Source organism: Vigna unguiculata, chromosome 2 (assembly GCF_037176805.1).
Source record: "Vigna unguiculata cultivar grain cowpea cultivar isolate G323 ecotype 2 chromosome 2, ASM3717680v1, whole genome shotgun sequence".
Classification (NCBI taxonomy): Eukaryota; Viridiplantae; Streptophyta; class Magnoliopsida; order Fabales; family Fabaceae; genus Vigna; species Vigna unguiculata.
Window position 1 is genome coordinate 22766017 of NC_140793.1, and position 72089 is coordinate 22838105.

Here is a 72089-nt window from a genome sequence, read left to right on the forward strand (position 1 = left end):
TTAATTTAGTAATTGATGTAATATTTTGAGATAATAATATTAAAAGAGGACTAGTTACATTGTTGAATAAATTAATTTATTATTATTTTGTCGTTGAAAGTCTATAAATTAGCAATTGATGATCTGTAGTTTTATTTAAAGTAGAAAAAATAAATGCAATGTATATATTATTAAAAATTATATTTTAAAAATAAATGAATAAATAATTGAGTGAAAATTTGTTGTTAGCAAATAAATATTCAATCGGTTGGATTTTGTTAAATTATACTTTTTAAATATATTTTTTATTTTGATTTATGGGAATAAAAATTAAGAAATGAAAAGGGTATAAGTATGACCAATAGAATTCAAAATTTAAAGAATATGTTATACTTAGTTCTAAAGAAGTTTTATAGTTTATTTCATTTTAAGTAATTTATTGAAAAAATATGTTTTTTAATTAATTTGTTTGTGTTTGGTTTCTCTTTTTTGTAATATATTTTTTAATTAGACAATTTCTAATAATGAAATTGAAAATGTATAAGTGAATAGGAAATATATTTATTAAATGAAAGCAATTTACACCTAACAAAGTTGCCATAATTGAAAATGAAATGAAACTGAAAAATTACACAAATGGATGTCTAAATCTTGTACGCCGTCTTGGATAGACATGTATCCAAGGTTTCACATATTCTCATAGTTCATCATGAGTTGGTGGATGTATATTTCTTGTTTAGATGCACAATTCAATGTATTTTCAAGTGTGGGGACGATACATAAACGAGTCTATACGTTAAACTTTTTTTCGTGGTTAATCATTTGTGTAATATCATAATATGATTTATTCTAACCATATCATGAATAAGTTTGTTATTAACTACCCTGACTAGATGAAAGTAGTCAAATTCAGTTACTATTTTGCACTCCCCATAATGTATTCTTTAGGTTATTTTTTGTAGAAGCTCATTGAAGGGTTAATTATGGAGGATTGACATGGTGACAACAATGTCTGATCTGAAGTATAGACCATAACCATATGGACTATTTGTGATGCCTACCCATTTGGAAATACCTCCATAATATAGTATTGCAGGTGAACACGGGATACAGTTTGGGTTTATGGAAGAGGAATAAGGAGTTGGGTGTAGAAGAGTAAGTGTTTCTTTAGTTGACCTTATCAAGGTAACAAACAACTCAATTATTATGTTAATGGGGAAATGAGACTTACAATTAATCATTTGTATAATGTCACCATTTGTTGATATTTGTAGAGCATTATGCATAATGGCGCCTTGTTCATTCAATGTGGGTCTTTAGAAATACAACTTGTTGATGAATGTGGTGGGCAGAATTTCCAGAGTTGAGGACAGTTTATGCTTCAAGAGGTTGAATGTGCAATTGTATTGTGAAAGAGTTTGGGACTTTCACATTGGAACTGCACACCATCTTGAGATTGAATGATTTGGCCATTTGAAAACAAGGCTGCTAGATAGGAATTTGAATAGTTTTCTTGGTCAATGATTTGTAGAAAGTGCTTGTAGTGGGTGGGTTTATTAAGCAATAAATGATTATGATAGGTTGGGTTTAAAGTGTTGGTATTTATAGGGGAATTATTTTAGGGTGTGTTATTGATTGAAATAAGGATGAGGCCACCCATGTCCATATGAAGTTTAGCCTTATGTTTGACACACTTACCCAATAAAGGTGTTAGGTCTTGTCTTTATGGCAGAATGTTATAAAAATATCATAAACAATGTTTTCTCAAGTATTTAATCCACTTACAATGGAATGAGTTGGGAGGCCATAAAAAGTGAGTTAGGTGTTCTCAAAGTTAGTCAAAAACAACATCAACATCCTTAATGAAGGGTGAGAATTAACACACAATTATGACTTTTATAGTCTTAATGTTGGTCTTCTAAGTGTTATAAAAATTTCATAAGAAATGTTTTCTCAAGTATTTAATCCACTTAAGACAATGAAAAATATCAAGTTACTTAAATATGATAACTTCGATTTTGTGATGTATTTTTTCCACTTAACACAATGGAAAGAAATTAGAAAACATAAAACCTAAGTTAGGCCTTCTAAATTAATACAAGACTATTCAGTTTAAGACACGACTAAGTGATGGAAATCACTCAACATTTAAGTGAACATTTAAGACACACTTATTTGCATGGTAGACAAGGACCTAAGTTTTACATATTAGAAGATTGAAAATAATACTTCGATCTTATTAAGGAACACCTTACAACATACAAAGTTGTCATGATAAACATAAATAAATAAACACCAATGTCTCATGCTTCGTTCTCCACTAGGTTGTAAGGTCACTCAAAGCTTAATGAGAACATCATGTGGTATCAGAAGGTGCCACGCAACAATGTTGCGAACATCTTTATCTGTAACTAGTTGATCAACTTATTAGTTTTGTATTATTAGTGGCTTGTGATACTAAATATCTTTAAACCTTATACCATTTGTGCAACAATGATAGCTTCTAATTTGTTCATTTAACAACTATAGTTTCATATTCGCAGGCACAAAGAAAGCAAAATTTATGTGACCTTCATAGTTAACAACCACACAAAAACTATTATGTTGGTTATTTTTGTGTTGGGTGACCATCTTTACCTTGGTGACTTAACTTTGAGTTTTAGTTGGAGATAACCAAGTATGAGTATGAAATGTAGATATTTTGAAATTTATATAGGTTAGGGTTTTCCCATGACACAATCATAATCAATCTCATCCATTTAATTAAAGTAAGTCCACCAGTAAATAGTTGATCCGACCAAAATGTGTGCTGGTTGTCCAATTCAACCATTAATCAATGAATGGTCTGTGTCAATTTGCATAAAGGATGCACAAAACAACATTTCTGAGCCATGTCACGTGCATAAATAATGTTGAGACATGTGAGTAGTGTTAGTTTACTTTGGATGGAGCTATTGTCATACATAGTGTTAGATTCTTTTTCTTTGTTAGATTCTTTATATGTAGTTTGTGTTTTATTACAATATTGTCTTACTGTGCAAACATTTAATCTGAATAAATAATTGATATGTATTAAAACAAACTTCTTTTTATTCATCAATCTCAAAGTTTATATTACAAAGGAATAATACATTGCCTAAATAATAATAGATGAAAATTAAAGCTAATTATTTCTTATTCAATCCCCATAAGGGTGTCCAGTTCCACAATGCAATCACTGCTTGTTCCTAGTTGGGTTCCTCCTTCCTTGGGGAGATCTAGGTGGTTCTTTCTCTAAAGGTTGTGGTTCATGATGTTGTTCACCTTAATGACCTTGATATGCATCAGAGGATGAAGTTGTTTCATACTGACTTTGGACATAATAAAACAAGACATGACGTGGTTCGCAAATACCTTAGGACGAAGGTGGAGTTTAGGAATTAGGTCCGCAAAACCTCGCATGAAGTAAGTGGTGGCAAGGCATAAGCTCCAAACCTGCTTGGCATGCCTAGATCAGAAAATGAAGAAATGGAATCCCTTCTTGCATCCATACTTCCCTCTGATTCTGGAGTGTTGTATTCATGCCTAGTGTCATCTTGTTATGGAGAAGGGACATGTGTCAAAGTCGAGGCACGATGCATCCTAGGGTCATGCAACATTTGTGGAACAAACAAAAACAAAATTGAGTTAGTTGTATACCACGACATGTACTCCCTAGTGTGGACAAAGGGCCATATAACTAGTAATCCATTCAACTTTATGTCACGCCTATTGTTCCATACGTTTATCCATTACGCATGTTTACTAACCCAATTTTAATCTTGTCAACACCCTCATGTCTAGTTTATGGATATCATCAAGATTGTTGGGTGATTCAGGAATGTCTTGTGACAAGCGAAATTGTAAGTTGGCCCTATTTGATTAGTGTCATTCAACAATTGCAAAATAAAGTAAACTAGTGCATGAGGCCCATAATGCTTGGTGCTTGTACGCTTCGACGTGAATTATTGACTCCAATCCCTCATACTTCATATATTTTGGAGTATGAAATAAAAGACACAAAAGAATGGAGTTAGGAGAAGATGTGAGCTCACAAAATGGTGATATTATTGAAAGATAAATAAGGGAGATTATTTTGAAATAAGGATGCAACCCTTTCCCATTCAATGGTTTGACGTGACAACTTCATTACTTCTAATTTTGACTATCTTTTTTTCACAATGAAAAGAACAACTTGTTTTGGAATATCACCTTGTGCTTACAGTAAAAATTCATAAATAGGTAGATACTATATATATATATATATATAATTTATATATATATATATATATATATATATATATAATTTATAATAAAATAACTAGTGATATCCTGTTATTTTGATAAGTTTTTACAAGTATAACCACATAAAGTCTAAAATTAAGAATTTTGTGTTTAGATTTAAATAAGTTATCTAGTGGAAAAAACATCATTTTGGTCATCGTTATTATATTGTTGAAAAATTTTGATGTAGTAGATATTCTGAGATATTTTTGTTATTTGTGAGATTTTATACATTCAACCTACATAAGGTTTTATTATAACAATAGATTCTTCTTCATTTAACCTAAAAAATCTTCTTCATTTAAGGGTTTCTTTGCTAACTCCTCCACCTATGGCATTAGGAGAAGTTTACTTCTTCTATTAACCTTTCAGAACTAAGGACTTCTCCATTTGGATAAACCCATCTTTGTTGAAGCTTCAACCTATACACTTTTATGTTAACAAGTTATTGTAATTAGGGTTGGACAAAAATAACTTAATTATACTAAACTATAATTAACTAAACTATATCAAACTAAAAATAATTGAACTATTAATAATAAAACTGAGTTGTACTACTAATTAGTTAGTTTTGAAAAATTGTACTTGAAATGGTTAACTATTTACACTTATAGTTAACTATTGTACTATGGGATTGAAGGACAAAGAATGGGGTGGTGTGGGATTTGTAGAGGTAGAATAAGATGAAGTGGATGACATTGATGACAGAGCGCAACCATTTGCAGGTGGAACTTAGCCACAACACTAATTTCACTGGTTTGGTAGACCAGAATTTTAAATAAATTTTTCGTTTTCTTAGTTTAATATGATTAAATTTTAATTTTAATATTTCAAAAGAATAATACATTTTTTAAGAAATTGGTATTTGAAAATAATAATATTCTTTTACATGATTTTGGTTAATACATGGTTTAACATATATTTAATTTACTAATAAAGTAGTTGATATTGTGAATAATTAATTAAGTTGCCAAAAAGAATGACATATAAAGTAATCATATAAAAATATAAATATGAGTATACTCTAACTAAAAATAAATGAATGCAGTAACAATACTAATAAATAAGTAATATAAAATTTATTTACAAAATAAGTATAATAAAATAAATTTTTATTTATATAAAATTAAAAATATACTTATAAATACTTAAATATGTTACATTTAGAAACAAAATTGAAAATATATTATATTTTTAAGAAAACAAAATGTAAAATATAAACTTATGTCAAAATTTTATATTTAGTTTCCAATTTAACTTTAGTTACATAAAATAAAAATATATAAAATTATAAAAGTTAATATATTTTACTAATTTTTAGTTAATAATTAATTTTAGTTACATAAACATATGTATTATAAGATATAAACCTTTGTATTAACACATATTAATATGTTGATTTCGGTGTAAAGAAGTATGATATATATGATGTTGGTTTCGTTGATAAATGGATGACCTTGTTTGTCTTCAATATGATTTTGAAATACAAAACTTGCTCATGTTATTTAGGATTTTGTAATTTTCTTAAGCAGTTCAGTTCAAAATCAATGTAATTCGGTAAATAAAAATAGTACAATTTGATTAAAAAATAGTGTAGATGGTCCAAAATCAATGCAATTCACACTACAAAAATTCTTGGAATTACTGAACAAAATAATTTTGTCGGTAAATTTAATTTATCGACAAATTTCACCGACAATTTTTTTAATTTTAATTACCAACTGATTTACTTTTGTCGATAAAATTCATCAAAAAATTCGTCGATAAGACATATTTATTTACCGACGAATATTTTTTCAAAAAATCTGTTAATAACTACATATGTCAAAATTCGTCGATAAATTCATCAATAATTGATTTAGTCAAATATTTTATTAATTTTTTAATTTCATGTTTATTAATTAATTAATTCATTTAAATTTTAATAATAAAAATAATTTTAATTATAAAAAATATTTATTCTCAATTTTTTCTTTATAATATAATAATTTTATTATTATTAAGTATTAATATTAAATTATTCTTCTATTAGTTATAAAAATAATTTATAAATAATTTTATTTAAATTCTTGATAAAAATAATTCAATTTGTTTTAATTTATTTTTATGTTAATTAATTAAATAATTTTGTTTAAATTTTAATTATTAAAATATAACTATTCTAAATTTTATTTTTTTATTATATAAATTTTATCACTATAAATTATTGTCGTTTTATTTATTTCTTAATTTTTTTTGTTAAATAAATAATTCGTTCAAGTTCATTATTTATAAAAATAACTTTAATTATAGAAAAATATTTATTTTAATTTCTTCTTATAATATGATATTTTTATAACTATTAATTATTGATATCTTATTAGTTTTATAAATTTTGTGTTATATAATGTTACTTATTTTAAATTTCATATATTTTATAGTAAAATAATTTTATCACTATTCATTTTGATAATTTATTATTTTTCTAATTTTTTGTATTATGTAATTTATTCAATGAAATCTATTATTTATAAAAATAATTTTAATTATAGAAAAATATTATTTCAAAAAATTTTCCTTTACTATATAAGATTTGTGTCATTATTATTTATTGATATCTTCTTAATCTTCTAATTTTGGTGTTAAATAGTTATTTAATTCATTTAAATCCATTAATAATAAAAATAATCTTAATTATAAAAAATATTTATTTCAAATTGTCTTTCTTTTATAATATAAATATTTTATTACTATTAATGTTTAATATATTTTTATTCTTCTAATTTTTATGTTAATTATTGAAATAATTCATTTAAATTGTATTGATAAAAATAATTTTAATTATAGAAATATATTTATCCCAAATTTTATTTGTTTCATAATATAACTATTTTATCACTATTAATTATTGATATTGTTTTTTAATTTTTTATTAGTTAACTAATTCATTCTTTCAAACCTATTATTTATAAAAGAAATTTGGATTATAGGAAAATGTTTATTCTATTTTTTTTCTTTATAATATAAGATTATCCTAACAATTAATTATTGATATCTATTAATCTTATAATTTTTATGTTATATAATAATATTTAATCAAAATTTTCTTCCTTCTATAATATAAGAATTTTATCATTATTCATTTTGATAGTTTATTATTCTGTTAATTTTTTGTGTTAATTAATTCATTCATTCAAATCTATTATTTATAAAAATTATTTTAATTATAGAAAGTATTTATTTTAAATTTTTTCTTTTATTATATAAGATTTTTATCACTATTGATATCTCATTAGTCTTCTAATTTTGGCGTTGAGTAATTATTTAATTTGTTGGAATAAGGGTTTCAGGTGCTATAGGATAGGCCTAAAGATGATCGATTATTGTCCGCCCGTGGAACAAAGGCGAGAAGTTGTTGCCATGGAAGACCTGGATCCTTGGATGAATGCCAAAGAAATAATGGAACCTCAAGTGAGACGATAACATGCCTGCTTTGGAAAAGACCTGATAGGAGACCAAATGCGATTTGTAACAAAAGTCCTCGAAAGAAATAAAGACTTTTTCACATGGACGTCAGTTCACATGCTCGGAGTACATCGACTAGTAATGTCACACAAACTATCGGTTTGTAAGAAACTAAGGTCGGTGGCCCAAAAGAAACGACCCTTGAGAGAGAAGTGCAAAAATACAATTGAAGCCTAGGTAAGAAAGCTACTTGGAGTTAGATTCATGAAATCAAATACACCATCCAACTATCGATTGTCGTATGGTGAAGAAGTCGAACGGTAAGCAGAGGATGTTCACCGACTTCACAGACCTTTATAAAGTATGCCCAAAGGGTTCCTACTCGTTGCCTAACATCTATCGATTGGTTAATGGAGCTTCCAAACACCAAATTCTTAGGTTTTTGGATGTTTATAAGGAGAAAATTGTTTTTATCACAAACAAGGAAAAATTCTAGTATGAAGTCAGGTTTTTCAGCCTAAAGAATGTTGGTGCAACGTATCAGAGGTTGATGGACAAAATCTTCCAAATGAAAATTGGCAAAAATATGAAAGTATATGACAATGATATGGTGGTGAAGACAAACTTTGTTAGTAAAACACAACGTATGATAAGTGTCTAGAATATGTAAATTTCCATATAAACTTGACAATTATCGTGCTTTAACTAATCATATTTTATAAGTAAACAACCATTTTTAGCTTATAATTACAGAATAAGGTACTAAAATGAAGAAAAATAAGAAATTAATGAATTTTTTATGATTTTGCAGCAATTTCTCGAAGAATTAAAAATGATAAGCTAAGCCCCAAAATTCACAACTAAGCTCTAGTAAGGCAATCATGTAAGGATCCAGAATATGACTTTTGGAGTTAAGCCACAACAAAATGGTGTTCAACACTTAAGGCGGTGCATGGTTGAGCAACAAGAGAATGTGCTCAATACTTAATGTGGTGCACAACTGAGCCATAATATAATGTGCTTAGCACTTAAGGCTTTGCATGACCGAGCGCCAAAAATTGGACTAAGTACCGCCCTAAAATTTCTATAAATAAAGACATTATATCCTTAGTAGAAGCATTGAGTGGAGGCCTAAAAATGTAGTAGTTGGATAGAATAAGGTCTGTGAGGCACAAGGGAGATGTTCTTAGTGTAAATCTTATGTGTAGATGTTGCTGGAATTGCATTGTAATATTCAATGAGTAGCTGAACTCCCTCGTGTCCAGGTTTGATGTAATCAATTCTGATTATATATACTTCTACCTCTTGGGCATTTATCTTTACTTTCATTCAATTGTTTGTTAGTTTTTGGGTTTTTCTGGTTTGTGATAAAGAGTGCATGTAAAAATAAATAGTAGTAATTAGATTGAGTGGAGTAGGGGCTATGAATTGATTTCATCTCATCTTCTTCTACTATACAATTACCATCTTGTTAACTTATTATGCAACCCAAAAACTCTTTATCAATATACTTGCTAAATCTCTGTGGATACAACACTTTTTGATGCTACTATGCACCAATGCACTTGTTGAGAAATAGTTGTTGTGAAACAGTCATCAACGTATGCGCCTTAACTCGACAAAATCTGTTTTAGAATTTAGAGGAGGAAAGTTTTTGGGCTTCAAAGGAGGAAAGTTTTTGGGCTTTATGCTAAAAAATAGAGCTATTGAAGTTAATGTCGACAAATGCAAAGCGTCATCGACATGAGGAGCACCAATAACCTAAAAGAGGTGCAGAGGCTAGTAGGAAACTTAACCTCCCTATCACACTTTCTACCAAGGTTGATCGATAAGATAATGTCCATTATAAAATCTATTAGGAAAGCGATAACAAATAAACAGATAGGCAGTATGGATGCCCATTTCAAGAAGTCAAGTAGCGCTAACCTCGACTTGTTTTGTGCGAGCCAATGCTCGACAAAGAAATTCACCTATATTATCGATCTCTAAGGAGGCAATTAGTGCATCGTTAGTGAAGGATGCACTAGAACAAAGACTTGTATATTTCATCAACTAGTGAGGAAGTACGTGGCAGATCCTACTCATGTGCTGGAGTAGGACGATGTCCAGGTGCGCGAGGATCTGACTATGGGAGTTGGACCGGTGAGAATTCTGGATTCTCAAGTCAAAAAACTCAGAGGGAAGGAGATTCGGACGGTGAAGGTTCTCTGCGATGAGGCAACCCAGGAGATGACTTGGGAGATGGAGGACCTCATGAGGAAGTTGTATCCTTACTTGTTTGCTGGTAAGTTCTCTTTTTCGAGGACGAAAAATTTCAAGGTGGGGAAAATGTAAGATCCGCATAATTTAATTAATTAAATAATTAATAAATGCGGGTAGGTAGTGTATTTATGACATTAAATTCTGATGGGTATGACGTGGAAAAGTATTAGCTCAAGTGGTTAAGAGTACTTTATTATGTGAAAGTACTTGGGTTCAAGTCCTATGTGTGCCAAATTGGGTGGTGTTTAATTATTATTGTTTTAATAATATGTTGGAGCATGTTTCGTATGATATAATACGTGAATTGTGTGAGTTAGCAAGAAACATGAATTGGCCTGATGGTTTAGTATTGATTTGGCTTTGGCATGGTTGTGGGAGCACTAAGGGATTTTTGTGTTGGGCAAGAAGAAGAGCTGTAGCATTATACTTTTGCAAGAGGAAATTCCAGGTTAGGGGAGCTTCCACGTTTGATTTCTTTTGGTTTATGAACTGATTGTATATGTATGCTTAAAAGCCATGGAATTTCGTGCTATGCATATATGATATGACTTGAAGGTTGATTGATTGTTTTTGAGATGTTGTATGAGTGAAATTCAGTATGCAATTGTATGAATTAATGAGGGTTTGGGTACTGAAATTGCGACTTATGCATTAAACTTAGTTTTTGGGGATTATTTTGTGTATGAATTATGTGTACATGTTTGGTGCATTATTCTGGATTGCTTGGCATGAATTGGATGTGGTTTGGTATGTGGAACTGGTATTTGCGTGCGTGAAACAATGCCAGAGTCTGCAATTCTCGCCCAAGCGAGCCGGACTCGCCTAGGCGAGATTAGTGGGGACTTGAATAATGTTACTACTCGAGCATTTCCCTCAGGCGAAGAATTCTAGTTCTTGGCGACAGACCATCTCGCTTAGGCGAGTGGGTCTCGCTCAGGCAAGAATCCGTGAGTGTCAGTTTTGAACTAGGGGTCTCTCTCTCGCTCAGGCTCGTAGTTAAATTGTTGGGCGATTGGAGATCTCGTTCAGGCGAGAGTCTTTCGCCTAAACGAGAAATCGAGGAGGACCTCGTTGTTAAGTTTAACTCGTCGCCTAGACGAGGGATTTTGGTCTCTGGGCGAAAGGTGGTCTCGCCCAAGCGAGCAAGGCTTACTCAAGCGAGAGTGCGAGGTTGTTTTGTGTGTGTTACTCGCTCAGGCGAGTTAACCTAGCCTAAGCGAGATGAACCAGAGTGCTTAGGCAAGAGCTGGAAGTTTAAGCAAAGTAAGGATGGATGATGGGTTTAAAGGTAACCAATTTTGTGGCATTGGATTGATTAATGTTGAATGGTGATGCATGGTCTATAAGTCTTCTAAAGATATCTCAATGGTGGGCTTACTGGTGTTCCTTGGGTTGTGGCCCGGAATGTATCCTTGAGTTGTGGCTCGGGATAGGGGTTAAGCACGTGGCATTCTGTGGGTTGTGGCCCGGAATGACTTCCCTTGAGTTGTGGCTCGAGATAGCGGATGAACACGAGGAACTCTTGAGTTGTGACTCGGGTTGGCGAGTGTTGTTGGTGTGAGTGTGCTGGTTGTGGCCAGTACGCATGAGTCCAGATAGATTGCCCTCCTCAGTGAATTGCTGACGAGTTTGGTAGTCCTGAGACATTACGGACTATGTTCATATTTGGGAACTCTACCTAACATTACGGTGTGTGATCCGTAGCATGGTTCTCGCACGTGCTCTATCGGTTGTGGCCGATAGGTGTGGCAGCAAGGCGCCTTGAGATAATCACTAGAAGATGTAGAACACTACTAGCATGGTTGTGGCCATGCGAAAGAGTCGGAACGAGTCTCCTTGATGTGGAATGTTATTACATGGTTGTGGCCATGTGGAAGGAAGGGAACGAGTCTTCCTTGACGTGCATTGAGACTACATGGTTGTGACCATGTGACAGAGAAGGAAAAGGTTCTTTGGTGGTGAAATGATTTTATATATGGTAGTAGCCAAGCGGAATAAAAGAAAGGATTTGCTTCTGATGTATTCTTTATATATATATATATATATATATATATATATATATATATGGTTGATTTATATATAATCATGTGTTATCTTATTAGCTCAACCTATCTGCTTGTGTTTTGCGATGATCGTGTACATGGTACACGTGAGTAGATGATATTGCAGGTGGAGCTGGTGAGGCTTAGCCGCGGAGTGGGGGAAAGCCTGGGAGTTTTATATTATTTTAATTCGAAATATCTTGTAAACTCTTATGAGAGGCTTTATTATTATGTTCAGTTTTTATGAATTATGAACTTTGGTTTTAATTGGAAGTAATAAAATGATATAAATTTCCCGCGTTTTTGGTAAATGAGGTTTTATTAATTGCGGCTTAATTACTTTTCTTTATTTTATTATTTAAATCTGTAATATTCGGTCAGGATGTTACAATTGCTAACTGCGACAAGAAGGTTGAGACCTTACTTTCAGAACCACCAAGTGATTGTAAAGGTTGACTATGCTATAGACACGATATTGAGAAAGCCTGACTTAGTAGGAAGAATGATAAGTTGGTCTATTGAATTGTTAGAATTTGGCCTTTGCTTTGAATCGAGAGGAACCATAAGAGCACAACATCGTGCAAACTTCGTCGTTGAATTGCAAGGATATCAGGCATCGATCGAGCAAAATTTAATGCTATATGTTGATGCTTCATTCGACAAGAATGGAGGTGACACTGGGATTGTCCTCGAATGACCCAACGATATGAAGATAGAGCAATCCTTGATATTTGGGTTCAAAGTATCCAACAACTAAGTTGACTACAAGATGTCAATAGTCAGCCTCTCGTTGGCAAAAGACATAGGAGCAAAAAGAGTGCACTACAAAATCGACTCACAATTGAGTGTAGGGCACATAAAAGGCACATTTCAAGTAAAAGACAAATTACTCATTTAGTATTCCTACAAAATAACGTAATTGACTTGTGAATTTGAAGAGGCAACCATCACGCATATCCCAAGGCTCATGCCATGGCTAATATTTTATCCAAGTTGTCTAGCACCAACAAGGAACAACGGTTAGGTATGGTGATACAACAGACGATAACAGATGGTGGAAGAGCTATGAATGAACGTGGCAAAAATTGGTTAGCTCAACTGAATAGAAGAGGTGAAAACACAGTTAAGGCAATAGGAGGAGGACCAATGCCTAAAACTAGAAGCCAGTAGAAAATTGCCACACTTCTTGCTCATAGGAGAAACCTATACACCCTTACTCTTAAAGTGGGTTTCTAAAGGAGAAGTTGACTATATAAAGAATGAAATCCACATTGGATTTTATGGCATGCATTAAGGGTGGCAAACTATGACAACCCATATTCTGAGAGTCAGATACTACTAGCCGATAATAAGAACCGAATACACCAATTACATCAACAACTGCACCAGATGTTAGGAACATGGTAATGACATACGTGTCCCAACAAATGAGTTGCACGATATAACATTCCTCTAGCTGTTCGCGTAGTGAAGAGTAGATATAGTCGGACAATTACCCTTTGCATAAGCACGGAAGAAGTTCATCCTGGTAGTTGTTGAGTATTTCACCAAATGGGTGGAAGTCGAGGCCTTAGCCACCATTTTGGCAAAGCAAGTATGAGCGTTCATATAAAGGAACATTTTATGTCCATATACCCCACACAATCATCATCGACAATAGCTGATAGGAAACCAACGAACTTCTACCAAGGCCTTACAATAAAGCATAAATGAGTTTAGTGGAACACCCACAATCGAATGGTCAAGTCAAGATAGTAAATAACGTCATTTTTATTGAGCTCAAATATTTGACGGAAGAATTGCCAAAGGTGCTACGGGCCTATCGATATATGTCGCACGTGTCAACTGGGGAGACACTGTTCAACTTCATGTGCATAATGGGTGCAATGTTGCTAGTTGAAGTGGGCGAACCAACCATTAGAAGAAAGATGAAAGATATGGATATAAACAGTGACTGCCTGCAAGTAACACTTGATAGCATTGAGATAATGCAAAAATAAAAGAAGAAGCATGCCAGAGAATGATGACTCGACAATATTACTCCAAGGTCAAACTGAAAGGCTTAGCAAAAGAATATCTTGTTTGGAGAAAAATAGGTGAAGCAAGGAAGAACCCCGCCCATGACAAATTCTTAACGAATTGAGAAATATAGTGCAAATTCATCGAGAACTTAGGAAATGGTGCTTACTGACTTTAACACTTATATGGGAGAACTATACCTAGAACTTGGGATGTATCTCTTTTTATATTTTATTTTAGTTAATGTATCATCAATGTACCCTTTCTTATCGCCATTATTTTTTCACTAAGGAGGATTTTGACTAGGGAGGTTTTAAGGAGGCACTTACATAATAAAATTCAACTTGACCAAGAATCGTTGTTGAAGTAAACCTTGGCCAAGGGCGTATTCACCCAAATGAATCTCTCCTAAGAAGCATAAACATGTTAGTCAAGGTCACATTCACCTATGAACCTCTTCCGGATAATATATAAGCAAGTTTCGATCAAGGATGAAATTCACACACATGAATCCCTCTTGAGCACATGATAAATTAAACATAAAATTAGTGAAGTTACTCAACTAACACCAAGCTCCAAAAATAACAGTAATTAAAAAAATAATAAACAAAACCTAATATAAAAAAATAAAGAAACGATTAAAGGCAACGTCCAAAAACATCATTAACCAATAGAGATAACAATGTCATATTGGACCCGAACACAAAATTCATATTGGAGCAAAAAAAAAATGGCATATCAAGTTACAAAGCAAGTCCTACTCATTTACAACCCTTTCTACCCCCCCTGGTTGGGCTGGTCGTGCAACATGATCATCAAGAAATTTTGTAATAGGGATCAACTTCGGACGTCTTTATCCACATCGAATAGAAGAGTGTCGCTTGATTAAAAGCCTTTTGGAACTCAAATTCATGTTGTTACAATATGAAGCGTTGAACATCTTTTTAGTCCTTCACTGGCTTCTCCCTTTCCTCTTTATAATGTTGGCGACCAAGTTTAAATCATTAACATTTCTCTAGAGTAAGTAGACATCTTCGATAAACCTCTTTCCTCAACCTTCAACAAGTCAATTCTGGCATATATCACACATTATTGATGTTAAATAAAAGAAAGTAAAAATATTTTATAAAAGTAAAATAATATAGTGACATATATTTTTGTGAAAAAAATAATCTTTAATAAATTTGCAAATAGTTTTATGATCGAAGTTTCTACTCATTAATACCTATTGTTTATTATTTTGTAAAAAATAGTGAAAAATATGATGTAATTTTTTCCATTACATATAAATAATCCATGTTTTGAAAATTTACGAGTTGAGTAAGAAACAATTGAAAATCATGGAGGCAAAATCCATTATTTATTAACAAAGTTGATAATTTTTTTCTACATATTTTTTGTGGTCTTTTAATATGAATATAATGATAGAAAATGTAAAAGAAAACAAAACAAAACGCTAGAAGGAGGGCCTTGAACCTCCAACCTTGTGATTAACAGCCACACGCTCTAACCAACTGAGCTATTCCAGCTTACACATGCCATTTTGAAAGGAGTGTTACAGAAGCACCAAAACAAATGGCATATCAAGTTAGAAAGCAAGTCCTACTCATTTACAACCCTTTTTACCCCCCTCCCCTCTAGTTGGGTCGGTTGTGCAACATCATCATCAAGAAATTTTGTAATAGGGATCAACTTCACGTCATAAAAGTCTTTACCCACATCGAACTTACCCTTGTTAATAGCGATCTTATAAAAGAGTGTCGCTTGATTCAAATCCTTTTGAAATTAAGTTCATGTTGTTACAGTACGAAGTGTTGAACATCCTCTAAGTCTTTCACTAGCTTGTCCCTTTCCTCTTTGTAATGTTGGCGACCGAGATTTAGATCATCAACATTTCTCTAGAGTCAGTAGACATCTTAATAAATCTCTTTTCCTCAACCTTCAACACGTCAATTTTGGCATATATAACACAATATTGATGTTAAATAAAAAAAAAGTAAAAATATATTATAAAAAAATAATTTATTGACATATATTTTTGTGAATAAAAAAATAATCTTTAATATATTTGCAAATAGTTTTATGAATGAAGTTTCTACTCGTTAATACCTATTGTTCATTTTTTTTTGTAAAAAATAGTGAAAAATATGATGTAATTTTGTCTGTTACATAAAAATAATCCATGTTATGGAAATTTACGAGCAGAGTAAGAAACAATGGGGAATCATGGAGACAAAATGCATTATTTTTTCATATAAATCATCTAAAAACTTACAAAGTTGATAATTTCTTTCTACATAATGAATAGAATATTTAAATTCAATGGAATTCAACATAAATGTAAAATCCTGTATTTTATAAGTTATTACTTTCATATCATATCAACATATTTGTGGTCTTTTGATATATATACTAGAAGCAGGGCTTGAACCTCCGACCTTGTGGTTAAAAGCCACACACTCTAACCAATTGAGTTATTCGACCTTACACATGACATTTTGAAAGGGGTGTTACAGAAGCACCCAAAAAAAATGGCATTTCAAGTTACAAAGAAAATCATATTCACTTGCGGTCCTTTCTAAACATCCCCCCCCCCCCCACCCTTCCACCCTCCCACCCAGTTAGGCCGATCGTGCATCATCATCATGAAATTGCATACTAGGGATCAACCTCCCGCCATAAAATCCTTTATCCACATCGAACTTACCCTTGTCAATGGTGATCTTATAGAAGAGAATCACTTGATTCAAAGCCTTTTGGAACCCAAGTTCATGATGTCTTAGTACAAAGTGTTGAAAATCCTCTAAGTCCTTCACTAGATTTTCCTTTTCCTCTTTATAGTGTTGGAGACTAAGATTTAGATCATCAACATTTCTCTACAGTCAATAAACATCTTTGGTCAACCTCTTTTCCTCGACCTTCAACGTGTCAATTTTGGTAGATATCACACACTAGTGATGTTCAATGAAAAAAAAATATTTTATAAAAAAAAATTAGTGACATATATTTTTGTGAAAAAACAAATCGTTAATATATTTGCAAATGGTTTTGTTAATAAATTTTTTACACAGTAATACCATTTGTTAATCATGGAGGAAAAATACATTATTTATAAAACACTAGAAGGAGGACTTGAACCTCCGACCTTGTGGTTAACAGCCACACGCTCTAACCAACTGAGCTATTCCAGCTTACATATGACATTTCGAAAGGGGTTTTACAAAAGCATCCAAACAAATGACATTTAATGTTACAAAGCAAATCATATTCACTTACGGTTCTTTCTAACACCTCCACCCTCCCACGCGATTGGGATGGTCGTGTATCACCATCATCAAGAAAATGCGTATTAGGGATCAACCTCCCATCATAAAAGTCTTTATCCACATCGAACTTACCCTTGTCAATCGTGATCTTAAAAAAGAGAATCACTTGATTCAAAGCCTTTTGGAACACAAGTTCATGATGTCTTAGTATGAATCGTTGAAAATCATCTAAGTCCTTCCCTAACTTTTCTCTTTCCTCTTTATAGTGTTGGCGACTGAGATTTAGATCATCAACATTTCTCTACAATCAATAGACATCTTTGGTCAACCTCTTGTCCTCGACCTTCAATGAGTCAATTCTGGCAGATATCACACACTATTGATGTTTAATGAAAAAAAAGTAAAAATATTTTATAAAAAGAAAAATAATTTAGTGACATATATTTTTGTGAAGAAAAAAAGAATATTTTCTAAGAGATATCACACACTATTCATGTTCAATGAAAACAAAGTAAAAATATTTTATAAAAAAAAATTATTTAGTGACATATTTTTGTCAAAAAAAAAAGAATCTATAATATGTTTGCAAATGCTTTTGTTAATAAAGTTTTTACTCATTAATACCAATTGTTAATCATGGAGGAAAAATCCATTATTTATGGAACGCTAGAAGGAGGGCTTGAACCTCCGACCTTGTGGTTAACAGCCACACGCTCTAACCAACTGAGCTATTCCAGCTTACACAAGGCATTTTGAACGGGGAGTTACAAAAGCACCCAAACAAATGGCATATCAAGTTACAAAGCAAATCTTACTCACTTGTAGTCCTTTCTAACACCCCCACCTTCCCACCCGGTTGAGATGCTCGTGCATCATCATCAAGAAATTGCGTAATAGGGATCACCCTCCCATCATAAAAGTCTTTATCCACATCAAACTTACCCTTGTCAATGGTGATCTTAAAAAAGAGAATCACTTGATTCAAAGCCTTTTGGAACCCAAGTTCAGGATGTCTCAGTATGAAGCGTTGAACATCCTTTATGTCCTTCACTAGCTTTTCCCTTTCCTCTTTATAGTGTTGGCGATCGAGATTTAGATCATCAACATTTCTCTAGAGTCAATAGACATCTACAATCAACCTCATTTCCTTGACCTTCAACGAGTCAATTCTGGCAGATATCACACACTAATGTTCAATGAAAAAAAAGTAAAAATATTTTATAAAAATAAAAATAATTTAGTGACATATTTTTGTGAAAAAAAAAAGAATCTTTAACATATTTGCAAATGGTTTTGTGAATAAAGTTTTTAGTTATTAATACCACCTTGTCCATTATTTATTAAACGCTAGAAGGAGGGCTTGAACCTCCGACCTTGTGGTTAACAGCCACATGCTCTAACCAACTGAGCTATTCCAGCTTACACATGCCATTTTGAACGGGATGTTAAAGAAACACCCAAACAAATGGCATATCAAGTTCCAAAGCAAATCTTACTCATTTGTAGTCCTTTCTAACACCCCCACCCTTTCACCTGGTTAGGATGGTCATTCATTATCATCATCATGAAATTGCGTACTAAGGATCAACCTCCTATCATAAAATTCTTTATTTGCATCGAACTTACCTTTGTCAATGGTGATATTAAAAAAGAGAATCACTTGATTCAAAGCCTTTTGGAACCCAAGTTCATGATGTCTCAGTATGAAGCGTTGAACATCCTCTATGTTCTTCACTAGCTTTTTCCTTTCCTCTTTATAGTGTTGGCGACAAAGATTTAGATCATCAACATTTCTCTAGAGTTAATAGACATCTTTGATCAACCTATTTTCCTCGACCTTCAACGAGTCAATTCTAGCATATATCACACACTATTCATGTTCAATGAAAAAAAAGTAAAAATATTTTATGAAAACAAAATAATTTAGTGACATATATTTTTGTGAAAAAAAAGAATTTTTAATATATTTGCATGTGGTTTTGTTAATAAAGTTTTTACTCATTAATAACAATTGTTACTCTCCCACTTGGTTAGGATGGTCGTGCATCATCATCATCATGAAATTGCGTACTAAGGATCAACCTCCTATTATAAAAGTCTTTATCCACATCGAACTTACCTTTGTCAATGGTGATATTAAAAAAGAGAATCACTTGATTCAAAGCCTTTTGGAACCCAAGTTCATGATGTCTCAGTATGAAGCGTTGAACATACTCTATGTTCTTCACCAGCTTTTTCCTTTCCTCTTTATAGTGTTGGTGACTAAGATTTAGATCATCAACATTTCTCTAGAGTTAATAGACATCTTCGATCAACCTATTTTCGTCGACCTTCAACGAGTCAATTCTAGCATATATCACACACTATTCATGTTCAATGAAAAAAAAGTAAAAATATTTTATAAAAACAAAATAATTTAGTGACATATATTGTTGTGAAAAAAAAAACCTTGAATATATTTGCAAATGGTTTAGTGAATAAAGTTTTTACTAGTTATTACCAATTGTTAATCATGGAGGAGAAATCCATTATTTATAAAAATAGAATAAAACACTAGAAGGAGGGTCCGACCTTATGGTTAACAACCACATGCTCTAACCAACTGAGTTATCCCAGCTTACACATGGCATCCTGAAATGGGTGTTATAGGAGCACAAAAAAATGGCATATCAAGTTACAACACTACAAGAAAATGCTTTATTAGTAACCAATCTTAGTGACCAAAAGTTGTTAGTTACTATAATGACTAATTTAGATACCAATTTACAAAGTAAAAAAATATTGGTTACTAAAATAATTACTATTATGAATAAAAAATTATAATTGGTCACTAAGTTGGTTTTTAAAATTAGCTACCATGATTTTGGCTACCAAAGAAAATTGATCGCTAAAAATTAGCTACCTAGATTTTGACTACCAAAATGACTTAGTTACTAAATTTGTCTTTAATTAATTAGTGACCAATTTAGTGACCAATTATAATTTTTTTTTATAATAGTGACTATTTTAGTAACCAATAATTTTTAGTTTTGTAGATTGGTATCTAAATTGGTCACTATAGTGACTAACAACTTTTGGTCACTAAAATTAGTTACTAATGAGGCATTTACTTGTAGTGCAAAACAAGTCCTACTCACTTGCACTCCTATCCACCCACCCTCTTGGTTGGGTCGGTCAAGCAGCATCATCACTAAGAAATTGCGTAATAAGGATCTACCTCTCGTCATGAAAGTCTTTACTAGATTGAACTTATCCTTGTCAATGTTGATCATGTAGAAGAGCGTCACTTGATTAAAATCCTTTTGGAAGCCAAGTTCATGTTGTTCCAATACGAAGCAATAAATATTCGTTAAGTCCTCTACTAGCTTGTCTTGTACCTCTTTATAATGTCAGCGACCGATATTTAGATCATCAACATTTCTCTAGAGTCAATAGATATCTTTGGTCAACCTTTTCTCCTCGACCTTCAACGATTCAAATATGGCATATCACAGACGGTTGATGTTCAATGAAAAAAAATAAAAATATTTTATAAAAACAAAATAATTTAGTGACATATTTTTGTTAAAAAAAATCTTTAATGCATTTGCAAATGGTTTAATGAACAAAGTTTTTACTCGTTAATATCAATTGTTAAATTTTTTATAAAAAGGTAAAAATACCTTTTTGGTTCCAATATTCGTCAAGTTTTGTCAAATAAGCCGTAATTTTGATTTTGTGTTCAAATAGGTACCAATTTTCGTCAATTTTGTTCAATGGTCATTTTTTGCTAACACAGTTTAAATCGTTAACGGCCATCAATAGTGACTGTCACATGTCACTTGGTGTTATTTTGAATTTTTTTTCTTATTTGTTTTATTTCATTTTATTATTATTTTTTTTTGAATTTTTTTTAAATTTTTTTAAATTTTGTTAAATGTCCACTTGTCAACCTAGTAGCGTGCCACATGTCAAAGTCAATGTTCTATATTCAATTTGGTCCCTATATTTGTTATTTTTGTTCAATTTGGTCCCTAATAAAAAATAAAAGTGTCAGCTCAAATTAATCAAAAAGGAACGAAATTTGACTTCCACCTCTATTAATATACATAAGGAAGAAATAAAATTCCACACATTGAAATATTGAGTTCAAAATTAAAGTAAAATTTTATATTAAAAACTATAGTTGAGTGTCGGTTAGACCAACGCATACATATATTAAATTTTGGAATTTAAATGATATGTCATGTGTCATCGTATAATAAGTGCACAATATTTATTTTTAATTTATTTTTGTTGAGCGTTAGTTTCATCCAAGCACACCCTTATAATAAATTTTGGATTTTAAATAAAATATCATGTGTCGCCGCCGTATGAGAGGTTTTTAATTTGAAAAGTTAACCATATTTAAGGGAAGTGAAGTCAGCATGTGATTAATTTTCCATCAACATACTTTACCATTTTCACTGCACTTTACGTTTTCCCTCACTTTCGTGTTGCTACATTTCTCCCGCTACGAGGTTTCACATATGTTGTTGGAGTTGGCATTTCCCTTGCTCTCGTCGGTCCAACGCTAGAGGTGAGTGTTTCTACATCTATTCTGGCTTGAGCTTTTACAAGGTGTCTGCAAAAGACACTCTGATACTAAAGTTAGTTCGAGATACGGGAGTCAAATGTTAGAGTAACACATAAGCATATGTATCGTAAAATGTGTCTTTTATACTGAAGTTTATGTGCCTAACTTGATTGGACTTTCGTTCAATTGGCTTAATTACCTGATAATCATAATACGCTACTTAACCTTGGGTTTGCTTTGTCTGAGATGATTATGTTGGCTTGACTAGCCAGCCAGTCCGAGTATATGTCATCCTACAAAGTCGTTGTGTATGGTCAGGTCGTGCAAAAAGCAGGTTTCTCAAGTATGTTATTTTGGTAGCTCTCTAAACCGTATACTTTGGGGGTATCCTGGTTAGGTGATCCTATCAACCTTGAGGCTGTATAATTTAGGGATGTCATGTTCGTATACAACATAAGAACATGGGATATTTTAATAAAAAGTAAAAATTTTAAAAATGCAAGTAAGACAATTGATGGATTAACACGGATTAACACAATAGACCTTTCTTAACTAATACCAAAATCAATACTAAGAAATATTGCAAGATTATTATTATAATAGATGATGTAAACGGTGAAAAAGAAAAAGTAAAAAGATAGTGAGGGAGAAAAATTAAACAAAGGAAGTTGTCGAAAGGATAAAAAGAAAAAAGCAAATAAAATAAAGAGGAAAGAATGAAAATAAATTTGAAGAGAAGTAATCTTTCTAAGTCAATCTTACTCCAATTAAATACTCTTATACTTATGTGACCTTTCATGAAAAATCGATTTTGTAACATTTAAATGGAAACTTTGAAAGGTTAAAATATTAATGACAATTATTTTTCTTGTTCTATCTAAATTGGTAAATATAAAAAACTGAGTAAATTTTTAATAAAAGGAATATGATTTTTTTAATAACTAAATTTTGACAATTTTCTTACAAAATTTGAGGTGACATTTTTTACATGACTTCCATTCTTTTCATTTCTCTATATTTCAAAATCACTTAGAAGATATTATCTTAAATTGTAAAAAAAAGTTGTCAAAATTTAGTTGTCAAAATATCATTGTCTTTAAAAAATACTTGGTAATATCTTGATTTTCATCTGTTACTACTTTTGAATTATTCAAAAGTTTATACTATTTGAAGGAAAATTGATAATTTTGGTACACAATATTAGAACATGATTTTTTAACCATAATTTAATAAAACTACCGAATTGCCCCTAGTATCATGATACCAACAAGGAATCCCATTTTTAGTCCAAAATATAATTAAAAAATGTAAAAATTTCATTTCACTTAATGATTTTTGAAATTTTTTTCTACAACTATCTTAATTTCAATATACATTACCAAAGTACTCGTGACAATTTTGGTAAGTCCATGTTTCCAGTATTGTCAAATATATTTTATAAAAAATAATTATCAACACATTAGAAATATTATCATACAATCTTTAAGATAATTATCATAAAAATTAACAACCTTACCATACATATTTATTGTGATTATAACAGAGTAGATAAACATTTTGACACTGTCATTACATATATCATTTACTCGTAATTGATATAGGAAAAAAATTTAGACTTAGAGTGTAGGAATATAAGGAACTTAACATGGGCTTAATCAAGCCATACAGTTTGAAAGCAACTTCTTGTGTAAACAGCATCAGACTTAACACTTAATCTTTTCATGAAAAAGGGAAATCAACAACTTCTCACTTAATTTGTTCATTATATAATTGCAAGCTTGGTTTAGAATTATCAATTTGTTGTGGCTGGAACACATAAATTTGGTTTTGGTGGTTCTTTGTGTGTGGAAGCAAAAAAAACGCATATATAAAACAGAAAAATGAAGTCTATGTGTTGACAAATCTGCAGTTCTTCCTAACTTCCCCAGTGATGAAGCTTTCTGAGTTTGTTATATTTCCCATTTTCACCATTGACTCTGAGAACTGTTGGAAGAAAGCCAGAGGATCTGCTGCATACTTCTTCACAAGCTCTCTAGTTTGAATACCAAACAAACTTGAGTACATTTCTTGGTCTGAGTTGAGAAGTCCCTCCCCATTTAGCAGTAACTGGTAGAAAGAATTGTCAAACAGATTAGGTGTCAAATAGTCCATTGCAGTTATGTTGTTGTCTCCTCCTCCAACAGCTGGACAAACAGATCTCAGGTTGCTGAGGTGACTCTCAGAAATTGGATTTTTCAATGATGTTGAGTCAAAGCCTCCATAAATTCTTGACCTGAAATTTTTACACTGTGCCATGCCAATGGTGTGGGCTCCTGCAGGATTAGTGATCATAAACGTGCTTAATACATCTAGGAATCTTTTGAGAAATAGGGAAGATGAGGTGGTACGTCACAATTATTGTCTATTAGTCATGAAACTCATGTCTCTAAATGCATGTCAATTCTTCACTATATAATGATAGAAACTTTACAAAAATTATAGAAATTATTGGAGATCCCACATTGACTATAAATAAAGCTAATTTACAATATTATAGATGCAAACCTCATCTTATAAGTCGGTTTTGTAGGGTTAAGTTAGACTTAAACTCTACTTCTTAACATAATATCAGAGTTATGGGTTTAACCCTATTCTAGCAGAATTTGTTATTTGTTGGGCCTATTGTGTCATCCTTTAAGAGATTTGTTATTTGTTGAGTCTATTGTATCACCCCACTATCGAGCCGCTATTAGACAACCTATTAATGTCGAGTATCACTCGATATGTATATGTCTCGATCTGAGGGAGTGTGTTACAGATTCTACGTTGACTATAGATAAGGCCAATTTAAAAAAAAAAAAAAAATATATATATATATATATATATATATATAAGCGGCTGCAAATCTCATCTTACAAGTCGGTTTTGTAAGATTGCATTAGGATTAAAGTCTATTTCTTAATAGAAATTAAAATCAGCAAATAACTTTTTAAAAGATTAAACCAGAAAATCATGTTAGTTAAATATTCAAAGTTTTATTCCATTGATAGGAAATTTAGCATACCTGCAAGGGCTACCATATCAGTGACAGATAGACCTTGGTAAAGAAACTTGGAAATGATAGAGAGAAGGCTCTCATCTGGAGTGGGAAGGTTGGTGTTGGCAAGATCAAAATTTGCAGTGACAGAATCCTTCCTTCCCACAGGAACATCCCAGTATGGTCCCCCTACCTACAACAGATCAGAGAAAACAGGCATCTGCATAAATAACTCTACTAACCTCTATGCAGAAAATTAAAGATTAAAATCTATAAAAACTATTGCATAAACTATTAGATAAAATATAGAAGCAAGCAGTTTTTTTTTTTTTACCAGAATCACAGCATCTCTGGCTGCAATTGTGAGAATATCAGCGCAAGAAACAACTCCAGGGCACTCTGATTCAACCATGTTTTTTATTCTATCAACGATTCCCGCGCCTTTCAAAGAGTTGATGTTGTTAGATGCCTTTTTCTCACCTTTAAGTGTGACTGTATCATCAAGCAAAATTGATCCATCGCATCCCTGACCCCATGAACATTATCACATCTAGTTATTGTGTATATGTTTCTCATTGAATTCATATTGGTTTTATATCATATGATAGGACAAAACTTACACACTTCTATACCTGAACAAAGCAATCATGGAAGTGTAGCCGCACTATTATCGCTGCATTGCGGGGATCAGAAAGAACTGCACATTCCATTTCCTTCCTAACAATATCAAACACAGTGGGGCAAGTTGATGCATAGTAATCCAGTGTCAGATGAGGATCACTTGCATGCAATCTGGTGGCACCAAGAATGCCTAAGATAAGAACAAAATGCAGAAGGGATTTTGAAGTAAAGGAAAGATCCATTGTTACTGCATTAACTTTGAAGAAAAGAAGGGTGGGAGAGATAGGTGGGAATCACGAGTATAAATAAGGTGTTTGAAGTAGAGTGTTCAATTTTGTTCCTTCATTGCCCACTTGAGTGTTTAGAAAATGTGTTTGTAATAGTCAAGAGAAGATGCAACTAACATGATTAAGTTGGTGGGTGTTCTTAAACTAAAAGTAATATTCCCCGTTGAGAAGTCACCAAACAAAACTAATAACAGCTAATCTTACTTTATCTTTGCAGTTTTTATATAGTGTCAATTTGCACGTTTGGCTTTCTCTTTGTTTCTTCCAAGAATGATATTGCATTTGGACTTTGTCAAATTCCTTGTTTTACAAAAGAAAGGAAACATATCACAAGTTTTGTCCTCAAGTACACGATTAAAGGTATCTTTAACTATAAGAATAGATGGCAAATATCACCAAAATTATCGTCCATATTGACTTTCTCCAATTGAACAATTACTCTTTTCTCTTTTTCCGTTCTCAATTTCGTCTCTCTAGATAGAGTAATTTGGGAGATAGTAGAAGATTGTATACAAACCCAGCAAAGAGAATGCAAGTAATTCGGAATCTAAGCTTCAGAAAACACGTGTCGAGTTTTCAATAGTTAATGAAAATTATTTTACTTTTCCTGAAAGCTTGTTAGAAACTTAATATGAAATTCTAGATGTACTTTCAATTCTGGTCCCTAACTGGATCAACTTGTCCTGAAAAGAAATTCAGTCAGTAATATCATACATCCAAGATATATGTAAGAAAAACCTCATTGTACCAAAGGAGTGTATCATGGCAAACACCCCTCAGTCTAAGTGTTCTACCTACAAGTTGTTCACAAGTACATAATTAGAGAAATTTGAATCAAGTAAGTTATGAACCAATAATACATAAGAGATTACACACCATCTCCGACAAAAAAAATCTTCAAGCAAGTTTTATATAGTCTTTAATCGTCTCTAGTCAATATAGAACTCTCAACTTCCAGTTGAATTCTTCAAATACTATTATCAGAATCCAATGCCTCAAACAGAGGCATTACAGCAGGAGTGAATAACTTGATTCTAGTTTGGCTAAAAGATCGTATATTAATTGAATCCAAGTTAAAAACTATGTGCTCCATAGCTATCATCATCACAGTAGCTACTAAAATCTACAGCTTCGAAAGCATCTTTTGAAGGAAAATTAAATGAAATTACACTAACTATGCCTTCGAGGCTCCTGCTACTTGTACTCAAGGTTTTAAATTGTGGCGGTCAAATTTCAGTCACAGTTATAATGCAAGCTGTTCTGAAACAGCAGTTACGAAGATTCTTCTTGCAAACCAGACAAGAAAGAAACACAAACCAGAAGTTATTAAACCAGAAAACAATATAGATATTGCTAAGGGAGATTACCAACAGAACAGATATACACGTTTAAGCCGATGTGAACTCCATCAACGGGAAAAATGCAATTTCAATTTTATTATTGTGATCAAGATCATGAGTTTCTTACAACAGAACCTTTCTCTTTGGCTTATGTTGCCTTTTCTCTTTCACTCTTCAGAAAATAATTCCAAGAATATCAAATCTTTTCTTTGTTGCTCACACTCACACTCTCCCTGTTCACTTCTCTGATTTTCAGCTGTAAGAGTTTCACTGTAGTTGCACAAGGTGGTTTTGTATATATATTACATAATGATGACACACACATAAATGTATACTATACACGCCTCACTACATGTGTAGCACTCATCTGAAATCTTTGAGCTCTATGGCTAGTAACTATCAACTAACTTAAAACTGATTGAGACACACTTTACACAGACCTCAGTCACAATTACATTGAGGCCATTACAGACCAATTCTGGTCTGCAATCACCGCTTAATCCACTTGACACCCAGTGCAACCCTATGTCATGGTGTGATACAGTTAACAAATTAAATCCTTGCTTAAGATCAAGGATGAAAACAATTAGTTTCCACCACACAACCATACAATTCAAACAAGCACAAAGATCAATAGTATTTTCTTATTCAAGCAATAGACAACACAAGTTAAAATTAACACTAACCCAATGAGGAAGAGATTAATCCTTGATTTTAATTACAAGGAATTCACAGCACTAAGAATTCATATATTGCAGGGAATCAATTGCAAGAACACCCGCAGCTAACGCATTTTAGACAGCATCAACCATTTTAAAAATGCATAGACAAAGCTATAATCAGTCAATACAAACAAACCAAAATACTGCAAATTTGCAATCCATGGCTATCCCGAAAGTAAAATATGTTTCAGTAAGACCAAAATCAAGCTACCAACCATAACAGCACAAATTAATATCAAAATAATCGGACACAAATGAATTAGTCCAAGTGGATCAAAACATTCACATAATAGAGCACAAATCAAATATACAGCTCAGAATGCAGAACCCTATCCTTGCTCCTTCCAAATTTCAAAACCTCTTCATCACTCAAATCAAAATCAAATCCCTGCAACACGCGGCGCTGAAGCAAACCCTTAATCAACGACACCACAGAGGCGTCGAACTGAGGCCACGAAACACACAAGCTCGCTGGCACGTTCATCACCTGGCACCGTGCGAGAATGGCAGCGCCGAGCCCGTCAACAACGCTTCCGGAAGGATAGTACTCCAAATCCGACAAGAGCTTCTCTCCGCCGCTTCTCTTTCTCTCAGCGGCGGTCTCCAGCTTGAACGCCACGGCCTCATCGGAGGATACCTTGCCGCGGAAGTTGCGCGGCTCGAGGGAGTCGAGGACGAGGACGGAGTCGGGGCGGATGCGGCCGGCGAGGAGGGCCTTGGCGACGGCGTAGGCGCGGGGAGCGGGGACCGAGAAGGGGATGGCGGCGAGGAGGGCCGAGGGGGAAAGGGGGAGGATCTGGGCGGCGTGATCGGGGAGAGAGAGGGACAGTTCGGGGAGGAGGAGTGAGGCGGCGGGGGAGGCGGTGCGGAGGCGGTGGAAGAGGGCGACGGAGGAAGCGGAGAGAGCGACGATGAGGAGGGAGGGTTTGAGAGGTTGGGGTTGTTGTGTGTAGGGGAAGATGAGGAAGGGTGAAGGAAGGGGTGGCGATGGAGTTGTGAAGATGTTTAGGTCTTCTTCCAAGAACCTTGAAGGTCCTGCTGCTTCTGTTATCACGTCTTCCATTTCCTCTAACCTTTCTTCTTCTCACTCCGATGATGCTCCTCTCTTCTTGATTTGCTTTGCTTCTTCTATGTGTTTGCGTTTATGCTCAAGAGACTTCCATTAAGTTATTACTAAAGCTATAACATAATTATCGTGTATGTTTATTACATGGAAAAATTATGTTAATATACAACTAATTTTTAATGAATCACTAATAGGTTTAAATTTATGAATAAAAAAATAAAATAATCTTCAATATATATATAGTTAATATGTTTATATTACCGAGATGCATTTCAAAGTTTAGCATTTCAAATATAATCTTTGTTATCTCGATTTTCTAAATTATGATATTATTTTGTAATTTTTTTAATATGAATTTAGTCCTCTAATCCTATTCAAATTTTTAAAAAAAAAATTTAACTTTTTATTTCATTTGATCAATTTAATCTTGTTTGTTGCATATGGTCCTCATTTTGACAGAATGTTTACAATGGTACTCATTTTTACTGAATGTTTTAAATGGTCCTTATTTTCGCAATTAGTGTTTTATTTAGTACTTTTCTGTATTAGGGTGTATTACATGTACTGTACATATGGCTAATTAACGTTAATTTCTCAATTTAGGAAAAATTTGACAATTAGGAAAATTTCTTCATCTTCGTCTTTCTTAAGATCGTATTATTTGCAGAGGAAGCAGCTAATACTTATCATTTCATCATTGGATTGCATTTGCGCTCTTCATTTCAGTTTTCCAATTAATCTTCTTCGTGCCCAATCAGTGGCGGATCTTGATCAAAATTTAAGGAGAGCCAAAATAATATACTTAAAATTTATATATTTAATATTACTGCAACTAATTCAATAAAATATATAATTTAGTATAACTATAACTATAAAAGAAATTTCACATATCTAAAGATTATTCATCATTTTTTCATATTCTAGAACTTATCAAATAATTCAATTATAAGTACATTTTTCAATTTTTTTTTCCAATATAAATAACCATATTATCTACAAAATATTCATTTTTTCTTTTACTAATATGCACGTATCGATTCAAAAGTCATCACAAGCATTCCATTTCATTGTTATGCAATGAGTAACGATATTGTCCTGTTTTGATCTTCACTTTTCTTTTATCAATTTAAAAACATGAATTTATTCTTTTATTTTTCATCAATATACCTATTTAAAAAACAAATTTAATATTAACTTTTTCTTTATCATAATCTAATCAAACATTAAGAGACATAACTACTACAAAAAATTATGATAATCAAATTCACTTAAAAAATGTCTATAAAAAATCACATAATACATTACTTACTTTTCTATATTCATCAAAAATAAATAATATACAAAATGTCATAAGATAAAAATTAGTATTAAATACTAAACAGGTATTTCATTACCAAGTTAGACAAGATAAAGTTATCTTCTTTTTTCTTTAAAAATGGAAGAAAAGATTAAAAAATGAGGATAAAAATAATGAGTTTTTGTTTAACTTTTTTTTTTCTTCGGTAACAAAAAGTTAGATAAAAATGAGAGATAAGTACAACATATAAAAAACTTAGTAAACAATGAAAAGAGAAAATGAAAATTATCTTAATAATTTTTTTATTATATTTTATTTTATATTTAACCATTTATTACCATTAAATATTATACTTTAAAAAAAATATCTAACTTAACTTTTATTAATTTTTTAATATATTATTACCTAATTTAAAAAGATAGACATAATTTAAAAATTTTAATAATATACATAATTTAAAAAAATTTAAACAAATAATTTAAAAAAATTGACAAAACTAAAAAAAAAATTGAAAAAAAATTGGGGGGGCCGTGGCCCCCGCCAGCTCCTAAAGAGCTCCGCCACTGGTCTCAGTCTTTTTCCTTTACCTCTGGTTGTAATCGTTGGAGACAACTGTGTTGTATCACTTCGTGCACTGTTGGTGGTTCAACGAGAAATGGATTAACCCCGATTTGTAGCTGCGGAGAGATGGCAGCTTTGAGGATGGCAAGAACTTCAAAGAATAATGGGAGAAAATTTTGGGTACAATCTGTTTTTATTTTTGTGTTAATAATAAATTGGTTTTAATTTTTCGTTTATTGATTTACAGAGTGATGATTCCAATAATGTGGGTTGCAATGTTTTTAAATGGTGGTGTTGATGAAAATGATGTCATCATCATGACACAAATGAGACAGATTAATGTTTTGGAGAAGTCAAAGAAGGTTGCTGAGAAGAGGTTGCAATTAGTAATAGGGTTCATGTTATTGTGTGTAATCTTTTAAAGTCCAATCTGTAAACTTGAAATAAAGAGTGCAACTGCAATCCAATGATGAAATGACAAGTATTAGCTGTTTTCTCTGCAAATTCGAGTTTGAGCTTAAGAAAGATGAAGATGAAGAAATTTCCCTAATTGCAAAATTTCTCCTAAATTGAAAAATTAACGTTACCACCCCAATACAGTACACGTAACACACCCTACTACAAACTGTGCCACCTGTATAATGCTCTGTTAATGATTTAAACAGCGTTACAGAAAATGACCAAATAAAACACGAATTGCGAAAATGATGACCATTTTAAACATTCGGTAGAAATGAAGACCATCTTAAACATTCTGTCAAAATGAAGACTATCTGCAACAAACACTACGAAAATGAGGACTAAAAAGGTATTTAAGCCTAAAATGTTTTTTAAAAATTTATGTATCAAATTATTTCACCTAAATATTCAAATAATTTGTTTTACATTTTTACATAAAAAATTCCCTATTTAAACTTATAAATTTTTTAAAATATTAAAAATGTAAATTTAAGGTGACATTTATAATTTTTAAATGTTTAATGTAACAAATATTTTTAATATGACAAGAGTCACTTCATATTTACATTTCGATTCATTTTTTATTTTAATTTTGAAAAATATATTTGAACCAAACATAAAGATATATGTGATTCAGTATGGTGCAATTTGAATATAAAAAATTAACCAAATCAAACTAATTTTTGTTGTTTGGTTTAGATCAATTTTACGATATTATTTATAATTTTTTTATATGATGAATAATTTTATTTTGTGTCTCTTTATAATTAAAGATTTGTCCTATTTAACATTGTGATGGACAACTCTTTTGTTATCATCAAAGGAACTAGAATAAAATATAAAAGTATAGAGGATGTTAAGCTTTCACAATAAAGGACAAACAAGAAACATGGTTATGTTATACTATACATTGCAATATAAATAATAGATAACTCCTAAGATCTATCTATGTGAAAAATAGGTTAAAAAATAGAAAAATGATTATTGAACTGTGTTTTAAAATTTTTTACAATTTTTACAATGTATTGTCTAATAATAGATCTCAAACAATGATTTTAAGTTTAATTGATAATTTGTCAAAAGTTTTTTTTTTTCAAAAGTCAGTGTGTAAATATCATTCTATTCTTAATGTGGAATATTTAATATTTAATGAATAAAGATAAAGGAATAGAATATGTACTCTTTGTTGGTTTGTCTAATAACATAAGTTATGTTTAGTTATAATCAAATCGATTGAATTTTATTATGCATATTATTGTCACAAATTACAAATTGAGTATTATTTGAAACATATACATTCTTAACTAAAATCCAAGTATTAGTTCAACATTTAGTTACTTATGACTAAAAACTTGAGTATGTTTGAAAGGATGATGTCGACATCATTGATTAGGATAAAGCTCTTAATAACCATGAAGCCTAGACACAAGCAAATGAAGCCCAATCCAATACTAGGCTTAGAAGGACCCATGACAAGAGCAAGAGCTAAATTGGTATAGAAAACTTTGCAAAAGATGGTGACTAATTGAATGGAGATGCAATCACATGATGAGGTCCAACATATGAAGCTCAACGTGAAGGAGGTGTGACTCACATGTATTGCTTGCTTAGAATGAGACTAAAATGCTCAATTGTTAGACTTTGAATAAAAGATCCCAAAACATGATTATGCTTTTTTTTTTCTTTGTATAATGGGCATAAATAATTTGGGAATGAATGAAATAGCAAAAATGTTTTGACCTATCATTTGAGGTGAAAAAACTCCTATGTCAGGGTTTTTTCATGAACCATTTGATCCATCAAGAATTTCCTAATTCTTGATAAGATCCTAAAGGCTTATCAAGTATTTTTGTTTGTGGTGCCTACTTTTATGTATTTTTCCATCTAATTGCAATTCAGCAAATCAAAATTTGTATTTTCCAATTATGCACATTTTAGGGTCCATAAATGATAACATCATTCTCTAAATTCCTTATTTGTTCATTTATTTTAGAGAAAAATAGGTGATGCAAGGAAGAACCCTACCCACGCCAAGTTCTAAACGAATTGAGAAAGATAGTACAAAGTTGTCGAGAACTTAGGAAATGGTGCTTATCAACTTCAACACTTCGATGGGAGAACTATACCTAGAATCTGGAATGTATCTCATTTTAAATTTTATTTTAGTTAATGCATCATCAGTGACCTTTTCCTATCGTCGTTATTTTTTCCCTAAGGAGGGTTTTGACTAGGGAGGTTTTAACGAGGCACCTACTTAATAAAAGCCAAGTTAACCAAAAATCGTTGTACAAGTAAACCTCGGCCAAGGACACATTCACCCAAGTAAATCCCCCCTGAGCAGCATAAACACGTCGGTCAAGGCCACATTCACCCATGAACCTCTTCTGTACAATATACAAACAACTCTTGATCAAACATTAAATTCATGCACGTGAATCCCTCTTGAGCACACAATAAATTCCCAACCTCTTTTTCTCAACCTTCAACGAGTCAATTCTAACATATATTACATACTATTGATGTTCGATGAAAAAAAAGTACAAATATTTTATAGAAACAAAATAATTTAGTGAACAAAGTTGTTATTGGTTAATACCAATTGTTAAATGTTTTATAAAAAAATAGAGAAAAATATGATATAGTTTCGTCTATTACATAAAAATAATCCATGTTTCGAAATTTTACCAAGGTGAGTAAAAAACAATTGTTAATAATGGAGGCAAAATCTATTATTTATCCACATAAATCAATTAGAAACTAAAAAATTAAAAAAATAAAAATAAAAAAACCAATTGTTAAATTTTTTTATAAAAACTAGAGAAAAATATGATGTAATTTCGTCTATTACATAAAAATAATCCATGTTCCAAAAATATACCAAGGTGAGTAAGAAACAATTGGTAATAATGGAGGCAAAATTTATTATTTATCCACATAAATCAGTTAGAAACTAAAAAATAAAAAATGTAAAATAAAAAAAAACAATTGTTAAATTTTTTTATAAAAAACAGAGAAAAATATGATGTAATTTTGTCTATAACATAAAAATAATCCATGTTCCGAAAATTTATCAAGGTGAGTAAGAAACAATTGTTAATAATGGAGGCAAAATCTATTGTTTATCCACATAAATCAGTTAGAAACTAAAAAATAAAAATAAAAAATGTAAAATAGAAAATAGACCAAAACCTCTTTTTCTCAACCTTCAACGAGTCAATTATGGCATATATCACACACTATTGATGTTCGATGAAAAAAAGTAAAAATATTTTATAGAAATGAAATAATTTAGTGAGATATTTTTGTGAAAAAAATTCCTTAATATATTTTCAAATGGTTTTATGAAATACCAAGGTGAGTAAGAAACAATTGGTAATAATGGAGGCAAAATTTATTATTTATCCGCATAAATCAAATAGAAACTAAAAAATAAAAAAAATGTAAAATAAAAAAAACAATTGTTAAATTTTTTATAAAAAATAGAGAAAAATATGATTAATTTCATCTATTACATAAAAATAATCCATGTTCTGAAAATTTACCAATGTGAGTAAGAAACAATTGTTAATAATGGAGACAAAATCTATTATTTATCCACAAAATCAGTTAAAAACTAAAAAATAAAAATAAAAAATAGAACAAAACCTCTTCTTCTCGACCTTCAACATTAATTCCGACAAATATCACACATTATTGATGTTTGATGAAAAGAAAGTAGAAATATTTTATAGAAACAAAATAATATAGTGACATATATTTTTGTGAAAAAAATTCCTTAATATATTTGCAAATGGTTTTATGAACAAAGTTGTTACTCGTTAATACCAAATGTTAAATTTTTTATAAAAAATAGAGAAAAATATAATGTAATTTCATCTATTATATAAAAATAATCCATGTTTCGAAAATTTACCAAGGTGAGTAAAAACAATTGTTAATAATGGAGGCAAAATCTATTATTTATCCACATAAATCAGTTAGGAAATAAAAAATAAAAATAAAAAATGTAAAGTAAAAAAAAAACGGTTAAATTTTTAATAAAAAATAGAGAAAAATATTATGTAATTTCGTCTATTACATAAAAAAAATCCATGTTCTGAAAATTTACCAAGGTGAGTAAGAAACAATTGTTAATAATGGAGGCAAAATCTATTATTTATCCACATAAATCAGTTAGAAACTAAAAAATAAAAATAAAAAATTGACCAGAACCTCTTTATCTCGACCTTCAACGTCAAGTTCGACAGATATCACACACTATTGATGTTCGATGAAAAGAAAGTAGAAATATTTTATAGAAACAAAATAATTTAGTGACATATATTTTTGTGAAAAAAATTCATTAATATATTTGCAAATGGTTTTATGAACAAAGTTGTTACTTGTTAATACCAATTGTTAAATTTTTTATAAAAAATAGGGAAAAATATGATGTAATTTCGTCTATTACATAAAATTTATCCATGTTCCGAAAATTTACCAAGGTGAGTAAAAACAATTGTTAATAATGGAGGCAAAATCTATTATTTATCCACATAAATTAGTTAGAAAATAAAAAATAAAAATAAAAGATGTAAAATAAAAAAACCAACTGTTAAATTTTTAATAATAAATAGAGAAAAATATGATGTAATTTCGTCTATTACATAAAACTAATTCATGTTCCAAAAATTTACCAAAGGTGAGAGTAAGAAACAATTGTTAATAATGGAAGCAAAATATATTATTTATCCACATAAAATAGTTAGAAACTAAAAAATATAACAAAACGCTAGAAGGAGGGCTTGAACCTCCGACCTTGTGGTTAACAGCCACACGCTCTAACCAACTGAGCTATTCCAGCTTATGCAACATTTGTTTCAAAATTCCGTATTTTCAAACATTTGTAAACTCTATTGGTGTCCTTCCATTAAGTTTTACTCTTGCCACTATACTTTTTATTTCTTTTGAATCTAAAGACTTTTATTTTTTATAAAGTCTCATAAGAGTATTAAAAACAATATCCATTAATCCTTAGTGAACCTTTTTATAGTTAAAACTAACATAATGTGTGAATGTCTTTAAGCAACCAACTTTCGTTCTTTAGTAATGAAAATGTTCTAGGCAAATGCTTTTGCAGTTGTTCATTTTTCATAAAACCGAAAATTCATCTATGACTATAAAATATGAATTTCCTTGACTATCCATGTTAATTATTACTCTAATCCCAAAGGCTAACATGATAGCCTCAAAATCATGTTTCTACCATGTCCTAATGTATTTAGAGTGTAAGTTTGCTTTAAGCACTATAATTTCTTCAAAGTAACAACACCTTATGCATAACCAGTTAAGGCTAGGAGTGCATCTCTGATAGAAGGGACGAGTGGATCGATGCACACCTAAAGTCCAACTACGAGTTTTTTAACTACAACAACTTAAATATATGCTTTTATTCTCTTCTTCAAAAGACAACTTAATGTAAGGCTTGGAAGAAGGAGTTGTTGCAAATCATTTTCTAACAGTTAAAAGATTTAGAACTCAGATATTTTCTTCTTCTTCATTTGTAAAGGGTGGATGTAAAGGTGCATTACAAGTGTTTCATTCAATATTAAATGTACTATCCTCATCAAGAAACATCTAAATAGTTGGCACTACTTATCAACACTAGGTTAGATAGCTTTTTTACTAAAAATGAAGTAAAAATAGAGATTGCACAGGGCAAATAGCTCGGCCGAAGTTTAAATAAGCTTGCGTTAAGATGGTTGTTAAAACAAAACAACTTTATTTTGTATCCTAACAGATCTTGATGTACACTTATGCTTTGTGCATATCATCTTGGTAGTTAGAAGATGAAGTCATTCCTTGCAACACAATAATAAATTTAAAGAATGGTTTCATTAGGCATAGTCTATACTTAAATTTTGTGTGAACTTATATTCTGATGAAGGTTTTACTTATCAAACAAAGTTAAAACTACAATGTGTTGTATGGCCTGTGAAAACACTTGTATCTTGCTTAATTTTCTTATTTTCATATTTCAACATCTTACAATGAGAAGAATCTAAGTGTTTTAAACCCTACAAACTATCGACAATGATAGTGACATCCTCCAAAGAAGTCATATAAATCTAGGAATCAGAATCCACTACTAGACCACCACCAATAGAAACATCTAGATTCTTAACAATAGAAGATGCATACACAACACTAATCATTATCATGATTTGACTCAGGCTGTGACTGAGCAACAAACGGTACCACAAAAAGAGTGCACCATAATAGGCTAAATCATAGGCTCCAACACAGACTCCCCCACAGTATCCACTACAGGGTCCACCATAGGCACCGCAGGCTAAACCATAGGCTCCACCATAGGCTCCACCCCAGACTCCACAAAAGACTACACAATAGCCTCCACAAACTTTAAAGTTGAACCTAGAGATCGTTATTCCCATCTTAGGCACCAACCACCTGAGGACGACAAAGTTGTTGTCTTTTTGTGTCAATTGTTTTATCTCCACTAGAAATTACCTTGGCATTTTGTTGTAAACATCTACAATTAGATAGATCATGACCAATCATTTTACAATTTGAACAAAAAATAGGCAATTTCTCATACTCCACATCAACGATAAACACAAATCCTAGTTTTTCCACAAAAATTTGATTAGACAAATTAGATAACAAATCAACATCAACCAAGACACATGCAAAGAAATCTTAAGACTTATTCTTAGTGTAACCATCCAAAGATAACACTACAAGAAAACACTAAAATAGAGTCCCATTTAAACCTACTCAAAATGCAAAAACAACATTATTGTGTCCTTCTTGCATAGATATTAAGTGCACCATTTAAACATGGAAGTAATAGAAGTTTTGCATTGGGGGTCGTAATGAACTCAACTAGAGACGGTCACACGTAAATTGTAATGATGCTACAATGATTTTGTATCATGTTAATTTTAACAAAAAAAATATTGGTTATAGCGTGGGTCAAATCCTCACTCCCTATTTAATTTTTAAAATTAATATTACACAAAAGGATGGTTAAGCCCACTCAATCTATTTAATTAATTAATTTTTAAATAACAGTATCCTGTTGAATGGTGTTCATCATACATCCATTGCATCCATAAACACTTTTCGCAAATAGGAGTTTACATCAATTATTTAACTCTTAAACAAGTTACAAGAGAATTTTCTTATTTCACGAAATGAACATATTCTATACTAGGAGAACATTACCAACTCCAAAAGGGATCATAGGTCACGCCCAACTCTACATTTTTGACCATGTATCACCATCTACGAGCATGGGTGACAAAGAATCCACATCATCTTTTAACCCATACATTCTCCTCATAACTTTCGAGAATGCAAATCTTCACTTAGACACAAATGTAGAGAAAATCAAGCAATATCTTCAAAAATGTAAAAGAAAATGAAAACAAGGGTTAAAGACTCGAGCTTTCATGTACTCAAGATAAAACATAATGATCTAAGGATCAAAGTTCATTTAAAGGTTAGGATTGGGAGATCTATTAAAGAGGATTACCTTAAGAGCTCATCGGTGCTACAACGGATTAGAATGCGGTGGAGAAGCTTTGAGATTTGGGGAAATGATGGACCACGATGGAGAAGCAATGAGCACCATGGTGGCACGAGGACCATGGTGAAGAAGCGAGGCTCTGCGATTTTGATAAAGAAAGGGAAAGTGATTGGAGTTGTAGCGAGGCTCTACGAAAAATGGAAAGCGATTTCGAGAGAGAAAAGGAAAGTGACTCAAGTTGTTATGCGAAAAAAGGGAAAGTGCTTTTTGATTAAAAGGAAAAGCGGGAACTAATTTTTATTTCCCTCCGCTTAATTAAAAGAAAATAATTTTACTATTTCTAACCATTAGGTCGAAAAAAACTAACACTCAAAATTAAGATATTATATTATTAATCTTTGTATCTACCAAGCCATTACAAAAAAAATCAATATATTTAATTTTATTATACAAATTTACCTAATTATACATATCTTTTAAATATTCCTTTACTTACCACTAGATACCGTCGATTATGCAATCACTTACTAAATAAAAAATAATATTTTTTACAAATTTAATACATTGTGTGGGTTTCTTAAACACTAATAATAATATTATTTATTTTAAATTTTTAAAATATTTTATCATGCTCATGAAAAAACCCTAGTATAAATAAATTTTATTTCATTTACTTATATAATGTGTTGTGTCGACTTAGAATGGGCATGATCCACTCTAGAATCCAAATTTTATTTTGGATCCAATTAGAGTTGCCTTGGTGTTGATGTTAAAAAAAGTCTCTTTTTGGCCGACACTCTTTTACAGTGACTTATTCCTTGTTTTCGTGTAGTGTAAGAGTGTGCCAAGGCCACACAGAATTAAGAAAATTGCCTTTGACTATTAATATTTCAAAGGAAGATCATGTATGCTCACCCAACATTGAGCTTTCGTAAGCTTCATAGAAGTCATAACAAAATCTTTAGTTAAAACAAAAACACGAAGGATTTTAGAAACAAATCTCAAACTCTAACCTCCTTAACCCTTCTCATATCCTCGAGCGAAGAAAAAGCAAATTCATAGAATCGTTTATCAAGAGAAATTGCTTTTCATTGACCTAAATGTTTTCAGGTCAAATCAAGCTTCTTACAAAGATCTAAATGTGTGAGAGGTTTATCCCTTTTTTTTAACAAAATACCCATGCAAATGATTTTTGCAAATGATTTTTGCACTTCTCCAAACCAGCAAAATAAACTTCTTCAACAATTTGCACCAAGATTATATCCCTTTATGTAAGGAGAATGTAATTGTGATAAAGGAATATCACAAACATTATTAAGAATTTGGGCAAACGTACGTTTTTGTGCCCTCAAATTTCAAGAAGATTAAGATGAATAAGGCTTTCCCAAATTCTAATCTTATAAACCAACCAAAGGATATAAAACCCCAAAGAAGAAGTTATACATACATGCCCTCCCTCCAACCAACCAAAACAAGAAAGCTAACCTAATTCTGGACCCAACAACTCTACATTGTCACAAAGTTGCCAACACCTCGGCCTTCAAAAGCACACACAATTAAAAGATTCAACCAGATAGCCATTTAATTTTGCAAGAAACCTTGACGCTCTCAAAGCATGCACCCCCGATTCTAGTACGTAACACTCTAGAAACTCCTCATTGCACTCTTACTTGTTCATTGTCTACCCAATAACATTTTCTATAAAGCCCATCCAAAAAACATCGTAACTAATGCTATTATATATATATATATATATATATATATATCATTTATTTTTAAGATCCTACAATTAATTTATTTTTTATTCTCTTCATTTAGGGTCATTATAATATAATAAATAGGCTTAATTATGCTTTGAGTTTATGATAAATTTGGAATATTGAGCCCTCATAAATTTTATTGTTGTGATCAATTGAGTTCTTAATAAATTTAATAATTGAGTCTTGTTATAAACTTTTTTCTTAAGTGACTGATGTGACTATTATCTTGTTATGTCACCCTATCACATATGTCATTTTATTATTTTAAAATTTTATAATTTTGTAATTGTATAATTCTATATTTTAATACTTTTAATATTTTAATTAAAAATTGTATAATTATAAAGTAATTCTATATTTTAAATATAAAATTATAATATATTTTCAATTTTAATTCAAATCATAAAATCATAATTTCATAATTATACAATTTTAAATTAATACAATAAAATTAAAAAAATTATAAATTATAGCATTTTAAAATAATAAAATAATAAAATGACACATGTAACGATAGTTTAAAAAGTTAAGATAATAACCATCTCGACCTCCAAACCCATCACCCCAACCATGGGACTCAATTAAAAAAATTAAATTTATTAAACACTTAATAGATCATAAAAATTTAACACATCACAAAAATTTATCAGACAATCAATTAAGACTTACAACATAATTAAGTCTAATAAATATTTAAATGTCACTGCATACCAATAATAAATTAATATTAAATTTATGGCATCATTTAAAGAGTAAATTTAGCCTACGTTACTAATATAACATGTTTTAAGTGACTATTAGTATTTCATGCTTCAGCAAATTCTACCAGCGTCTAATACTTTAACGGATGCTAACTGCAATTTTTCTTGTATTGTGGTTTATAAAAAAACAATCACTAGAGATTTGGGGAGTAATAATATAATTGGTGAAAGTGCCTAAGATTAAAATTAAAAATAAATAAAAAGAACAAACCTGTAACAGTTATAAAATGTGTAAAGAGAAAAAAATGAATATGTTGAATATATATAATAGAGCATGCAGCTCAAAACAAACTATAATTGAGTTGTTTAAAGATGCTTTGGGGCTGAATTAAACAATAATGTATATGTATAATATATAGTATATAATCCAAATACAGTATTATAATGGTGAAGGGGAAGAAGAGCGTAAAGGAGAATAAATAGTAAAGAAGGAAAAGCATGTAAATGAAAGAAAAAAAAGAAAGAAGGGTGAAATCTGAAAAGGAAAGGAGTGGAAAGCGAAAAGTGGAGTGAGGTGAGTGGCATAAAGTAACGTGGCCTGCCGACTCCCAAGCAATCTCGAATTCCACGCAACTGATTGCGCACCACCATCCCTATTAACCGTTGCCCTATCTTTTTCAACGCCACGTACATTATCAAACATTAATGTCTAATAACCACGCAATATTATTCAAAACACACCACAACCCAGTTATTATAATTATTATAATCAATGCCTCAACCATCAATCCCACTTACTTACAATAATTTCAACATAAAACAAAACTATATTCGCTTAGGTGGACAAAATATGTAGTTTTACATGGATTATGAATTGTGAAGATTACATGAGGGAATTTAGGTTTCATACATGTTGTACAATCTCAAGGAGAAATTTTAGTTGAAAAAGAGCTTCCTTAATATACATTGGCTATTGCTTAAATAATAATCTAATAATTGTGTACATACATAATAACTGTCACTAAATGAATGATACTTAGTCATGGTCAAAATATAACCCAAGATAGATAATTTACCTGCTACCGAGGTTGTAAGGTACCATGCATAAATACTATATTCGCTTCTCGAGACAATAGATGGCTAAAAGGGACTTCCTGCTAAAGGAAAAAAATTGATGCCGCTTGTGGCCTACTTGTTCAGAGTCTACAGGAAACAAAAATGCATGCATGTCCATGCATTTTCTCTGCTCCACTTCTACCCATCATCAGCTGAATCAAATCATCGATCGCAACGATTATTGGCCCATCAAATACAAAACCTGGATAACCAGACACATTTTAGATCGATCAAGTGTCATGCATTATGGCATGGATTCCTGAGTCAACATCAAGAATAAAACACACTGGTTCATTATATAAGATAATACAGAACAACATCATCACTCATCTGGTCCGTTGATGTATACGTACAACCGTGTATTTGTTGTTTATGTACTCAATATATACAAAATACAAGGTAAAGGAAAAGCATTTATGAATCGGGTTCCACTTCCAAACCAAATAAAGCGTCATGGATATTAACACAACACGAAGCTAGCTAACAATTTTTTTTTTCTTTTTGTATTTTCTTCCAAGACAAATATGTTTTTTGAGACCCAGTGAAACATTAAATTTTGCATCTTTTCAAACATATAATGAAATATTAATTCATCATGCCATGGAAAGCTAAGCCTTCGTGCTAGACTTCGCTGTTAGCTCACAATCATATAGAGGAGCCACTCACAATTAACTTGTCTACGACTCGTTATGGGTAATATCTGACAGCAACTTCATCTGATGCGACAATCGTGCAACCTGTCAACCTGACCTCTAAAAGGTGTGTTTTTCTTTCCCTTCCCTTTTCTCTTTACACTTAAAACGAAGCCCCGGGACCTATCTATAGCTATCACCAACCGTAACAGTTACGCGTACGGTGCACCTCTAATAGTGACTAACTAAACTAAATAAACAGATATCTGTAATTGTGGAGGTGCTAAAGAACAATAACAATTTCAACCACAATATACAAGCAAGAAATCCTCGTAGGTATGATATATATATATAAGCCTACAAAATTCCAGCTAGAGACATGTCATGTTCTCTTTGAAAGTGACAGATAGCAAATTTTATATTAAGTCAGTGCATATATATTTAATCGAATTGGCTTTTGAAAGACAGATGAAGACCTAGCAAAGTTTTTTGATCTGCCCAATAAAGAGAAACAGATATGTCATGCGGATCTGACTTTCCGAGCAAAAAGTCGAGAGCTTAAAGAAGATTAAACAATTCAAGGCCCCGTGAAATGAAAGAAGACAAGCAGCGATAAACTCTTTTTTTGTCTGTTAAATGTAAATATATACTTAAAAATTCACAAAAAATAAATATAATCTTTTAACAATAAATAACTCTAAAGCCACTCTATATTTCTTCTGGAAAAAAGAAAAGTCTAATCACTATTTTTTAATCTGGAAAAAGAATAGGTTTCAATGTTCTGTAAAGTTTTAAGGGCAACGCATCTAAAAGCAGTCAATTGAAGACTAATGAAAGGCTCACCTTTGAATTCCTTTGTCTCCAATCATACTTTAACATAAGATGTCTAAGTGCTCCTTAAAACCACATCATTAGTCAATATAATTGAGGTTCTGCCAGAGAAGTTCGTAGCCACTAAAGATATGCTTTATGATGGTAATGATGCGTGTGTCATGACCACATGAAAGCAGATCTTAAGCAGAAAAGATATCAGCCGACCATATATCATGCTAAAGGTTTAACTCTCATTAAGGGAGGAATATGAAGTTATGTAATAGGGAGTGTCATTGTTGACTCCGATTAGTTTTCCAGTGTTCGAGATACTAAATAAAAAAACACATGACGAAAGTTGGACTGACAAATGATACAATAGTTTTCACCCTTTAATCTCATGCAACGATAAATTAGAAAAATTTGCAATGTTCGACCAGTAACCAAACTAAATTATCATTTTCACAAAACAAGCAAAAACAAATAATTGTATTTCATAAAAGTAATATTTTTCACACCATTCCATATCCGAACTATTTGCTCTAATGAAGGAAAAAAATGCAACGTTCATTCAATTTGAGAAAAAGTTTACATTTTTAATTTCTATTTTTCACTTTTAATTATAGAAAAATAATACTTTAGTTCTATATCATTATTTGATGGTAAAACTAGTATAAGAATAATTAAACTTATTTCTATTATTTTCCGAATAAACCTTAAAAAAGAAAAACAAGATGAAAACAACGTTTTAGCAATCCTAACTCTTTTACCTCAGATCTGTATATATATAGCTTGCAGCTAATCACTTTACAAGGCACTCTTTTATGATTGAATGACCTAAGAATACCTTTATAATGTCATTCTCTATATTTCTTTGTTTATATAAATAAGAAATAATTTTTCTACAAAACCTTTTCACTTTTGATACCTAAAAAGTAACCTTGAAAAACAATGTTAACAATAGTCTTAAAATTTAATTTCTAAATTGTATTTTTGTGTCATCAAATATACGTTGATAACTTTTCAGATTTTATATTTAATAATTAACTAATAATTATATTTGTGAAATCTCTAGAAATAGAGTAATTTTAATTTTTACTTGCTAAAATTTAAATAGCATTTCCCTCTTATTTAGGAAAGTATAAATAATTTTTACCCTTATTTGCACAACTGAAATAAAAAAAGTGAACTTGTTTGTAAAAATAATTTAGTTTTGGTAAATCTCCTTTAAAAAAAACTTACAAAATGCCTTTGGCAAAAGGTGTATTTAGATAAAATCTTTAATATTTATTATTGGAAATACAAGTGCGCATAAAACGCGTATATCCTTTTTTTTCTATGATAACAAAAAAAATGATAACTATAAGGAAAAGTTTTAACATGACTACCATATTGAAAGACGATTACTAAAAATATCATAATAAGGTATATATTACAAAAATAATCCATTCTTTATTAATTGTTATAACTATAAACAAAAACACTTTTAATATGGGTAGTTTCTTATAAATTATGAACACAAAAATTAATGTTGAGAAAGGCTTAAAAGAATCATATGTGAAATCTGTTTAAAATTCAACCTTATTAATGGTTCTATAAATTATAAATAAATGAACTGATAGAAAAGATCCAGTGAGTTATACCATGAAATTATTCTGTCATCTGGTACGCATTCCCGGAGGTACAATATCTCCAAGCAAACCTTCATCCGTAGGAGGCTGCAGTGACGATGCATCAGCTGGCATTACAGCGCTGGATCCTCCAGATGCATCATCCTGTGCTTGGCATGGCTGAGAGATGGAGCTGACAGTATTTATATTATTAGTCTCTCTGGGTAAATGAATTGGATGATAAAACTGCGACATTGTAGGAGCCAACTGGCCCGCAAAGGCAGCAGCCTCGTGACTAATGATTCCTCCTCGAGGAAATCCAACGGTGTGATGACAGTGTTGGCCTTCATATGTGGTAATCACAATCGTTGGGTCCTCGGAAGAGCGTTCAACCCTCTTCTTCACCGTGCATTTGCTGTTTGTGCAGCGGTAGTAGCTCCTGCAAAAGAAATATAAATGCATCACAATAATTAATCAGTGAGATGTTGTCAGTTAGCTTTTCTGGTGCAGTTATCACTGCCAATTTAAAGACTCATACATCGACGGCTTCCAATCAATAATATTTCACCTTACCTATCCACCCAATATATATATATTGAATTAGAAAAAACTATATTGTTTGGAATCATCTCGGTTTTTCATTATTCTTTTTCATGATTATTGTTATTTATATATTCCCATGTATAAGAGGAATGTGAACAGACTATTTAACAAACTTTTACTCACATTTATTACTTCAAATTTATTAGAATCTATAAAATAAAAATTTTATAAAAGATAAAATCTACGAAGAAAAAATTGTAAGTTATAGCAGTTCTTAATCAATATAATATATAATGTAAAAAAGTATGTCTGCTAGCATAAAAATTAAAATGGTGAATGGATTTGGTAATATAAATATGCATCGCATGCTAAGTTAGTTGACATAATTTTTTTTTCTCATTTCCATTTTATCTCATTTTATTTCTGAACCATGTCTGAAGGTTCAAAAGTGTTTTAAAACAATACTATATCATGTGTTTTCTTTAACAAAAACGAAATTTTAACTAAAGGCAAAAGGGGCCACAAAATAGTCAACTGTATATGATATAGTTTTTAATAAATTTAAGTTGATGTCAAGGTAGCTGTAAACCTAGGGAATGGGCTATTTTTAACTGCCTTCTGACCATACTTCCGCCATCTGTAGCCATCTTCAAGATGATCAACTTCACTCTTGGTCATAAATGCAAACCGTGGCTGCCGTATTCGCTTTTGCCCCTTCTTTTTACCTTTAATCCTACAAAATATATCACTTAAAATTTATATCAGAATAAAGCAGCATAAGAAATCATCAAAAGAAAAAGAAAAACGATGTCCCAACCTAAACCAGGAACAGATTTTGTATTTATGTCCATCATCAATCATACACATGATTATATTGTATAGAGAAAAATCAAGATGTTTGCACCATTTTTATGTAATTTGAGAGTATCTGTTTTATAAAGTAACGCTAGGTAATGATAAGATTAAACAGTGGTCATCTTTTGGGTTTCATAAACATCCATGAAGCAATAATCCGAATCATGAGGCTAGGAACTAAGATAAGGCAATTCGGGTAAAATACATTAATATAAGTTTTTACAGGTAATAATCTCTCAAAATAAATAAATACACGTGGGAGAGAACCCTATTAACACAAGTAAATAAATAAATAAAAAGGATAAGCAAGAAAAATTAAAAAAAAAAAAGATATTATAAAATTTTCAAATTCCATCTGTTAAATGGGCAGAGGACAAGCAATCAAATTTGAAGAAAATTTGAGTAGAGGCTGTGGATTGATCACAATTCCACTAAAAGCCTCATTTCTGTCAATTCAGATTTTTCAAATCATCATTAAAGTCATACATTTTGTGCAAGGCAAAAACAATAAGATCCACATTGCACTGGGGGAAAAAGACACAAAAATAGTTCTGCATGGTAATCATCCCATAAATACGACGAACAACACCTTGGTACGTATAATTTAGCTCTAAATGAACATGAATTTTCTTTTAATTAGAAAATAGTTCACATAAAATATGGACCACAAACCTTATAATGAAAACACGCAATCAATATTTAGGGGAAGAACAATTATGTCATAGGCAACTTACATAAAATTGTATTGCATACAAGATAATTACAAGCACAAAATGCTTAATTAATGCAATGCTTCCACATAAAACTGAAATGAATAAGCATCATACTAAGAAAGAAAAATCCCTGTTATATATTTATATTCGAATGGTAAAATGACCACGTAATTTGAACCAAAAGAGCTGCAAGTGGTTAGAATCTTATTAATGCCCAAAAAAATTCAAGAGCAGTGTGTGCAAGCATAAATCATTTAAGAAAACAATAAAGAAAAAAGGAAAAGTGGAGCCCAATTACCCACCCTTGCTTTCCATTTTATTTTATGGTATTCTTTTTCTTTCATTGACTATTCAAACTCTCATCAAAACAAAGTGTAATAATGACAATAATAATACGAAAATAATGAACACCACTAAATTATTATCACTCTGCGAGCCTTGGATAGCTTAGAAGCACGCCATTTCCGCCGCAATAACGACGATGCTTGTGGGCTGAAAAACTTCGCACAACCGAAAAGGCAATCCTTTTTTCTCCTCTCTACACCCCTTCACTTTATTTTCGACCCATGAATTCTAGAAATTTGCTAAACGCAACAAATAAAAATTTCAGTTACAAATGTTCTGGTTGGGAAGAAGATTCCTAGTTGTACGGGCAGAGAATTGCACTGACTCGAGTAAATTAAAATTGAATAAAATAGAATACGATAAAATAAAATACGGTGCATACAAACAAACAAACCACAAGTTGATTCGATTGTGATTTTCGTTGATGTGGAAATTTTCAGTTATTCCTATTAAACTTTCCACCACAATTTTACGTTAATTACGTATTCACCACGCACGCAGGGAAAGTGTTAAGCAAAGTTGAAAGCAGTGAAGTTATTTTTCTTTTTCATTTTTTTTTGGCGTTTTCGCGAACTCACGGTATCTCAGGCGGTTTCTCGTCAGAGACTGTGGATTTCTCCGGCTGATCCTCGCTGGAGCTCGACGACACCGACTGGTTATTCGACCGCGACGATGCAGCAGCGGCCGGTTCAATCGAACAGGTCAGAGAGGATTGAACCGGCATCCACAATCCGTCGTCGGTGCCGATCCGGTTCAACTGGTCCGGTTCGAGGTTCCACCCGAATTCCCTGAGTACGCTTCGCTCTCCATCGCCGGAGAACAAGTAGGCGGCGTCTGAGCCATCGGCGGCGAATGTCCAACTCGTGTCGCCGGCAAACTCAACCGCGGCGGGATCGGAGGTTGCTCTGTCCTTGTCTTCCATTCATGGATTGCGCGCGCGAATTTCACAGTACGAAGGAGAACACGCGATCTACGTTGAAGGAAACTGGAATCGAATCCTGCAAAATTCGAAGAGCAAACGCACAGACAGAGTGTAGAGAGAGAGAGAGAGTGATGAGAGAGAAACTTAGGGTTTTTGTTTGGGTTTGGTTAAGAAGAGGAAGGGACGCGTAGTTTTTGAAGTTTATGAAGCGTTTGAAAGCGTTGTCTCGTCAATACACAGTCGAATGAGAGAGAAGAAGAAAGCGAAGTTTTTCTCTTCATTTATTTAATTAAAAAAAAGAATATTTGAATTATTTATTTAATAAAGAAATAAATAAATACATGGAAAAGGAAAAGAAAAGAGATAAGTTAGAAAAATGAGCGTTAATTAATTGTAAGAAGGTAAGAAGAAAGAAAGTGGTCACACGCGGATGAATGATTGGACCCTCCTTGCTCATACTTTCCTTCCACAACTAGGATTTGTTTGTTGCATTGCACTACCTTTTTCATTCAGCCATTTTTTTTTTTTTTTGTATTTTAACCTCTCTTTTTTCCCATGCTTCAAATTAACACAATTTCGTAAATTCATTTTAGTATAATATGATTTAATTATGATTTAGATTTTTAATACATTTTTTAGTATTGAAAACCGAGCATCTCAATAATAGTAAAATTATGAAGTGGTTTTATTCCTTGCCAAAGTTGTGGAAGAAGGTTCCTTTCATGGGGGAAACCAAACCCTAGGCTACTATTTCGTAGGATAATTCATGTTAGAGATAGAAGCACCCATTTACCAAAAAACATTAAATTAATCAATAAATGGACGTGATGATAAAGTCACCTAGGCAAGGCCAAATTACATTGCCCTCACGGATCTTTAAGATAAGGAATTTCATGAGAATTACAATTAAATCACAAACTTTGTTTTGCCATCTTATATTATTCTCCCTGTTATATAGTATACATTATGCTGCTTATCTCTTGTCTTTATCATAAGAAATCAAATTACATTAAAGTCCTCATAATTTTTACACTATTTCTTCAATAAATTAAATATGTTTTTTATACATTGTTTCAAAAAATTTATATATATATATATATATATATATATATATATATATATATATATATATATATATATATATATATATATATATATATATATATATATATATATATATATAAGCTACGTAAAACATCCCTTCCGGCAAATGATATATGACAAACTAATCTTTATAATGGATTATGATATAACATTTATGGTTTTTTTTTTGTTAAAAAATATGTTTCACCTAACTTTAGATCGGAGAATAAATAACTATATTTTAATTTAAGAATGAAACACAAATTTTAAAATTAATTTAGAAAATAAAAGTATATTTAACCTTTTCTTAAATGAATGTTATATTATTTTTATTTTAATTAGTTTAAGTTACAAATTATATATTTCTATTGATGTGATTTTGCTTCTATATTCAGTCTAACTAGTTAACTATTTCGCTATTTGTCCTTTGTTATATTAAAAAAAATAGATATATTATATTTATTGATTAGTGCGCTGTTTTTTTAATTAATTGAAATTAAAATATTCAAAATATAGCTTTGATATGATGCATGAAAAAAAATACCATACGGACAAAAGCTTAAAGAATTTATGAAAGACCTTCAAGATTTAGCAATAAAAAAGTGCTATTACAAATTTAATTATACAAATTAACTTTCTGTATTTTATTATTGTTGTTGATTTCGTTTTCTATTTATTTTTGGTTTAGTTTATCTTAGCCGTAATGACTAATTAATGAAACAATTATGTGGGGGCCAAATCTAATTATTTTCAAGACAAACCAAAAAGTGGCATAGTATGTAAGAACTAGATTTATAATTTAAAATTATTGAATGTATGCTTTTAATTTTTTTTAAATAATTCTTTTTGTATTTAGAATATTTTAATTCCCATATGTTAATTATTTAAAAAAATTGTGTTTTAGTTTATAAACTAAATTATATATTTGTTTCCTTTTTCCATTTAAAAAAAAGAGTGAAACATCTTTTCCAACAAAATGATATGTGAAATGTTACTCATGTGACAAATAAGGACAATTCAAAAATTTGAGAATTGAAAGGTTGAAAGGAAATAAAATTTAATAAAATTAATTATAAGAAATAAATACATGATACTTCATATTTAAGTTGTGTCGATTATATATGTTATAAAATTGATGAGTGATAGAATATGTATCAAACTTAACAATTAGCTAGAACATCTTGTTGCTAAGTTTATTTTTTACAATTTGCTCAGTTGTAGCTGTTGAAACATGTAGAATTAATACCAATTGAATTAAATGGTCAATCAAAAAATAAGTCAAATGCTTTATTGTTTTCACCAATCCTTAACACAACTTTGTTGATAGATTTCTTATTTCATAATGAAATGGAACATCAAGTTTATAATGTTAAGCTTGTATTCTAAGATGTAACTTTTCCTGTTTTGTAAAACCATCATGATAAAACTTTATTGCCATATCACAAATTTTCTCCCCATTGAATAATTTGTAAAGCCCCTTTGGATCTAGAGTTGCACTCAAAGTAAGTAACTTCACCATTAATAATTGGCATTATCATGTTTTATTTTTTGTTTATTTTTATCTTGTACTGTTATTTTATTATTATATTTTTAGATATTTTAGATTTTTTTAATGAAAATGAAAAATATAAGTATTTGGTTTACATATTTAATATTTTTCAGATAAGTGAAAATATCAAAAAAATTAAGAAGAATATCAACAAAACTTAATTATCAAAGATGAGATGTTGATAAAGTTGGTTACGCCAATACAAAATCAAGTAAAAGGTTGCAGGCTCAATTCAATTCAAAAAATCTATAAATAAGGGACTTGGCGGAAGTCAAAGAGGACAACTCTTTTGGGAAATCAACACCCCTTTTCGGGAGAGAGGAAAAAATAATTCTTTCAGGGAGAAGGACACTTGACCTAAAAGAAGATAAGGTAGAGGCACATTCTCAAGGCTTGAGGGCATTCATCTCATCTTTATTCTTATTCTAGTATTCAAGGCTTGGGTGCAATGGCGGATCTTGTTTAAAAATTTTGAAGGAGCCAAAATAATATACATAATATTTATATATTTAGTCATTGTAACTAAGATAACAAAAGTATATATAATTTAGTATTGGAATCTCCTTGAATGTTTCACTTTAGGAGAATGATAGTTTTGAAGTTGTATTTGATATGAAACTCATTTTAAATAAGTTTTTCTTATTTCATATCTTTCACTTATTTGATATTATCATATTTGAGAACGTTTTTCTAGAAAGTTCCAAAGAATTAATATGAAACATTCCACTTGTAATTCTTTTAATCTTAAGAAAGGTTCATCTATTTCAACAATTGGATCGTTAATATCACACTTGAAAATATGCAAAGAAGTAAATCAATATTGTTTTTATCTTCATGGGAATGTTTCCTTTTATCACTTTAAAAAAAATAAATATATTATTTTATTCTTCATCAATATACCTATTTTTCTTAAAAAGGATTTAAGACTAATACATAATTTATCAAAATTTAATAAAAAATTGAGAGACGTAATGACTAAGAAAAATATGTGACAATCAAGTCACAATTAAAAAAAAGATAATTATGAAGAAACATATGGCACATAATTTTTCTTTCTATATTGATAACAAAATAAATATACAAAAAACTCATGAGATAAAAAAAATATTAAATATTAAACTAATATTTCCTTATCAAAAGAAAAGATAGAGTTGCCTTTTTTATTTTAAAAAATAGAAGAATATTGATGAGAAATAATGAATTTATGTCTAATTTTTTGTTTTTTTTTTCAGAAACAAATGAAAACATGCAAAAGTGAAAGATGAATATAATATGTGAGAAACTTAAAAGACAAGAGAAAAAAATATATCTCAATAAATTTATTTATCCTTTATTATATTTATTTTTATTTTTATTTTTTATTACTTATAGAAGAAATAAAAACCTATCTAATTTAATTCCCTTCTATAATATATATATATATATATATATATATATATATATATATATATATATATGTATATATATATATATATATATATATATATATACTACATATATTTAAAAAAAAATAGAAATTTGGGGGCCATGGCCCCCTTGAGATATACAAAGATTTGTCCTTGTTTGGGTATAATGTATTTTGAACTTTTTGTGAATTTCACTATTTAATATAATTCTTTTTCATCACTCTTGTATTCTATTATTGTTTATGGGAGTACCTACTAATTGAAAGATAGTTTGGAAAACCTGATTAGGATAGAACAACTAATAGATTTCACATGCTAGACATAGATATGGAACATTTAGTCATTCATAACATTATAATCTTGATCATTAATGTGAACTTATAATAAAAATTGATAGACATATAAATTTTATTATTCAAGTTTAGACTTATCGGTAAGAGATTACCACTTATTACAAAAGGTGTTAGAAGTATATTGTTTGGCGTTTTTGCTTGAATTGAATCATGAAACCCAAGCCTAGTGAAACATTAATCATATGTTGTTGCACACCATATGTTTGATAAAAAATACAAAAAAAGTTTTATTTTTATTTTTGTGAAGTTGGTTGTTTAATTGAGTGATGAATTGCAAAAGTTGTCAAGTGTTGCACAAGTCTTTTGGGAAATTATACTTGGACTTTCCACTTTATTACTTTTGCAATTTGGTTCACTTGTCAATCCCATAACAAGGTTTTTGACGTCGTTGTTGGAGACTTGTGTTCAAACACAAATTGGGCCTTTTTATCTCTTTTAGACTGTTATGTTTTTTGTGTTTTCTTTTATGCATGTTGCCTATAGATGTTTATGATTTCCATTGATTTTATTTGTGCTTAATGTTTATCTCGGGATACTCCTTAGAACATGATCTAGTTGTTGGAAGGTCCTATACATGAGATTTCAACAGCCTAACTAATAAAATCAAACTAAATATTGTAATTCACTAGAAATGGGATTGTGTGTTTGGCCCCCACTATTCTGGTTCTTAATGCAAGGTTTGATGCATGCTTAGTCTAAGAGATTTGCTAAGATATGTCAAACTTAAATGAGCATTACAAGAGACATTTGTGTGTCTAATCTTAGAGAACAAGAAAAGTAGTATTCATCACAAATGAGAATACTGTAATTTTGCAACAAGAGACATCTAAGTAAGGTTGCTTGGGGAATCTGTTTAATCATTCTATAATTGAACTTGTTTCATTGTTATTCTTATGTTTATTTCCAATTCTAAAAATTTTGATTATATGAAAATTAGGATAACTTGTTTGTTCGAGTATCTTTTATGTTCTTGTGAATGTAAGGTATTGATAAAAATGAAGATAAGACACAAAGAAGCATATGGTATTGGTTCAAAAGACAACCTAACATAAAGAAAAAAAACATCACAATGAATATCAAGTGTCGAGCTAAAAGACGTTAAACAAGCGCTTCCTGTGAGGCAACCCAATATTTTTAGCATCACTCACTGGGCGAGAGAATTTGCCTAGTGACCATATGGTCACACATTTAATTCGCTTTGCAAGTCTGCTCACCCAACGACTACTTGACCTAGTATTTTCATTTGCCACGCGAGTCTGCTTGCCCAGCGAACACATTGGTACTCGTTCAACAAATATTTTTTAGTTTGTTTCTGAACATGCTTAATTATTAAATTCTCTTTGAACTTGTTCTAATCATGTCATAAAATATATGAATTGAATGGTCAACTTGAGTTAGAATATGTTTGAGCAATGAATTTCTTATATCATAATTGTGCATATAGTTGAGATAACTTGCGGCACACACTGGTTGCGAGATAATTTGATATGTTTTATTTAATCAATTCTTGATCAGTGTGAGAGTGTGACCAAATTTATTGGATATTTGAGTATGGAAACTAGGGATGGAAAAATAGGCCAGCCTTGTCCGTTTTGGCCTGCAAAGTGCGAGTCAGGCTGGCTCACCCCGTAGTTCGAAAAGGGGTATATTTTCCTAGCCCGCACTGCTCCACTACCTAGCCTGTGAGCCCATGGGTTGGCCCGTATTCGTAGTGAGAAAAATAAAAACTTTTTTATTTTCCCATATAATTGATATTCATTTCCTATCGAAATAATTCTAGTTAGTTTAACTAACTAAAAACAAGAAACAATAGCAATGAAGATTATAGCTAAAGTACAATAACAATATGTCACCTTACTAAACACAAAGGTACAAATTTGTTAACCTAAAAATGCATAAAAAGATATTCCATATTCGAGAACTAAAATCATTATCTTATATACAATGATTATGCATAACAATAATAATAATAATAATAATAATAATAATAATAATAATAATAATAATAAAAGGAACGTACAGGAACATCGCCATGAATGGTGTGGGGATTAAATGTACAAAAAAAAATTTACCATGCCACCACAACTGCACTACCTCATTCAATTTCTTTAATTTTGTAAACTGGCCATCGGGCTAGCCCACCCCGTCCCACCTTAAGCCCACAAAGATTGTGCGTTTGTGTAGGTCGAGCTTGTGCAGGCCAACAGGTTTAACATCCCAACTCGCCCCATGTTTTTGTCTACGAGCTTGTAGGCCTAGCAGGGCCAGCCTGCTTGGCCCGTCTTGAATTGTCACCCCTTATGGAAATATTTGAGTGTTGAAAGCATATGATAGTAGATAATAGTAAGGAAAGTAGTTATTAAAATGAGGTTGATTTTTGCTTGATTCTTATTAATATAAATAATTGGTTAGAAAAGATAAAGGCATTTGTTTGATATGTTTAAGCTACTTAGCCAAATAGCCAACACTAATATATGTTAATTGTCTGTTGTTACCCATTTTTAACCTAATTGTTTTATTCTTTTATCCTTAGTCTCTAAAGAAAATATATCTTGTCCTGCACCTTAGCCAAAGAGAACAAGTACATGTTAAGTAAAATAAAGGTATGAGTTCACATTAGATTGGGGTAGAGTATAAACACCCTACCAGGGTATGAGATTAAATAAGTTTGGGTAGGCTTTTGTAAAAGTCCTACCCCAAGAAAAAGAAAATTAGAAAGAAGAGAAAAGACGATAGATCACATGTAATAAGAAAAAAGGTTGGGTTATGAGAAGTATATGCAATTTTTTGGGAAGATTATGTTGTAGGGATACTAGGATACCATGAATTATTTACATTTAGTTGTTCTCTTAGGCCAGTGGTGTTTTTGAATCCCTGAAAAATCATATTTCTTTTAGATAAGCCCTATTACAACCTTTGAAAGACCTTTTGATCTTACCAAATGTGTGCATTGTGTAAATTAGATGATGGGCAAAAGTTGGTGAAGTGGTTTTATAACATGTTGATTATGAGTGATCATTTATAACCAATTGGTATTATGTTTTATTTTGTTTATTTTTATCTTTTATTGTTATTTTATTATCATATTTTTAAATTTTGTAGGTTTTATTTAATAAAATTGAAAAAGATAAGTATTTGGTTTACATAATTAATATTTTGCATATAAATGGAAAATTCAAAGAAATTAAGAAGAATATCAACAAAATGTGATTATCAACATTATCAACAAGAGGAGATATTGATAAAATTGGTTACTCCAGTACAAAGCTGCAAGTCTAATCCAATTTGAAAAAATAATTCTTTTAGGAAGAAGGACTATTGACCTAAAAGGAAAGAATGTAGAGGCACATTCTGAAGGCTTGAACATTCATCTTTATTCTTATTATAGTATTTAAGGCTTGAGTGTAATGTATTCTGAACTCTTTGTGAATTTCACTATTCAATATACTTTTTTTCCATCACTCTTGTGTTCTATTCTTCTTTTATTTTCATATTTTAGATTGATTGCATATGTGAAAGTACCAGCTGATTGAAATATAGTTTGGAAAACTTAATTAGGATAGAACATATAATAGATTTCACATCTTAGATATAGAAGTGGAACATTTAGTCATTCATAACATCATAATCTTGATTATTAATGCCAACTTATGATAAAAATTGCTAGACATAGGGTTTTTATTATTCAAGTTTAGACTTGTAGGTAAGAAATTACAACTTGTTTACAAAATGTGTGAATGTTAGAGAAGGAATTCAAAGTATATTGTTTGGTTCTTTTGCTTTGAATTGAATCATAAAACTCAAGCCTAGTGAAGCCTTAATCATATATTGTTGCACACCATATGTTTGATGAAAATACAAAAAGAGTTTTATTTTTGTTTTTGTGAAATTTGTTATCTAATTGAGTTATGAATTGCAAGAGTTGTCAAGTGTTGCACAAGTCTCTTGAGAAACAATACTTGGACTTTTCATTTTATTATTTGTGTAATTTGGTACACTTACCAATCCCGTAAAAACAGCAAAATCTACTATGAAGATCCTGCAATTGGGTATTTGTAGCAATGAACAAATTACTACAATAACAATGTTCAAATGTAATGTAATCACAGTTTTTCAGGAACATTGATTTCATGTTTTTCACAAAAAATGATATTACTTCCTTGAACAAAACTTTCCCAACTTGATTCCCTCATTCTTTGAATCAAAGTTTTTTTGTGTTGGAAACCAAAAACATTTTGCATTCAATATATCTTGATTCTTATATTGCAAAGCATGGCAAAGCTCATTAGGATTGTAAGAAGGTAAAAACAAGTTTTGACTTTTATTATATATATATATATATATATATATATATATATATATATATATATATATATATATATATTTTAAAGAGGGGGCCATGGCCATGCTTGCCCCCTATAGATTGGTCTTTGGTGACAATCATAGTCATCAACTAGACTATAATACACTTCTATATGTTGTTGCTAGAAAGATAGTTTACACAACTTTTACAAAAATATAAAGACAATATAATTTAATTTAGGAATGAAATGTAAATTTTAAAAGCAATTTGAAAATGAAAAAATATATTTAAATTTTAAAAAAATAATATTCTATATCTTTCACACCAATAAAAAGGGAAAATAAGAAAAAAATATATTTTGTCAATCATCTCTTGTATAAATCTCTAACATCCAAGAATATAGTTAAATAATTAATAAACTATGTAATAAAAGAATAATTAAATAAATATTAATACATTATATAATTTAATTTAATAAAGCAAACTTTTTTAAATAAGTGGATCAACTCATAACCATGTTCATGCATGACATGTCCACTTGTGTAAATATAAGAATTAACTACACAGATAGATTACATTTACAAGAAAAACGTATTTTATGTTGATTTGATGACATTTTTTAACACTATCAAAGAATAGGCTAAAGTTAAGATAAAATTATAGCACATATAAGTATAGGTTATGTATCACAACCGAAATCACGACGAGACGATAAACCAAAAATAAAATTTGAAAGAAATACAGTTTGGAGTCGCCACCATAGTTTATTCTAGAAAACTGCAAAAAAATAAAAAAGATAAGACAATTTCTGCAAAAAAACCACATTTTGGGTCTGGGAGTAGGTTACATGTGGGGAAGGTATTAGTACCCCACAGCGTCCGTCCTATAATGATACCTTTAGTTAAAGGTGCAAAAGGATGTAGTTTTTTTAAAATGTTTATTTTCTCAAAAAATAATAAAAAAATAATGTACAAAAGAAACAAAAATATTTGTTTGGTTGTTTGGTCCTGACAAGGATTAATCTTCGCTCATACTATCTCTATTCACAATGGAAAATCAGGGTTAATTAAAATCCTAAAATTCGTCAGTAAATTCTATTTTACCAACAAATTATTTTTTGTCCGTAATATTTGTTGGTAAAATAATATTTTTCGATAATTTTTTTCGTCGATAAAATTTTGTTGATGATATAATATTTTCTAGTGGTGATAATTGAATGTTAGAGTAACTTTTTACATTTCGCTTACCTATGAAGTTTGCAAATGTCCTCTTTAAATCAAATAACATATGTAATGTTAAATAATAAATTAAACATATATTATCATTTTTAAGAAAAATGTAACAAATTAAATAGTTTTTATTTTAAATTTAATATTATTAATATTGTTGTTGTTAATGCTAGACATCAATGCCATTGCATAAAGAGTTTATTAGAAAAAAGAAACGAAAGGAAAAAAAAAAGCATGGACCCACTAAACCCATGATAAAATTACATCACACTTCAAGGAAAAAACCCTATTATGAAAAAAAAAACCCATGATTTCTTTCACGGAAATCATTTCATACTTTGAACTATATATACCATACTAAGAAAAAGGTAAGTTCCTCGTCAGACTATCTTACAAACCGTGTAACGTTTCAACTTTTGAGTACAGATGCCCACCAACGCCCGAGAAAGTTAAGTCGTTTGGCAATATGTAATACTCACCAAAGCATTCCTTGAACAGTGTTTCAAGTCAATGAAACCTTATTATTAGTTAATCATCTCACATTCGAAAAAAGGTTTTTAATTTGTAGAAGTTTTTACTTTAAAGGATTTAGTATTAACCTTCTTTAGCCTACCTCTATTAAGTTTTCTTGTAGTTTGAACCAGTTCATCATCCTCTTCAATACTAGAATATTCTCTTTCATCAAGCATATTAACCCATTTGTAAGTTATTTTCAATTATTCTTCCACAAAACGATTTTTTTTAATGTCAAAGGATCATATCTTGAGAGAAATTTTTTTTCATTCTTTATATAGAAAAAAAACTATTGATTTTTTATCTATAAATAAATTTGTGGTCTTGCATTATTATTAGCTTGAAAATTCATATTATAGTAATCTATATCATTAATATAAGGAATTATTTTTTTCAGCGTAAATTAAAGTATTTGTTCTTTAAAATTAAAGTATTATTTTGTTATTTTTTATTCTTTTGGTGTTTGTTATCTTTAAATTTAATCATTTTTAAATTAAAATAATTATTTTATTAATTGACTGTTTATTCAAATGTAATTATTTTTCTAAGTTAAAATAATTACTTATAATAAAAATATATGCAAATTCGCATAAACTAGGTATATGAATGAATGTGAAGAAAAACATTTGATATATATATATATATATATATATATATATATATATATATTTAAAAATGGAATTGGAACTTAATTTAGATCACCATCAAGATACTTTATATTTATTAAACAAGTTATTATTGATATGATTTGTGATAATAACATATCCCGTGGAGATAGGGATTGCACACACTATATTTCATTCTCATATAGGCTTAACACATTACTAGCTACACTAAGTAGGTATATACCCTTTTCAAACCCAAAACCATGCCTTTTCAATTTTTCTGATTTTCGTGGTGCGTATAATAATTCAAACTTCTTTACATAAATCACTCAAGATTATATAACAGACAAATCCATTGATTAGTTGACTAGGGCATGAATTAATTCAAAGATTCTATAACAACAAATCAAGAAAAAACTTTGTTTTATTATTATTTTTTTATTACCAATAAGGTATGTGGATTTATAAAAAAAAAATGGTTAAGTATGTTTTTAGTCCCTAAACTTTGATCCAAAATTGGAATTCATTCATGTTTGAAATTTCGATGCATTTTGGTTCCTAAACTTTAAAAATGAATGAATATAATCATTTTAACTCAATTGGGTTAACTATTTTTTTGACTAGTCGAACACGTTTCATCTTAGTATTGGAGTTATTTACACCGTTTGACATATTTCTGGTTCGATATTTATTGGGAAATGTGTTCGACTCCTCAAGAAAGATTGACGTAATTGGATTAAAAAGACTATATTTATTCATTTTTAAAATTTAGAGATCAAAATGTATTAAAATTTCGAAAAAAAAATGAATTCCAATTTTGAGTGAAAGTTCAGAGACCAAAAACATATTTAAAAAAAACTTCTATTATTCATATAGTTTCTCTCCCAAATTGAGGGTATTTCCAAATAATTAATAATACCTTAATGAGAGATTTTAATTAGGTCTAAGATATAGAGAAAAAAGGGTAAAAAATTTAATCTAACACAACACTAAATACTTGAACCATGAATCCAAACAGTAGTAAACTGAAATTATCTCAAAAGTTCATTATCATGTTTACTAGTAATTCTTTTTAGGTTTAATAGTTGTTTTCCAACAATTAGGATGGTTTTCCTTTTAATTTTGTTTATCTTTTTAAGTATTTTAAATTTTATCCCATTTAAGAAAATGGAATTAGTGTAATCTATTACGTGAAATTAATGGTGAGAGTGTTATTACAGTATTCATTGTTATTCACGTTATGTGCTGTTAATAAATTAAGTTATTCCGGTGTCATTCGGTTGTTTATGAAATCTACATGTAACTTTTTCTAATGTCATTATTATATTGAATTAGCTTTTTTTTTTAAAGATCAAATTAAAAATATTTAAAATAATGGAACCAAGTTAAGAGCATTTAAAATAATAAAACAAAATTAAAAAGTATAAAAAATTATTAAATCTATTTTTATTATATAAATTATAAAATATAATATAAATCTATCTTATCTATAATTAAAATCTTCAACATGCATTTTTAACTCTTTTACTACGATTCTAATACTATAATAAGAAATTGACTTTAAGACAAACTTAATATTAAATGATTGAGTTGACAAATGAGATTTAAATCATATTTATATATTATAAAATTATTTTATTTCTAATTAATATAAAATTTTTAACAACAAACGATATACTAACAAATAATAAATTTTGATATTATCTTAAGAATTAAACTCGAAACATAATAAAATTTTACAAAAGTGAACTTTACATGCTATAAATTTTCTTTAAGAAACAAATATAGAATCTTAAAAATGTAAATACGGTAAAGAAGAAGTGAAAGGAATAATAGAGGGGTGTAGAGGACCTACAGCTTAAACAAAAAGTAAGTGGTTGGAATAATGCATGATTTGTTTGAGTTAATATCCATAACATAATTTTTGATGAGTGGAAGTTTTCAACAACAGAATTGATTTTCAGTGTTTGGCCCACCATTACAGCAACTAATTTTGATAACACAAACAGTGTTTTGGATTTGGCTATCTGAACTCCTCAAAATGCAAAAGTACACAAAAATAAGTCTCTGGTGCAATGCACCAATATAATTGCTTTGATGCAGTGTCGTTGGGTGCACAGACACTGCTTTAATCTATAAACCCTTTAATTAAACAATTACTGGTATATCAACCACTACTGCACAATACATCTTAATTCGTACTTTTTTGTCTTTTACCCTTTATTTATCTTCATATAATATGTTTCTCATCATCATAAATTATTAGTTTTTTTTTTACTCTTTTGCTCTGATGAACTCTTAATTTTGTTTTTAGCCAGAAAGTTATACTAGTCACTTTATTTCACTGCTTGTAGTTTATTTAAAAAATTCTTATTTTTAATAGGAAAAAAATTAGTTTTTTTATAAGAGAAAAGAACAAAAATTTAATAAGATAAGAGCATATATAATCTTACAAAAGGAAATATATAGTTACCACGGTGGCTTAGTTTATATTTTTCTTTTTTCTATATAAGTATAGTTTTTACATTATTATATTTTAGGATAAATATACTAAATATTAAAGATTTAATCAAGTAAAAAAATATAAAAATCAAAACAAATCAAAGATTTAAATATATAAACTAAATTACTAATTATTTATTTCTTAAATATTGTAAAATAACTCCTTCCCAATTATTTTATATTAATAAACCAAAAAGGACGAAGGATGGATGAGATAGTTTAAATATAGGGGTTATGCATCCCAAATTTTGAAGTACTCTTTACTCTATAGTAAGTATTTATTTAGAAAAAAGAAACATTGATTATTTTAATTTAAGTATGTTGGAATTTTTTTCTTTTTTGAGTTTTCTGTTTGACATCCCAATCAAATCAATATGACTCTTCCACTGCCGCAAATTTTGATGTTTTACATAAGAATTAAAATGAAAATAAACATCATAAGCTGAAATAAAAAAGCATGTACATATTTTCCTAAAAGGGAAAACCTTTTTAATATAATCTTATATATTACATGGTCATATGAACACTAAATGCGTCTCTTACTAAGGATTTTACTATGATTAACTGTGACAAGATATATTTTGGTTTGTGATATTAAGCTTTCTCCAAGTTATGCCTAGGTTTAGGTTATATTTTTGTAAATTTAAAATTATTGAATGAAATTAATATAAAATATGTATAATTTAGTATAGACTGACTAGAGTATTAATTCCTCATGCACAAATTACAAGTTCAACCACTATATTAAAGGTCATTGAATTTGGTCCAAAGGTATTCCATCTCAACTTGAGCATGTCCCATGATTTATAAGTCCCTGTTCCTCATTGTCCAAACTTTATCTGTTTGTCCTTGGAAGGACTCTATCAACATTTTAAATTTTAATCTTGATCTACTCAAAGTTTTAGCTTTAATTAGTTAGTGATTGTTGCTAGTTTTCAAATCCATGCATTGTGAAGGAATTTAATAACACAAAACAATTAGGAAACATGACGTGTCTCAGGATATAATTGTAATGTTTTAAGTAGGGGTGGCAACCGTGACCTTGACGTGACCTGCCGAGAAAATATGAGACAAAGTTAGGATATTGAGTCCGTTGGCTCGTAAAATTTTGCAGCCTGCTGGTCCACTTAAAAAAATTAAAAAATAAAATTAAGAACTTGTTCTTGTGGATATCAATTACTTTCTTTATATACAGTGGCGCAGCCACAAAGGAACTGGTGGGGCCATGACTCCCGAACTTTTTTAACTTTTTTTAAGTTTTATGTATTTAATTTTTTTTAAATTATATATGTTTTAAAAATTTTTAAATTATGTATATATTTTAAATTAGATAGTAATATACTGAAAATTAATAAAAATTAAATTAGGTATTTTTTTATTTTTTTATAAAGTACAATATTTAATTTTAATAAATAGTACAATGTAAAATAAATATAATAAAGAAAAAATTGTTAAGATAATTTTTATTTTTTTTTCACATTGTTTTTTCTGTTTTTCACATATTGTACTCATCTCTTACTCTTACCTGATTTTTTTTATTACTAAAACAAAATTAAATAGAAACTCATTATTTTTGTCCTCATCTTTTTTTATATCTTCTCTTATTCTTAAAGGAAAAAAATTTCTCTTATCTCATTTGGTAGTGCAATACTTGTTTAATATTTAGCCCTGTTTTTCTTTATTTCATTACCCTTTTATATATTCATTTTTTATGAATATAGAAGAGCAAATAATGTATTATGTGATTTTTTATAGAGGGTTTTTAATTGTAACTTGATTATCATAATCTTTTTAGTAATTATGTCTCAATTTTTGATTAGATTATAATAAATTATTTTTTAGTATTAAACTTGCTTTATAGATAGGTATATTAATAAAAAAAAGGAATAAATTTATTTTTTAAAATCGATAAAGATAAGAACAAAACAATAAGGTAGCTCATCGCATAAACATAACATAAGAATGATGAAATGAAAGCTTATGATGACTTTTGAATCGATATGTGCATATTAGTAAAATGGAAAATGAATATTTTGCAAATAATATGGTTATTTACATTGAACAAAAAATAGCTAAAAAAATGTAGTTATGATTCAATTATTTGATAAGTTCAAGAATATGAAAAAACGAATGACAATATCATTTAGATATATGTATTTTCTGTTATAATTATAGCTATATTAAATTATGTATTAATTTTCACTGAATTAGTGACAAAAATGTTAAATATATAAATTGAGTATATTATTTTGGCTCCTCCAGAAATTTTGGCCAAGATCTGTCACTACTTATGCACTTTTGTATGAGCGTTCCAAATTCTGATATGACTGAAAAAACAAGTATTATGTATTTTTGAATGTGCTAAAATTTCAAGAATACATTGTGTATGTCAAAGTACAAATATGAATATGATGAAAATGTTGAATTGTCAATTTCTCATTCAACTCCCTAACCTTGTGTTTGGATGAAGCATTTCAACAATGCTGAGAAATTGAAATGCATTGTATTTGAATTGCTTGCAATTAAATTTCCTTCATTTTCTAAATAACTTGTTTGGATAAAGAAATTAAAATACCTGATATTTCAATTTCTTGTTTGGATAAAATAATTGACTTTCTTGTGAGATAAAATTTCATTTTAACAATATTTATTTTAGGTTTAATTCTGTTTTGAGTTTATGATAAATTTGAAAATGGACTCGACGACCCAAATGGGTCGGGCCGACCCGACGACTCAGCCCGATCGGGAAACCCAAACGGGCTAGGTTGGGTCAGCTCGATGATCCAGAAAAACCTGATCAGCCTGATAGCCCATACGAGCCAGTCATGGCCGTCAAGTTCGTTGACCCAACTCGACCCAACCCGTCTAGGTCCTTGGCCCGACTTGGCCCCACTAAGTCGTCGAGCGCGTCCGACCCATCTGGGTTGTCATGCCCGTTTGTTTCATCGGGCACACCCGGCAAGTCTGTGTCAATGAGCCAACCCAACCTGGCAAGGTTGTCAGGCATATTGGTATCGCCTGGATCGTCGGACCGGTCAGGCTCGTCTAGGTTGTCAGGTCGGTCAGGCTTGACTAGGTCATCGGGTTGATCAAGCTTGTCGGGTAAACAGGTCGGTTGGGTCGTTGGGCTCGTTGATCCGGCTTGGTTGTCAGGTCAATTCGGCATGTCTCTGTCTTCGAGCCCACTCGACCTATTTTGGTTATTCCGTTTGGGTCATCAGGCCCGCCCGACCCATTTATGTCGTAAGGCTAGCCTGGTCTGTTTTGGTCGTCAGGCTTGACCAACTTGTTTGAGTTGTCAAGTTTGCCCGACCCGTATGGGTCGTTGGGCCTGCTCGACCCGTTTGTGTCGTCAAGTCGGTCCAATCCGTCTGGATTGTCTGGCCAACCCTGCCTGTCATGGTTGTCTGGTTTGTCAGAACCGTTTCGAGTTGAGTCTAGAGTGTGAGGTTGAGTGAGAAGAATTTCAAATTTCACCTTTTTTTAGGGTATTTGAATTTCTTCTAATTTAGCTAATTGAAATGTTTAAAAAAAACATGCATTTTAAATGTTTTTTAATTTCTCTATCCAAACAAAGCATTTCATTACAAAGAATTTCAAATTCTCCAAATAAATAAATCACCATCTTGAATTGCCTCATCCAAACACACCATAAAGTCTTTGCTTAATTTTGTGAAGTTGTTAAACTTTCTCAATTTGTTGAAAAATGAAAGTTTTATGATAAATTAAAAAAAAATAGGCGGTCTGGCTCGCGGGTCCGCACTTATGCGGGCATACCAAACTTTTCAGTCTTAGTTGAAAATGCGGGACGGTCTGAATTTTGCGAGTCAATTGCGGATCGGAACAACCTTATTACCACCCCTAATTTTAAGCAAAATATAATATAACTTCTCTAAGAAGAAATTCTCACAAACATATATTAAATTTAAATAAATAATGTTAATATTATTAATTAATATACATCGTAAAACTCACTTACAATTAATACATAAATAAATAATGGGTAGAAAAGACATAAATAATAAAATGTATAATAATATGAAACATATGTATCTGATGTAGCACATAATATGAATCATGTAATGACCCTAATTAGCATAAATTATACAACCAATTACATCATCGATAATTTGTATGGTTAGAAAGAGTGCGGAAATATATATATATATATATATATATATATATATATATATATATATATATATATATATATATATATATATCTCCAATGTATTTACTATTCTTCAAGGAAGTGATTCAAAAATATATAAACATTACATCTCTTGGAGGAATTACAATAAAATATATTTATATAACTAGTCAACTATATTATCTTAACAAGCTATAACCTCGTTATTGTTCATCATCATCACCTACAAAATCCTCTATTCCCGTATAATATACGATTATCACAGATAAATATCACAATATTACAAAACCAAAGGGTAAACTAGTAAACATTAACAATACTATATAAAACAACCTTATCCTCAAACTAGAACCCATTAGTTCAATCATATAAATTAATCTCCCATCCATTTGTCCTACTCGCTCCATCTGTATCATAAAATTTGATTCAACAACAAAAATTAACTATGCAAATAGAGTTCATCATTAACTCTAAATAAATAGTTAAACAGCAAGAATCAAATGTCTATCAAATAATTTAATCCTCATGCCTCAATCATCACAAAATAGCCCTCATGGCACAACCCTCATGGCTCAATCATAATGAAGACATCTAACTCTAGTTTGGAAAGACAATTGTATTGAGCAACCTTAGAGACTCTGAACTTATCATAACTCACTCATGTCTCTCAAGAGCTGCAATTATAGACCTCAGATTGGGACATCAATCCCTCTCGAGTATGACACAACTAAATTCCCTACATATGCTAGGTTTGATCTTATTTCATACCTGAAACTTCATATGTGTTTGAATCTTCTTCGACTCTCACAACTAGATACCTTCTTATACCTAAGTTTGATACTAGTAGAGTTAGGATGGTCTCTTCAGAATCTCTCTCAATACACCATCTAACGCCAATACACCACCTAACGCCACATGCATGCAATACTCCCTCCCTATGAGTCATTACATTCATAACATCCACAAATAATAAAATCACACAACTCAGTAGATTATAACTCTTGCCCTAACTCTACTTGGCGACTCACCTACACAAAGATTATATTATTAATAAGACTCTGACTCTACTTAGCCACATAATCACCCATTTTTTTCCTAAAATCTTAAGTCATATATTTTCAAGAAGGAGTGTATGATAGAGGACTATCTCTTAAATTTCAAGTGGTATGAATTTGAGGACAAATTCTTCTCGAGAAGGAGGGTATAATAGAGGACTATCCCCTGAACATATATAAGAAGAACTTGAGGATGAACATTTGCAATCCAAAGGATCTATGACAAGGTCAAAGGTCAAAAGATGTCTCTTTGAAGCCTATAATGTCTAATGAAGGAGGAAACTTAAATAACAAAAGATTGTGAGCATAGTTGAAAAATAATTTAGAAAATTAAATAAATTGTAGTTCTATTTTAATTCTACAAAATGTTAAATATGTTGGGCGAATGAATCTCGCTGGGTGGGCCAGTTTGTGTTCGTTGGACGAGTGGGTCTCGCTAAGCGAAAGTCTGAGTCTTTAATTTTCGTTTTATGTTATTTTATGTGTTTTAGGCTTTGGGCTTTCTTTTATGGTTTATAGGTTTTCTTAAACTTATGTACCTATATACAAAGGTACCAAAAACTTATGTAAATACTTTATTCATATATTGAATTTTATTTCATTAAAGAGAGGATTCTCTTTATTCTTGACTTAGGCCTCAAGTTCTTATCAGATTGTGACATCCTACATCCCTGCCTTATTCTGCATTCTTTTCTTACTTATTTTTGTTGTGCCTTTCAATGATTTAAATTCAGAAATAATTGCACTCTTTTCTGGATAAGATCGTATCATAGCGAGTCATACATCTCGCCTAACAAAGATAAATCAGGAACTTCATGGCACAAACCCTTGTAGCCAATTTCATTTAACTCACTAAGTGAGTTATTGGTCCATCCAACAAAAAGATTGTCGAGAACTCATTAGAACAAAGCCCTAATTTTTGCCCAACATTGCATAATTCAAAAGCAAAATTAAGAATAATATATTGCCACATTTTGGGTTATCTAAGCCATTTTAGTCCTTTCCTGTATCAAAATAGATTTGTTTAATGTAAAACCTACTCAGATAATTCAAATGAAAGTCTTATATTTCATAGATCAGTTTACATAAATTATTTAGTTGAACCAATATCACAAGTATTTATCATAACCTTATCATCACCATCATATATTTGAAACAATAGTAGTCTAAATTTTTACTAGTTCCCTTACCTCAAAATAGTTTTTTCCAAAACCAACGCTCTCTAACTTAATAAACTAAAATCCCAACTAGAGACTTAGTGCAAACTATCCAAATAAAGCATAAATTCAGTATATGATAGATTAAATCGAAGGGATCAATTCTCAATTTTTTTTTTAATTATATTGGCATCTTTTTTTTGTTATTTTTTGCAATGTTTTTGTACTTTATTTAAAATATATTAGTCATCACCTATTTTTATATCATAGATCTCTTAAGTTTAAAAATGGATTATATTTATATTCTAAGAAGGAGTGTATTTTATTACTTGAAAAAACAAAAAACAAAAAAATTGAGAAAATATTTGGGAATGTGATGGTAATGTGCTTAATTTAATTATGTATATTTATTGTTGTGGATTTTCTTTAACCAATAAAACAATGAAGACCCTTGATCCTTAAGCAACCGCGTCATTTTCAACTTAGCAAAAGAGGAAAGATAGTTATTATATTAAACCACGTCGTTTTCAAACACTGCTATGCATTATTACACATCCTAAATTCTAATAATAGAGAAGAGAAACACTATTTTATATCCTACGTCGCGGTCCACACTAACAAAGTTCTCTTAGGCGCACGTGTGTCACTTTATTTCAAGAATTTCAACGGTTGGATCCTCATATCTTGTTAAGATATACATGGTAGATTGTTTCTTTTTATTCCTAATTTATGTTCATTTATTTTTAGTTTATGACAAAAATCTTTTATAAGTCACATTATTTTATGAATATTAATTTTTAGTTTATATTAACTTAACTCTGTGTAAATGATGTGAGTTAATGATGCACCATAATGTAACTTACGACTTATATTAATCTGACATGAAAAAACTATAAAAATTGTTGATTTTTTTAAATCTTATTGTAAGATCTAAATTATAAATATTTTTTGGCATTTTTCACGAAATTAAATTTATAATTTTTACTGTATTAATATAGTTTTTAAAAGATATAATAAAGAGTTGTTGTTTTGAATGTAATAAATGGAAAATAAAATATATTTTATTATTATTTTTCATAGATATTAAATGATGAAAATTTTAAATGGATTAACTTTTATAATGATATATATTTAAATAGGAGTAGTTTTGGAAAATACAATTTGAGACAAAGTTAGTATTATTAATTAAACTTGTTTCTTTTCTTAATATGGATAAATTAATTAATCGAGTCATATTTTTTTACCATCAATCTAAATAGTTATAGGCTAAGATAAGTAAGTATTTAAAATATTTTTTTTATTGTGATTCTTATTTTATTTAATAATTATTTCGTGTTTTTAATGTCTCAAATTCTTATTAATACCTTATATGATTCATATTTATAATTTTATTTTGTTTTGACTGATAATTGGAAGTATATATTATGCATGATTAACAATTAAAGTATTTTTGATCAACCATGAAGATATTCTATTTTTATTAAGAAAATTTGATTGATTATGTGACTCTTCAATCGTGTTAGATTTCAAAACTCAGTACTTTAATTACTCGTCAGGTCCTCTACAAGATATTAAATATCTTTGAGGTATCTTATTTTAGTCAACTCACACTTTTATTATTTCTTATCAAAACACATTCATTGTGTTAAACAACAATAGCCTCTATTCATAAATGCATAAATAATAATATGAAGAAAAATCAAGAAGGTTCGAGACTTCTATATATAAAATTAATGATAATGATAAGTAATGAAAAAAATAATTATTTATTAAAAGATAAAAAATATAATTCAAATGTTTTACCATCATCATTACTTTTTGTTTGCACATAACATTTTTCTCCACAATTATAATCTTTATCAACTATATTACCACTATTTCCAATTCTCACAACAGTACTTATTTCTACATCCTTATTATTGAGCAACTTTTCCTCATTTACATAATTAAGAACATTAATTGACATATATTCAAAAAATATGAACCTCAATCTTGTTACAAATTACATAATCAAAAAATTCTAAAGCATGCACTTGCACATCAATGTTAAATTCCTTACATTCACCTTCTAGGTTGGCATCATATCTTTTCCACAAAATACTTATGACTTTCAAACTAAACCATTTACTTCCAACTATGTTTTTTTGCTAACAATTCTCCTAAGATGGATTATATGTGAACGACAACGATGAAGATATAAATTTAAACCACAAAATTAATATTTAATTATTGATAATTGTTAAAAAATTTAATTTAAAATCTTATTTTGAGTATTTTAAAATATTGGTATATATTCTTAGATATCGTTAGATATTAATAAATGATAGTTAATTATTTTATAAAAGGTTTATTTAAAAAGTTATTATAAGAAATATAATGGTTGGTTTATTATTATTATTTTATTACAAAGATTTTCTAGAAAATAAAAAATTTGGTAAATAATTATTAAAAAAATATTAAACAAATTTCTTCAAAGAAATATAAAGTCTTTATTTTAATATAAACAAGTTATATATAATAGTTATTTAACATATTTATTAAAAAATATAAGATTTATTATGTATATTATTATAATTATATGTTCTGGTGGTACTTATTGTATCATGTCTAGTGAAATCACATAATGATATTCATCACACAATCAACATGAAATATTAAATTCTCTCACCTAGTTCTAGTATGTATAACACTCCATAAGTTTTTATGTATATTCTTGCTTGTTTCTTCAGATTTACTAAATCACGATCTTTCTCATAAAGTTAACTCTTCACTCATCAAATCTTTTATCTCTTGAGAAAGATAATGTCGAGATTATACGTCAATATTCACCTTTTCTCCTACATAATCTTTCTTTATTTGCCAAATCTTTTTGATAATTCTCTAAAAGTAATTAAACCATACTTCATCTTGTCATTATTACTGAAATTATATTTTTTAGGTTTAATTATTTTTTTTGGTCCCTGTTTTTGTTTAAAAATGTCAAATTGGTCCTCTAGTTTTTTTAAGTTTCAATTTAGTCTCGATTTTTTAAAAATTGATACAGTTTGATCATTTTCATTAGATTTATTAAAGCGAATCAATGATTTTTTTTATAAAAATTAGCACTATGATTATGTTAATTACATCAATAAAGCAAATCATCCTTATTAACAACTTTAATTTTGATAAAAATCTTTAATCCGTTTCAAGAAATTTAACGAAAATGATCAAATTGCATCAATTTTTAAAAAATTGAAACTAAATTGAAACTTAAAAAAAAAACTGAAGGACCAATTGACAATTTTGAAGAAAAATATGGATAAAAAGAGTAATTAAACCTACTTTTTAAGTTAAATATTTAAAAATAAATTCAAATAGAGAAAAAGAAATACAAAATAGATTGTTTGTTAGTTTAAAAAAGAAATAAAA

The 72089-nt window shown here is 30.1% G+C and overlaps 3 protein-coding genes and 4 non-coding genes across 9 annotated transcripts; all 7 read right to left on the reverse strand.

Annotated features, from left to right (window-relative positions):
- Window positions 1–17165: 17165 nt before the first annotated feature.
- TRNAN-GUU (transfer RNA asparagine (anticodon GUU)) lies at window positions 17166–17239 on the reverse strand. The gene has a single exon. It is a non-coding gene; the product is annotated as a tRNA-Asn (tRNA).
- A 739-nt stretch (window positions 17240–17978) lies between these two features.
- On the reverse strand, window positions 17979–18052 carry TRNAN-GUU (transfer RNA asparagine (anticodon GUU)). Its single transcript has one exon. It is a non-coding gene; the product is annotated as a tRNA-Asn (tRNA).
- A 607-nt stretch (window positions 18053–18659) lies between these two features.
- Window positions 18660–18733, reverse strand: TRNAN-GUU (transfer RNA asparagine (anticodon GUU)). The gene has a single exon. It is a non-coding gene; the product is annotated as a tRNA-Asn (tRNA).
- A 4879-nt stretch (window positions 18734–23612) lies between these two features.
- Window positions 23613–25799, reverse strand: LOC114174103 (Peroxidase superfamily protein). Its single transcript, XM_028058856.2, has 4 exons — window positions 25518–25799; window positions 25220–25411; window positions 24913–25078; window positions 23613–24181 (listed from the first exon to the last, which is right to left on the reverse strand). The coding sequence occupies exons 1-4, from the start codon at window positions 25746–25748 to the stop codon at window positions 23757–23759; spliced, it is 1014 nt and encodes a 337-aa protein (XP_027914657.1). The 5' UTR covers window positions 25749–25799; the 3' UTR covers window positions 23613–23756.
- A 2285-nt stretch (window positions 25800–28084) lies between these two features.
- On the reverse strand, window positions 28085–29036 carry LOC114174104 (trigger factor). The gene has a single exon (XM_028058857.2). The coding sequence runs from the start codon at window positions 28916–28918 to the stop codon at window positions 28157–28159; it is 762 nt and encodes a 253-aa protein (XP_027914658.2). The 5' UTR covers window positions 28919–29036; the 3' UTR covers window positions 28085–28156.
- Window positions 29037–36007: 6971 nt separating this feature from the next.
- On the reverse strand, window positions 36008–36081 carry TRNAK-CUU (transfer RNA lysine (anticodon CUU)). Its single transcript has one exon. It is a non-coding gene; the product is annotated as a tRNA-Asn (tRNA).
- A 5989-nt stretch (window positions 36082–42070) lies between these two features.
- WRKY57 (WRKY DNA-binding protein 57) lies at window positions 42071–49006 on the reverse strand. Of its 3 annotated transcripts, XR_003602514.2 has the most exons (5): window positions 48433–49006; window positions 46531–46689; window positions 45432–45837; window positions 43822–43990; window positions 42071–42548 (listed from the first exon to the last, which is right to left on the reverse strand). XR_003602514.2 is itself a non-coding variant. In XM_028058007.2 (4 exons), exons 1-3 carry the CDS (start codon window positions 48774–48776, stop codon window positions 45447–45449), a joined length of 894 nt encoding a protein of 297 aa, XP_027913808.2. In that variant the 5' UTR covers window positions 48777–49001; the 3' UTR covers window positions 42071–42548; window positions 45432–45446. The 3 variants fall into 3 exon arrangements, 2 of the variants coding, with proteins under 2 accessions (XP_027913808.2, XP_027913809.2); XM_028058007.2 differs by lacking the exon at window positions 43822–43990 and having other exon boundaries at window positions 48433–49001; XM_028058008.2 differs by lacking the exon at window positions 43822–43990 and having other exon boundaries at window positions 46531–46674; window positions 48433–48998.
- Window positions 49007–72089: the final 23083 nt, after the last annotated feature.

Bases quoted from the DNA above. Each gene is read 5' to 3' on its own strand.
- LOC114174103 (XM_028058856.2), bottom strand. From the start codon at position 25,748: ATGGATCTTTCCTTTACTTCAAAATCCCTTCTGCATTTTGTTCTTATC. The intron at 25,412-25,517 runs GTATAGAAGTGT...TCATGGGGTCAG, and splicing joins TCCATGATTGCTTTGTTCAG to GGATGCGATGGATCAATTTT. The intron at 24,182-24,912 runs GTATGCTAAATT...CTAATCCTGCAG, and splicing joins TGATATGGTAGCCCTTGCAG to GAGCCCACACCATTGGCATG.
- LOC114174104 (XM_028058857.2), bottom strand. From the start codon at position 28,918: ATGGAAGACGTGATAACAGAAGCAGCAGGACCTTCAAGGTTCTTGGAA.
- WRKY57 (XM_028058007.2), bottom strand. From the start codon at position 48,776: ATGGAAGACAAGGACAGAGCAACCTCCGATCCCGCCGCGGTTGAGTTT. The intron at 46,690-48,432 runs GTGAGTTCGCGA...ATAAATTTTAAG, and splicing joins GAGAAACCGCCTGAGATACC to TGATATATTTTGTAGGATTA. The intron at 45,838-46,530 runs GTTTACAGCTAC...TTTCTTTTGCAG, and splicing joins AAAAATAGCCCATTCCCTAG to GAGCTACTACCGCTGCACAA.